This window comes from Tachypleus tridentatus, unplaced genomic scaffold, assembly GCF_004210375.1.
Source record: "Tachypleus tridentatus isolate NWPU-2018 unplaced genomic scaffold, ASM421037v1 Hic_cluster_1, whole genome shotgun sequence".
NCBI classification, from domain to species: domain Eukaryota; kingdom Metazoa; phylum Arthropoda; class Merostomata; order Xiphosura; family Limulidae; genus Tachypleus; species Tachypleus tridentatus.
Genome location: NW_027467777.1, coordinates 10,647,168 through 10,719,256, shown reverse-complemented (window position 1 = coordinate 10,719,256; position 72,089 = coordinate 10,647,168).

Here is a 72,089-nt window from a genome sequence, read left to right as displayed (position 1 = left end):
ATGTACAGTTACTTAATACAGTCGACATATTGTATATGTACAGTTACTTAATACAGTCGACATATTGTATATGTACAGTTACTTAATACAGTCGACATATTGTATATGTACAGTTACTTAATACAGTCGACATATTGTATATGTACAGTTACTTAATACAGTCGACATATTGTATATGTACAGTTACTTAATACAGTCGACATATTGTATATGTACAGTTACTTAATACAGTCGACATATTGTATATGTACAGTTACTTAATACAGTCGACATATTGTATATGTACAGTTACTTAATACAGTCGACATATTGTATATGTACAGTTACTTAATACAGTCGACATATTGTATATGTACAGTTATATAATACAGTCGACATATTGTATATGTACAGTTACATATTGTATATGTAGTTTCTTAATACAGTCGACATATTGTATATGTACAGTTACTTAATACAGTCGACATATTGTATATGTACAGTTACTTAATACAGTCGACATATTGTATATGTACAGTTACTTAATACAGTCGACATATTGTATATGTACAGTTACTTAATACAGTCGACATATTGTATATGTCGACATATTGTGTATGTACAGTTACTTAATACAGTCGACATATTGTCGACATATGTACAGTTACTTAATACAGTCGACATATTGTATATGTACAGTTACTTAATACAGTCGACATATTGTATATGTACAGTTACTTAATACAGTCGACATATTGTATATGTACAGTTACTTAATACAGTCGACATATTGTATATGTACAGTTACTTAATACAGTCGACATATTGTGTATGTACAGTTACTTAATACAGTCGACATATTGTATATGTACAGTTACTTAATACAGTCGACATATTGTATATGTGTTACTTATGTACATATTGTTACTTAATACAGTCGACATATTGTATATGTACAGTTACTTAATACAGTCGACATATTGTATATGTACAGTTACTTAATACAGTCGACATATTGTATATGTACAGTTACTTAATACAGTCGACATATTGTATATGTACAGTTACTTAATACAGTCGACATATTGTATATGTACAGTTACTTAATACAGTCGACATATTGTATATGTACAGTTACTTAATACAGTCGACATATTGTATATGTACAGTTACTTAATACAGTCGACATATTGTATATGTACAGTTACTTAATACAGTCGACATATTGTATATGTACAGTTACTTAATACAGTCGACATATTGTATATGTACAGTTACTTAATACAGTCGACATATTGTATATGTACAGTTACTTAATACAGTCGACATATTGTATATGTACAGTTACTTAATACAGTCGACATATTGTATATGTACAGTTATATACAGTCGACATATTGTATATGTACTTAATACAGTCGACATATTGTATATGTACAGTTACTTAATACAGTCGACATATTGTATATGTACAGTTACTTAATACAGTCGACATATTGTATATGTACAGTTACTTAATACAGTCGACATATTGTGTATGTACAGTTACTTAATACAGTCGACATATTGTGTATGTACAGTTACTTAATACAGTCGACATATTGTATATGTACAGTTACTTAATACAGTCGACATATTGTATATGTACAGTTACTTAATACAGTCGACATATTGTATATGTACAGTTACTTAATACAGTCGACATATTGTATATGTACAGTTACTTAATACAGTCGACATATTGTATATGTACAGTTACTTAATACAGTCGACATATTGTGTATGTACAGTTACTTAATACAGTCGACATATTGTATATGTACAGTTACTTATACAGTCGACATAGTTACAGTTACTTAATACAGTCGACATATTGTATATGTACAGTTACTTAATACAGTCGACATATTGTATATGTACAGTTACTTAATACAGTCGACATATTGTATATGTACAGTTACTTAATACAGTCGACATATTGTATATGTACAGTTACTTAATACAGTCGACATATTGTATATGTACAGTTACTTAATACAGTCGACATATTGTATATGTAGTTACTTAATACAGTCGACATATTGTATATGTACAGTTACTTAATACAGTCGACATATTGTATATGTACAGTTACTTAATACAGTCGACATATTGTATATGTACAGTTACTTAATACAGTCGACATATTGTATATGTACAGTTACTTAATACAGTCGACATATTGTATATGTACAGTTACTTAATACAGTCGACATATTGTATATGTACAGTTACTTAATACAGTCGACATATTGTATATGTACAGTTACTTAATACAGTCGACATATTGTATATGTACAGTTACTTAATACAGTCGACATATTGTATATGTACAGTTACTTAATACAGTCGACATATTGTATATGTACAGTTACTTAATACAGTCGACATATTGTATATGTACAGTTACTTAATACAGTCGACATATTGTATATGTACAGTTACTTAATACAGTCGACATATTGTATATGTACAGTTACTTAATACAGTCGACATATTGTATATGTACAGTTACTTAATACAGTCGACATATTGTATATGTACAGTTACTTAATACAGTCGACATATTGTATATGTACAGTTATACAGTTAATACAGTCGACATATTGTATATGTACAGTTACTTAATACAGTCGACATATTGTATATGTACAGTTACTTAATACAGTCGACATATTGTATATGTACAGTTACTTAATACAGTCGACATATTGTATATGTACAGTTACTTAATACAGTCGACATATTGTATATGTACAGTTACTTAATACAGTCGACATATTGTATATGTACAGTTACTTAATACAGTCGACATATTGTATATGTACAGTTACTTAATACAGTCGACATATATGTACAGTTACTTAATACAGTCGACATATTGTATATGTACAGTTACTTAATACAGTCGACATATTGTATATGTACAGTTACTTAATACAGTCGACATATTGTATATGTACAGTTACTTAATACAGTCGACATATTGTATATGTACAGTTACTTAATACAGTCGACATATTGTGTATGTACTTAATACAGTTACTTAATACAGTCGACATATTGTGTATGTACAGTTACTTAATACAGTCGACATATATTGTATATACAGTTACTTAATACAGTCGACATAGTATGTACTTAATACAGTCGACATATTGTATATGTACAGTTACTTAATACAGTCGACATATTGTATATGTACAGTTACTTAATACAGTCGACATATTGTGTATGTACAGTTACTTAATACAGTCGACATATTGTATATGTACAGTTACTTAATACAGTCGACATATTGTACTTATGTACATAGTTACTTAATACAGTCGACATATTGTATATGTACAGTTACTTAATACAGTCGACATATTGTATATGTACAGTTACTTAATACAGTCGACATATTGTATATGTACAGTTACTTAATACAGTCGACATATTGTATATGTACAGTTACTTAATACAGTCGACATATTGTATATGTACAGTTACTTAATACAGTCGACATATTGTATATGTACAGTTACTTAATACAGTCGACATATTGTATATGTACAGTTACTTAATACAGTCGACATATTGTGTATGTACAGTTACTTAATACAGTCGACATATTGTATATGTACAGTTACTTAATACAGTCGACATATTGTATATGTATAGTTACTTAATACAGTCGACATATTGTATATGTACAGTTACTTAATACAGTCGACATATTGTATATGTACAGTTACTTAATACAGTCGACATATTGTATATGTACAGTTACTTAATACAGTCGACATATTGTGTATGTACAGTTACTTAATACAGTCGACATATTGTACAGTTATGTACAGTTACAGTTTAATACAGTCGACATATTGTATATGTACAGTTACTTAATACAGTCGACATATTGTATATGTACAGTTACTTAATACAGTCGACATATTGTATATGTACAGTTACTTAATACAGTCGACATATTGTATATGTACAGTTACTTAATACAGTCGACATATTGTATATGTACAGTTACTTAATACAGTCGACATATTGTATATGTACAGTTACTTAATACAGTCGACATATTGTATATGTACAGTTACTTAATACAGTCGACATATTGTGTATGTACAATTACTTAATACAGTCGACATATTGTGTATGTACAGTTACTTAATACAGTCGACATATTGTGTATGTACAGTTACTTAATACAGTCGACATATTGTATATGTACAGTTACTTAATACAGTCGACATATTGTGTATGTACAGTTACTTAATACAGTCGACATATTGTATATGTACAGTTACTTAATACAGTCGACATATTGTATATGTACAGTTACTTAATACAGTCGACATATTGTATATGTACAGTTACTTAATGTACAGTTACTTAATACAGTCATATTGTATATGACATATACAGTCGACATATTGTATATGTACAGTTACTTAATACAGTCGACATATTGTATATGTACAGTTACTTAATACAGTCGACATATTGTATATGTACAGTTACTTAATACAGTCGACATATTGTATATGTACAGTTACTTAATACAGTCGACATATTGTATATGTACAGTTACTTAATACAGTCGACATATTGTATATGTACAGTTACTTAATACAGTCGACATATTGTATATGTACAGTTACTTAATACAGTCGACATATTGTATATGTACAGTACAGTCGACATATTGTGTATGTACAGTTACTTAATACAGTCGACATATTGTATATGTACAGTTACTTAATACAGTCGACATATTGTATATGTACAGTTACTTAATACAGTCGACATATTGTATATGTACAGTTACTTAATACAGTCGACATATTGTATATGTACAGTTACTTAATACAGTCGACATATTGTATATGTACAGTTACTTAATACAGTCGACATATTGTATATGTACAGTTACTTAATACAGTCGACATATTGTATATGTACAGTTACTTAATACAGTCGACATATTGTACTTATGTACAGTTACTTAATACAGTCGACATATTGTATATGTACAGTTACTTAATACAGTCGACATATTGTATATGTACAGTTACTTAATACAGTCGACATATTGTATATGTACAGTTACTTAATACAGTCGACATATTGTATATGTACAGTTACTTAATACAGTCGACATATTGTATATGTACAGTTACTTAATACAGTCGACATATTGTATATGTACAGTTACTTAATACAGTCGACATATTGTATATGTACAGTTACTTAATACAGTCGACATATTGTATATGTACAGTTACTTAATACAGTCGACATATTGTATATGTACAGTTACTTAATACAGTCGACATATTGTGTATATGTACATATTGTATAGTTACTTAATACAGTCGACATATTGTATATGTAGTTACTTAATACAGTCGACATATTACAGTTACTTAATACAGTCGACATATTGTATATGTAGTTTCTTAATACAGTCGACATATTGTACATGTACAGTTACTTAATACAGTCGACATATTGTATATGTATAGTTACTTAATACAGTCGACATATTGTATATGTAGTTACTTAATACAGTCGACATATTGTATATGTACAGTTACTTATACAGTACATTGTATATGTACAGTTACTTAATACAGTCGACATATTGTATATGTACAGTTACTTAATACAGTCGACATATTGTATATGTACAGTTACTTAATACAGTCGACATATTGTATATGTACAGTTACTTAATACAGTCGACATATTGTATATGTACAGTTACTTAATACAGTCGACATATTGTATATGTACAGTTACTTAATACAGTCGACATATTGTATATGTACAGTTACTTAATACAGTCGACATATTGTATATGTACAGTTACTTAATACAGTCGACATATTGTATATGTACAGTTACTTAATACAGTAGTTACTTAATACAGTCGACATATTGTATATGTACAGTTACTTAATACAGTCGACATATTGTGTATGTACAGTTACTTAATACAGTCGACATATTGTGTATGTACAGTTACTTAATACAGTCGACATATTGTATATGTACAGTTACTTAATACAGTCGACATATTGTATATGTACAGTTACTTAATACAGTCGACATATTGTATATGTACAGTTACTTAATACAGTCGACATATTGTATATGTACAGTTACTTAATACAGTCGACATATTGTATATGTACAGTTACTTAATACAGTCGACATATTGTATATGTACAGTTACTTAATACAGTCGACATATTCGACATTAATACAGTCGACATATTGTATATGTACAGTTACTTAATACAGTCGACATATTGTATATGTACAGTTACTTAATACAGTCGACATATTGTATATGTACAGTTACTTAATACAGTCGACATATTGTATATGTACAGTTACTTAATACAGTCGACATATTGTATATGTACAGTTACTTAATACAGTCGACATATTGTATATGTACAGTTACTTAATACAGTCGACATATTGTATATGTACAGTTACTTAATACAGTCGACATATTGTATATGTACAGTTACTTAATACAGTCGACATATTGTATATGTACAGTTACTTAATACAGTCGACATATTGTGTATGTACAGTTACTTAATACAGTCGACATATTGTATATGTACAGTTACTTAATACAGTCGACATATTGTATATGTACAGTTACTTAATACAGTCGACATATTGTATATGTACAGTTACTTAATACAGTCGACATATTGACATATTGTGTATGTACAGTTACTTAATACAGTCGACATATTGTATATGTACAGTTACTTAATACAGTCGACATATTGTATATGTACAGTTACTTAATACAGTCGACATATTGTATATGTACAGTTACTTAATACAGTCGACATATTGTGTATGTACAATTACTTAATACAGTCGACATATTGTGTATGTACAGTTACTTAATACAGTCGACATATTGTATATGTACAGTTACTTAATACAGTCGACATATTGTATATGTACAGTTACTTAATACAGTCGACATATTGTGTATGTACAGTTACTTAATACAGTCGACATATACAGTTACTTAATACAGTATATTGTACAGTTACTTAATACAGTCGACATAATGTATATGTACAGTTACTTAATACAGTCGACATATTGTATATGTACAGTTACTTAATACAGTCGACATATTGGGTTTGTACAGTTACTTAATACAGTCGACATATTGTATATGTACAGTTACTTAATACAGTCGACATATTGTATATGTACAGTTACTTAATACAGTCGACATATTGTGTATGTACAGTTACTTAATACAGTCGACATATTGTATATGTACAGTTACTTAATACAGTCGACATATTGTATATGTACAGTTACTTAATACAGTCGACATATTGTATATGTACAATTACTTAATACAGTCGACATATTGTATATGTACAGTTACTTAATACAGTCGACAGTTATTAATACAGTATGTATGTACAGTTACTTAATACAGTCGACATATTGTATATGTACAGTTACTTAATACAGTCGACATATTGTATATGTACAGTTACTTAATACAGTCGACATATTGTGTATGTACAGTTACTTAATACAGTCGACATATTGTATATGTACAGTTACTTAATACAGTCGACATATTGTATATGTACAGTTACTTAATACAGTCGACATATTGTATATGTACAGTTACTTAATACAGTCGACATATTGTATATGTACAGTTACTTAATACAGTCGACATATTGTATATGTACAGTTACTTAATACAGTCGACATATTGTATATGTACAGTTACTTAATACAGTCGACATATTGTATATGTACAGTTACTTAATACAGTCGACATATTGTATATGTACAGTTACTTAATACAGTCGACATATTGTATATGTACAGTTACTTAATACAGTCGACATATTGTATATGTACAGTTACTTAATACAGTCGACATATTGTATATGTACAGTTACTTAATACAGTCGACATATTGTATATGTACAGTTACTTAATACAGTCGACATATTGTGTATGTACAGTTACTTAATACAGTCGACATATTGTATATGTACAGTTACTTAATACAGTCGACATATTGTGTACAGTTACTTAATACAGTCGACATATTGTATATGTACAGTTACTTAATACAGTCGACATATTGTATATGTACAGTTTATACAGTTAATACAGTCGACATATTGTATATGTACAGTTACTTAATACAGTCGACATATTGTATATGTACAGTTACTTAATACAGTCGACATATTGTATATGTACAGTTACTTAATACAGTCGACATATTGTATATGTACAGTTATGTACAGTTAATACAGTCGACATATTGTATATGTGTTACTTAATACAGTCGACATATTGTATATGTACAGTTACTTAATACAGTCGACATATTGTATATGTACAGTTACTTAATACAGTCGACATATTGTATATGTACAGTTACTTAATACAGTCGACATATTGTATATGTACAGTTACTTAATACAGTCGACATATTGTGTATGTACAATTACTTAATACAGTCGACATATTGTGTATGTACAGTTACTTAATACAGTCGACATATTGTATATGTACAGTTACTTAATACAGTCGACATATTGTATATGTACAGTTACTTAATACAGTCGACATATTGTATATGTACAGTTACTTAATACAGTCGACATATTGTGTATGTACAGTTACTTAATACAGTCGACATATTGTATATGTACAGTTACTTAATACAGTCGACATATTGTGTATGTACAGTTACTTAATACAGTCGACATATTGTATGTGTAGTTTCTTAATACAGTCGACATATTGTACATGTACAGTTACTTAATACAGTCGACATATTGTATATGTACAGTTACTTAATACAGTCGACATATGTGTTATATGTACAGTTACTTAATACAGTCGACATATTGTATATGTACAGTTACTTAATACAGTCGACATATTGTATATGTACAGTTACTTAATACAGTCGACATATTGTGTATGTACAGTTACTTAATACAGTCGACATATTGTATATGTACAGTTACTTAATACAGTCGACATATTGTATATGTACAGTTACTTAATACAGTCGACATATTGTATATGTACAGTTACTTAATACAGTCGACATATTGTATATGTACAGTTACTTAATACAGTCGACATATTGTATATGTACAGTTACTTAATACAGTCGACATATTGTATATGTAGTTACTTAATACAGTCGACATATTGTATATGTACAGTTACTTAATACAGTCGACATATTGTATATGTACAGTTACTTAATACAGTCGACATATATTGTATATACAGTCGACATATTGTGTAGTTACTTAATTACTTAATACAGTCGACATATTGTATATGTACAGTTACTTAATACAGTCGACATATTGTATATGTACAGTTACTTAATACAGTCGACATATTGTATATGTACAGTTACTTAATACAGTCGACATATTGTATATGTACAGTAACTTAATACAGTCGACATATTGTATATGTACAGTTACTTATTACAGTCGACATATTGTCTATGTACAGTTACTTAATACAGTTGACATATTGTACATGTACAGTTACTTAATACAGTCGACATATTGTATATGTAGTTACTTAATACAGTCGACATATTTATATGTACAGTTTAATACAGTCGACATATTGTATATGTACAGTTACTTAATACAGTCGACATATTGTATATGTACAGTTACTTAATACAGTCGACATATTGTATATGTACAGTTACTTAATACAGTCGACATATTGTATATGTACAGTTACTTAATACAGTCGACATATTGTATATGTACAGTTACTTAATACAGTCGACATATTGTATATGTACAGTTACTTAATACAGTCGACATATTGTATATGTACATATTGTATATGTACTTAATACAGTCGACATATTGTATATGTACAGTTACTTAATACAGTCGACATATTGTATATGTACAGTTACTTAATACAGTCGACATATTGTATATGTACAGTTACTTAATACAGTCGACATATTGTATATGTACAGTTACTTAATACAGTCGACATATTGTATATGTACAGTTACTTAATACAGTCGACATATTGTACAGTTACTTATACAGTCGACATATTGTGTATGTACAGTTACTTAATACAGTCGACATATTGTATATGTACAGTTACTTAATACAGTCGACATATTGTATATGTACAGTTACTTAATACAGTCGACATATTGTATATGTACAGTTACTTAATACAGTCGACATATTGTATATGTACAGTTACTTAATACAGTCGACATATTGTATATGTACAGTTACTTAATACAGTCGACATATTGTATATGTACAGTTACTTAATACAGTCGACATATTGTATATGTACAGTTACTTAATACAGTCGACATATTGTATATGTACAGTTATATAATACAGTCGACATATTGTATATGTACAGTTACTTAATACAGTCGACATATTGTATATGTACAGTTACTTAATACAGTCGACATATTGTATATGTACAGTTACTTAATACAGTCGACATATTGTATATGTACAGTTACTTAATACAGTCGACATATTGTATATGTACAGTTACTTAATACAGTCGACATATTGTAGTTATGTCGACAGTTACTTAATACAGTCGACATATTGTATATGTACAGTTACTTAATACAGTCGACATATTGTATATGTACAGTTACTTAATACAGTCGACATATTGTATATGTACAGTTACTTAATACAGTCGACATATTGTATATGTACAGTTACTTAATACAGTCGACATATTGTATATGTACAGTTACTTAATACAGTCGACATATTGTATATGTACAGTTACTTAATACAGTCGACATATTGTATATGTACAGTTACTTAATACAGTCGACATATTGTATATGTACAGTTACTTAATACAGTCGACATATTGTGTATGTACAATTACTTAATACAGTCGACATATTGTGTATGTACAGTTACTTAATACAGTCGACATATTGTGTATGTACAGTTACTTAATACAGTCGACATATTGTATATGTACAGTTACTTAATACAGTCGACATATTGTATATGTACAGTTACTTAATACAGTCGACATATTGTATATGTACAGTTACTTAATACAGTCGACATATTGTATATGTACAGTTACTTAATACAGTCGACATATTGTATATGTACAGTTACTTAATACAGTCGACATATATGTACAGTTACTTATACAGTCGACATATTGTGTACAGTTAATAATACAGTCGACATATTGTATATGTACAGTTACTTAATACAGTCGACATATTGTATATGTACAGTTACTTAATACAGTCGACATATTGTATATGTACAGTTACTTAATACAGTCGACATATTGTGTATGTACAGTTACTTAATACAGTCGACATATTGTATATGTACAGTTACTTAATACAGTCGACATATTGTGTATGTACAGTTACTTAATACAGTCGACATATTGTATATGTACAGTTACTTAATACAGTCGACATATTGTGTATGTACAGTTACTTAATACAGTCGACATATTGTATATGTACAGTTACTTAATACAGTCGACATATTGTATATGTACAGTTACTTAATACAGTCGACATATTGTATATGTACAGTTACTTAATACAGTCGACATATTGTATATGTACAGTTACTTAATACAGTCGACATATTGTATATGTACAGTTACTTAATACAGTCGACATATTGTATATGTACAGTTACTTAATACAGTCGACATATTGTATATGTACAGTTACTTAATACAGTCGACATATTGTATATGTACAGTTACTTAATACAGTCGACATATTGTATATGTACAGTTACTTAATACAGTCGACATATTGTATATGTACAGTTACTTAATACAGTCGACATATATGTACAGTTACTTAATACAGTCGACATATTGTGTATGTACAGTTACTTAATACAGTCGACATATTGTATATGTACAGTTACTTAATACAGTCGACATATTGTATATGTACAGTTACTTAATACAGTCGACATATTGTATATGTACAGTTACTTAATACAGTCGACATATTGTATATGTACAGTTACTTAATACAGTCGACATATTGTATATGTACAGTTACTTAATACAGTCGACATATTGTATATGTACAGTTACTTAATACAGTCGACATATTGTATATGTACATATTGTATATGTTACTTAATACAGTCGACATATTGTATATGTACAGTTACTTAATACAGTCGACATATTGTGTATGTACAGTTACTTAATACAGTCGACATATTGTGTATGTACAGTTACTTAATACAGTCGACATATTGTATATGTACAGTTACTTAATACAGTCGACATATTGTATATGTACAGTTACTTAATACAGTCGACATATTGTATATGTACAGTTACTTAATACAGTCGACATATTGTATATGTACAGTTACTTAATACAGTCGACATATTGTATATGTACAGTTACTTAATACAGTCGACATATTGTATATGTACAGTTACTTAATACAGTCGACATATTGTATATGTACAGTTACTTAATACAGTCGACATATTGTATATGTACAGTTACTTAATACAGTCGACATATTGTATATGTACAGTTACTTAATACAGTCGACATATTGTGTATGTACAGTTACTTAATACAGTCGACATATTGTATATGTACAGTTACTTAATACAGTCGACATATTGTATATGTACAGTTACTTAATACAGTCGACATATTGTATATGTACAGTTACTTAATACAGTCGACATATTGTATATGTACAGTTACTTAATACAGTCGACATATTGTGTATGTACAGTTACTTAATACAGTCGACATATTGTATATGTACAGTTACTTAATACAGTCGACATATTGTGTATGTACAGTTACTTAATACAGTCGACATATTGTATATGTACAGTTACTTAATACAGTCGACATATTGTGTATGTACAGTTACTTAATACAGTCGACATATTGTATATGTACAGTTACTTAATACAGTCGACATATTGTATATGTACAGTTACTTAATACAGTCGACATATTGTATATGTACAGTTACTTAATACAGTCGACATATTGTGTATGTACAGTTACTTAATACAGTCGACATATTGTATATGTACAGTTACTTAATACAGTCGACATATTGTATATGTACAGTTACTTAATACAGTCGACATATTGTATATGTATAGTTACTTAATACAGTCGACATATTGTATATGTACAGTTACTTAATACAGTCGACATATTGTATGTATGTTACTTAATACAGTCGACATATTGTATATGTTAATACAGTCGACATATTGTATATGTACAGTTACTTAATACAGTCGACATATTGTATATGTACAGTTACTTAATACAGTCGACATATTGTATATGTACAGTTACTTAATACAGTCGACATATTGTATATGTACAGTTACTTAATACAGTCGACATATTGTGTATGTACAGTTACTTAATACAGTCGACATATTGTATATGTACAGTTACTTAATACAGTCGACATATTGTATATGTACAGTTACTTAATACAGTCGACATATTGTATATGTACAGTTACTTAATACAGTCGACATATTGTATATGTACAGTTACTTAATACAGTCGACATATTGTGTATGTATAATACAGTCGACATATTGTATATGTACAGTTACTTAATACAGTCGACATATTGTATGTGTATAATGTCGACATATTGTATATGTAGTTTCTTAATACAGTCGACATATTGTATATGTACAGTTACTTAATACAGTCGACATATTGTATATGTACAGTTACTTAATACAGTCGACATATTGTATATGTACAGTTACTTAATACAGTCGACATATTGTATATGTACAGTTACTTAATACAGTCGACATATTGTATATGTACAGTTACTTAATACAGTCGACATATTGTATATGTACAGTTACTTAATACAGTCGACATATTGTATATGTACAGTTACTTAATACAGTCGACATATTGTATATGTACAGTTACTTAATACAGTCGACATATTGTATATGTACAGTTACTTAATACAGTCGACATATTGTATATGTACAGTTACTTAATACAGTCGACATATTGTATGTATGTTACTTAATACAGTCGACATTATGTACAGTTACTTAATACAGTCGACATATTGTATATGTACAGTTACTTAATACAGTCGACATATTGTATATGTACAGTTACTTAATACAGTCGACATATTGTATATGTACAGTTACTTAATACAGTCGACATATTGTGTATGTACAGTTACTTAATACAGTCGACATATTGTGTATGTACAGTTACTTAATACAGTCGACATATTGTATATGTACAGTTACTTAATACAGTCGACATATTGTGTATGTACAGTTACTTAATACAGTCGACATATTGTATATGTACAGTTACTTAATACAGTCGACATATTGTATATGTACAGTTACTTAATACAGTCGACATATTGTATATGTACAGTTACTTAATACAGTCGACATATTGTATATGTACAGTTACTTAATACAGTCGACATATTGTATATGTACAGTTACTTAATACAGTCGACATATTGTATATGTACAGTTACTTAATACAGTCGACATATTGTATATGTACAGTTACTTAATACAGTCGACATATTGTATATGTACAGTTACTTAATACAGTCGACATATTGTATATGTACAGTTACTTAATACAGTCGACATATTGTATATGTACAGTTACTTAATACAGTCGACATATTGTATATGTACAGTTACTTAATACAGTCGACATATTGTATATGACTTAATTGTCGACATATATGTACAGTTACTTAATACAGTCGACATATTGTATATGTACAGTTACTTAATACAGTCGACATATTGTATATGTACAGTTACTTAATACAGTCGACATATTGTATATGTACAGTTACTTAATACAGTCGACATATTGTATATGTACAGTTACTTAATACAGTCGACATATTGTATATGTACAGTTACTTAATACAGTCGACATATTGTATATGTACAGTTACTTAATACAGTCGACATATTGTATATGTACAGTTACTTAATACAGTCGACATATTGTATATGTACAGTTACTTAATACAGTCGACATATTGTATATGTACAGTTACTTAATACAGTCGACATATTGTATATGTACAGTTACTTAATACAGTCGACATATTGTATATGTACAGTTACTTAATACAGTCGACATATTGTGTATGTACAGTTACTTAATACAGTTGAAATATTGTATATGTACAGTTACTTAATACAGTCGACATATTGTATATGTACAGTTACTTAATACAGTCGACATATTGTATATGTACAGTTACTTAATACAGTCGACATATTGTATATGTACAGTTACTTAATACAGTCGACATATTGTATATGTACAGTTACTTAATACAGTCGACATATTGTATATGTACAGTTACTTAATACAGTCGACATATTGTATATGTACAGTTACTTAATACAGTCGACATATTGTATATGTACAGTTACTTAATACAGTCGACATATTGTGTATGTACAGTTACTTAATACAGTCGACATATTGTATATGTACAGTTACTTAATACAGTCGACATATTGTATATGTACAGTTACTTAATACAGTCGACATATTGTATATGTACAGTTACTTAATACAGTCGACATATTGTATATGTACAGTTACTTAATACAGTCGACATATTGTCGACATATGTACAGTTACTTAATACAGTCGACATATTGTATATGTACAGTTACTTAATACAGTCGACATATTGTGTATGTACAGTTACTTAATACAGTCGACATATTGTATATGTACAGTTACTTAATACAGTCGACATATTGTATATGTACAGTTACTTAATACAGTCGACATATTGTATATGTACAGTTACTTAATACAGTCGACATATTGTATATGTACAGTTACTTAATACAGTCGACATATTGTATATGTACAGTTACTTAATACAGTCGACATATTGTATATGTACAGTTACTTAATACAGTCGACATATATGTGTATATGTACAGTTACTTAATACAGTCGACATATTGTATATGTACAGTTACTTAATACAGTCGACATATTGTATATGTACAGTTACTTAATACAGTCGACATATTGTATATGTACAGTTACTTAATACAGTCGACATATTGTATATGTACAGTTACTTAATACAGTCGACATATTGTATATGTACAGTTACTTAATACAGTCGACATATTGTATATGTACAGTTACTTAATACAGTCGACATATTGTATATGTACAGTTACTTAATACAGTCGACATATTGTATATGTACAGTTACTTAATACAGTCGACATATTGTATATGTACAGTTACTTAATACAGTCGACATATTGTATATGTACAGTTACTTAATAATACAGTCGACATATTGTATATGTACAGTTACTTAATACAGTCGACATATTGTATATGTACAGTTACTTAATACAGTCGACATATTGTATATGTACAGTTACTTAATACAGTCGACATATTGTATATGTACAGTTACTTAATACAGTCGACATATTGTATATGTACAGTTACTTAATACAGTCGACATATTGTGTATGTACAGTTACTTAATACAGTCGACATATTGTATATGTACAGTTACTTAATACAGTCGACATATTGTATATGTACAGTTACTTAATACAGTCGACATATTGTATATGTACAGTTACTTAATACAGTCGACATATTGTATATGTACAGTTACTTAATACAGTCGACATATTGTATATGTACAGTTACTTAATACAGTCGACATATTGTATATGTACAGTTACTTAATACAGTCGACATATTGTATATGTACAGTTACTTAATACAGTCGACATATTGTATATGTACAGTTACTTAATACAGTCGACATATTGTGTATGTATATACAGTTACTTAATACAGTCGACATATTGTGTATGTACAGTTACTTAATACAGTCGACATATTGTATATGTACAGTTACTTAATACAGTCGACATATTGTATATGTACAGTTACTTAATACAGTCGACATATTGTATATGTACAGTTACTTAATACAGTCGACATATTGTATATGTACAGTTACTTAATACAGTCGACATATTGTTATGTACAGTTATATGTAATACAGTCGACATATTGTATATGTACAGTTACTTAATACAGTCGACATATTGTATATGTACAGTTACTTAATACAGTCGACATATTGTATATGTACAGTTACTTAATACAGTCGACATATTGTATATGTACAGTTACTTAATACAGTCGACATATTGTATATGTACAGTTACTTAATACAGTCGACATATTGTATATGTACAGTTACTTAATACAGTCGACATATTGTATATGTACAGTTACTTAATACAGTCGACATATTGTATATGTACAGTTACTTAATACAGTCGACATATTGTGTATGTACAGTTACTTAATACAGTCGACATATTGTATATGTACAGTTACTTAATACAGTCGACATATTGTATATGTACAGTTACTTAATACAGTCGACATATTGTATATGTACAGTTACTTAATACAGTCGACATATTGTATATGTACAGTTACTTAATACAGTCGACATATTGTATATGTACAGTTACTTAATACAGTCGACATATTGTATATGTACAGTTACTTAATACAGTCGACATATTGTGTATGTACAGTTACTTAATACAGTCGACATATTGTATATGTACAGTTACTTAATACAGTCGACATATTGTGTATGTACAGTTACTTAATACAGTCGACATATTGTGTATGTACAGTTACTTAATACAGTCGACATATTGTGTATGTACAGTCGACAGTTACAGTTACTTAATACAGTCGACATATTGTATATGTACAGTTACTTAATACAGTCGACATATTGTATATGTACAGTTATATAATACAGTCGACATATTGTATATGTACAGTTACTTAATACAGTCGACATATTGTATATGTACAGTTACTTAATACAGTCGACATATTGTATATGTACAGTTACTTAATACAGTCGACATATTGTGTATGTACAGTTACTTAATACAGTCGACATATTGTATATGTACAGTTACTTAATACAGTCGACATATTGTATATGTACAGTTACTTAATACAGTCGACATATTGTGTATGTACAGTTACTTAATACAGTCGACATATTGTATATGTACAGTTACTTAATACAGTCGACATATTGTATATGTACAGTTACTTATTCTTCTATGAGAACTGACTGACGTACATTTCAGTCACTAACTTTAAGCATTATTGAAATCTCAGGTACACTGAATACTTCATGGGTCAGTAATCACCATTCATTAAGTGTAACAAAATCTTAACATTCAGATCAAATACTTCACTTTCATTCATTTCTTGTTTCACAGTTGTATTCTCTGTATAATTCATCCTGTTGTATTATACAACACTTTACAATGATCTTATACAAAGATACATGTGTTTTAGAGCCACATGTATATGTATATTCACACATGTGCAATGCTATATATACTTTCTTCGTCTTAACGTATACAAGTCAAACTTCCTCTGCCTGGCATGTCAGTACCTTTGTAACGCATGTGAACTAATCCACTAGCTGTATACTGTTACGAGCTGTCGTATGTTACATATTAACTACAACACATTTTCTCAGCATTCAAGTAACCACCAGCATAATTTACTTGAGGTATGATTTTCAGCTGAACGTTCACTCAGCCAAGAGTAATATTTCTCATTTTACTACAGTATATATTAATAAACACCCAGACCCTTATAGGATAAATATAGAAGCTACTAGCTAGTTCTGCTACTTGTGTTGGTGGCTGTCAGTATTATATCGCTGTACAATGACTGATCCGCTTGCTATAATTACTGAGACAGAAAAATTAAAAAGAAAGGTCCAACAAAACAAGGATTTTTACACTTGGCATATTAGAATATCAGCTTTATATTCCATGTTGAAAGAATATACAATTTTAATAGTACTAAGGGAAAGGTTCTACATATTTAAACAAACAGGTCTTGTGGGTTCTGTTCTGTGGTACTTCTGTCACTCGACTAAATAAAGCGAATGAATCATTAGATATCATTTTGTCCAAGAAAAGTACTTGTTAACTTATAAAGTGCGTGTTCCATTAGTTTACATCTACTCACATCAGCTATCCTAACTGTGACAATTGAACATCTTTTACTGTGTATTCGATGTACATATCGCCATGAAATTCCGATAGACAGTTCAGAAAGTAAGAATTCCAACTTTCTTTTAGTCAAAGGTCATGCAATCATTGACTGTCCTAACTGCTTGTCCCTTAAATAACCCCAGGCTTACCAATCAAGAGGTCATCAGCAGTGTCTCAATCAACCATCATAGCTATGATAAAATTACTCATCTGGTTCATAGCCTACTTGTATCTCTTTTCTTTTCATCAGCAGATATGAAATGAGACAACATTGTCATCTACTTTCTACTCATCAGTCCTAGCTTTTAATTGTAAATCGAGAGTGTATGAGTGGTTCGTTTCTGATATACACAGTTTGGGGTCGAGACTGAATGAGTGGTTCGTTTCTAATATACATAGTTTGGGGTCGAGAGTGTATGAGTGGTTCGTTTCTAATATACATACAACACTTATTAATACCACAAAACTGCTGTAACTAGTACATAAACAGATCAACCTGTCAGAGTGTGAGATCAGAATATATGGAGCCACAGACAACCTTCTTATTTATCTCTGATACATACCAAAGCCATACCCAGTCTCTGTGCTACAACATACAATTTTCCATAGTTTCTCTCTCTCATATGGAAGTATTTCTTAGATATACAAATGCAAACATATGCGCATAAATTAATGCATACCTCAACCACATCATATATTCTTGCAGACATATTCTGCCAAAACAAAGCTACGAGTAAAAATATACATCATGTATACAAAGAACAGTCTAAATATAAAAAGATTAATAAATAGCACATTAATCTCTGTTCATATGTACTGTATACACCATAACATACAGCAAGGGTTCATCACAACTGACTCAGCTCGAACTAGCAAACATATACTTAATAGTTTGTATTATCTATTCTACTAAACCATCAAATTTGGAATGATAAGGTAAAGCTTGAATATTTACCGACCATAGCACTTAGAGAACTTAAAGAATGGCTGTCTGTAGAAAGTAGCTACCGACCCACTTTTATCTCTTCAGGTGCAACAGAGTGTGCCAGTAAATGTTCTTAAAACACATTAACTACAGACTTACTGAAGTACCAACTAATGAATAAGTCTCAGCCAATAAGCGATAACGATTCCCTAATTCAGTCTCAAGGAAAATATCAGCGATATCCAGGATTAGTCTCTCGTTGTAAGAACCAGTTGATAGTTTAGCCTCTTTTGAATATCTGCATTCAGGAGTCATGAGTGTACAGCTAGCTTTGGTTTTAAGTTTTAAGTTTTATGTTTTAAGTTTTAGTCCATCATGAAATTACTTATGGCACTGCTCTCATTCCACAGATGTTTGTCATATATAGGCCAGCACTGGAGTTTCTGGTAATATTTGCTTGATGGAAAGAGATTCTTGCTTGGATTCCTTGATTCATCTAAAATATACCTCAACTTAAGAAGACAAGATAATGAATATAGGTTCAGCTAAGATCAAGCTCTACACACAATATGACTAGAATATTCCATGTTTACAGAAAGCTTTCCTATAGGAAAACAAAAGTAATGCCTTAGAGGAATGATCCATAACAATAGGTATCAGAGTGAAGGCACATTAGCGACTTTCTTTGTTAGCATTCTAAAGTTAAACCTACAAATACATGAAAAAAGTAAACCACATTATATAGTTTACTTTAACCAAAATGACGGTTAAACACACTGCGGTAAAACTGACAGTGTTCGCCATATTAAAATAATTCTTTATCATTTTAAATAAATTTGTAAGGAAATTAAGGTGTAAGGCTGATAGTTTGGGATGAACGTCTATCTCATAACCAGAATCAAGTCTGTTGTTAAACTCACAACACAAATGAATAAACCTCGTATTGAAAACATGGGAAACCTCGTTTGTGAGAAATCTAAGCGAGATCAAACACTATAATGCTATTGTCTCTAATAACACAAGCTTGTGAATTTAAACTTCATAAAGTTTGTTTTGCTTTTAATAAATGATTTTCCATAATTCAGCCACACAGACTTAGGTTGGTTTGAACTTCACGCAAAGCTACATTAGGGCTATCTGTGTTAGCCGTCCCTAATTTAGCAGTGTAAAACTAGAGGGAAGGCAGCTAGTCAACACCACTTACCGCAAACTCTTGGGCTACTCTTACCAACGAATAGTGGGATTGACCGTAACATTACAACGCCCCACGGCTGAAAGGGAGAACATGTTTGGTATCAGGGTGATTAGAACCTGCCACAGACTTGGAAAATAACATACATTTTTTTCTATCGCGGAAGGATTTTTTTAGAAATGAAGAAACTAAATCCTCTTAATTAGATCAAAATATTAGTTTATTTACCACAATGAACGTTTTTTTTATTCTACAGTGGGTGATAAGAAGTCGCGATTGATCTAGAGAAATCTACAGCCAATGGTTGTCAACATCTTATGTATACCAGAATGTGACCCGATTTCAACGAAAATGATTTATTAAAGTAAAGTTGGATATTACGTTTTAAAATTCTGTACGTGATGTCGTTTTGGTAACGTTACAATAGCTAAACTGTCAGTGTTTGGTAACGTTACAATAGCTGAACTATCAGGGTTTGGTAATGTTACAACAGTTGAACTGTCAGTGTTTGGTAATGTTACAACAGCTGAACTGTCAGTGTTTGGTAACGTTACAAGAGCTAAACTGTCAGTGTTTGGTAACGTTACAACAGCTGAACTATCAGTGTTTGGTAACCTTACAATACCAAACATATCAATGTGCAAGTATCACACAACCTAGGTTATCAAGTGTCTAGTGACACCATACTACCTAAGCTATCAATGTGCTAGTATCACACAACCTAGGTTATCAAGTGTCTAGTGACACCATACTACCTAAGCTATCAATGTGCTAATATCACACAACCTAGGTTATCAAGTGTTTAGTGACACCACACTACCTAAGCTATCAATGTGCTAGTATCACACAATCTAGGTTATCAAGTGTTTAGTGACACCACACTACCTAAGCTATCAATGTGCTAGTATCACACAATCTAGGTTATCAAGTGTTTAGTGACACCACACTACCTAAGCTATCAATGTGCTAGTATCACACAATCTAGGTTATCAAGTGTCTAGTGACATCATACTACCTAAGCTATCAATGTGCTAGTATCACATAACCTAGGTTATCAAGTGTCCAGTGACACCATACTACCTAAGCTATCAATGTGCTAGTATCACACAACCTAGGTTATCAAGTGTCCAGTGACACCATACTACCTAAGCTATCAATGTGCTAGTATCACACAACCTAGGTTATCAAGTGTCTAGTGGCAGAATACTACCTAAGCTATCAATGTGCTAGTATCACACAACCTAGGTTATCAAGTGTCTAGTGGCATAATACTACCTAAGCTATCAATGTGCTAGTATCACACAACCTAGGTTATCAAGTGTCTAGTGACATCATACTACCTAAGCTATCAATGTGCTAGTATTACATAGCCTACGTTATCAATGTCTAGTGACACCATACTACATAAGCTATCAATGTGCTAGTATCACACAACCTAGGTTATCAATGTCTAGTGACACCATACTACCTAAGCTATCAATGTGCTAGTATCACACAACCCACGTTATCAAATGTTGTTTGGCACCATACTAACAAAGCTACCAATGTGCTAGTATCACACAACCTAGGTTATCAATGTCTAGTAGCACCATACTACCTAAGCTATCAATGTGCTAGTATCACACAACCTAGGTTATCAAGTGTCTAGTGACACCATACTACCTAAGCTATTAACGTGCTAGTATCACACAGCCTAGGTTATCAAGTGTCTAATGACACCACACTACCTAAGCTATCAATGTGCTAGTATCACACAACCTAGGTTATCAATGTCGAGTGACACCATACTACCTAAGCTATCAATGTGCTAGTATCACACAACCTAGGTTATCTAGCGTCTAGTGACACCACTCTATCTAAGCTATCAATTTGCTAGTATCACACAACCTAGGTTATCAATGTCTAGTGACACCACTCTATCTAAGCTATCAATTTACTAGTATCACACAACTTAGGTTATCAATGTCTAGTGGCACCATACTACCTAAGTTACCAGTATTTGGTGACATCAAACTACCGGCGAATGTCATAATGTAATTATGATGTATTCCATTCCACTGCGATGTGACATCTCTTGTGAATGACTCACGAATTAATTGTTTATTGAAAATCATTTTAATATAACGTTCTAAACCCTCTACACATGTTCGTGTATATTAGTAATATGTATCAAATGGGAAGAACATCCTTACAGTATTTAGTCTACACTAAATACATTTCATTGTAATTAAATTAAGCTACCATTTAGTTATATCCGTTATCTTTTACGTTATTTTAATTAGTTGTGTCTTATGTTTTAATATGCTCGGTTCGCCACGTCTTCTCTTATAACAATCTACACATTCCTTTCCTATCAAGAAGGTTACACAATATTTATGTCAGAAATATATCAACTCCTTATTAGCTGCAATGTACAACTTTTGTATACAATAAAAAATAAACGTTAGATACCACAATGAACGTTTTTTTTATTCTACAGAGGGTGATAAGAAGTCGCGATTGATCTAGAGAAATCTACAGCCAATGGTTGTCAACATCTTATGTATACCAGAATGTGACCCGATTTCAAAGAAAATGATTTATTAAAGTAAAGTTGGATATTACATTTTTAAAAAATTCTGTACGTGATGTCGTTTTTGGTAACGTTACAATAGCTAAACTGTCAGTGTTTGGTAACGTTACAATAGCTGAACTATCAGGGTTTGGTAATGTTACAACAGTTGAACTGTCAGTGTTTGGTAATGTTACAACAGCTAAACTGTCAGTGTTTGGTAACGTTACAACAGCTGAACTATCAGTGTTTGGTAACCTTACAATACCAAACATATCAATGTGCAAGTATCACACAACCTAGGTTATCAAGTGTCTAGTGACACCATACTACCTAAGCTATCAATGTGCTAGTATCACACAACCTAGGTTATCAAGTGTCTAGTGACACCATACTACCTAAGCTATCAATGTGCTAATATCACACAACCTAGGTTATCAAGTGTTTAGTGACACCACACTACCTAAGCTATCAATGTGCTAGTATCACACAATCTAGGTTATCAAGTGTTTAGTGACACCACACTACCTAAGCTATCAATGTGCTAGTATCACACAATCTAGGTTATCAAGTGTTTAGTGACACCACACTACCTAAGCTATCAATGTGCTAGTATCACACAACCTAGGTTATCAAGTGTCTAGTGACATCATACTACCTAAGCTATCAATGTGCTAGTATCACATAACCTAGGTTATCAAGTGTCCAGTGACACCATACTACCTAAGCTATCAATGTGCCAGTATCACACAACCTAGGTTATCAAGTGTCCAGTGACACCATACTACCTAAACTATCAATGTGCTAGTATCACACAACCTAGGTTATCAAGTGTCTAGTGGCAGAATACTACCTAAGCTATCAATGTGCTAGTATCACACAACCTAGGTTATCAAGTGTCTAGTGGCATAATACTACCTAAGCTATCAATGTGCTAGTATCACACAACCTAGGTTATCAAGTGTCTAGTTACATCATACTACCTAAGCTATCAATGTGCTAGTATTACATAGCCTACGTTATCAATGTCTAGTGACACCATACTACCTAAGCTATCAATGTGCTAGTATCACACAACCTAGGTTATTAAGTGTTTAGTGGCACCATACTACCTAAGCTATCAATGTGCTAGTATCACACCACCTAGGTTATCAATGTCTAGTGACACCACACTACCTAAGCTATCAATGTGCTAGTATCACACAACCTAGGTTATCAATGTCTAGTGGCACCATACTACATAAGCTATCAATGTGCTAGTATCACACAACCTAGGTTATCAATGTCTAGTGACACCATACTACCTAAGCTATCAATGTGCTAGTATCACACAACCCACGTTATCAAATGTTGTTTGGCACCATACTAACTAAGCTACCAATGTGCTAGTATCACACAACCTAGGTTATCAATGTCTAGTGGCACCATACTACCTAAGCTATCAATGTGCTAGTATCACACAACCTAGGTTATCAAGTGTCTAGTGACACCATACTACCTAAGCTATCAACGTGCTAGTATCACACAGCCTAGGTTATCAAGTGTCTAGTGACACCACACTACCTAAGCTATCAATGTGCTAGTATCACACAACCTAGGTTATCAATGTCGAGTGACACCATACTACCTAAGCTATCAATGTGCTAGTATCACACAACCTAGGTTTATCAGCGTCTAGTGACACCATACTATCTAAGCTATCAATGTGCTAGTATCACACAACCTAGGTTATCAATGTCTAGTGACACCATACTACCTAAGCTATCAATGTGCTAGTATCACACAACCCACGTTATCAAATGTTGTTTGGCACCATACTAACTAAGCTACCAATGTGCTAGTATCACACAACCTAGGTTATCAATGTCTAGTGGCACCATACTACCTAAGCTATCAATGTGCTAGTATCACACAACCTAGGTTATCAAGTGTCTAGTGACACCATACTACCTAAGCTATTAACGTGCTAGTATCACACAGCCTAGGTTATCAAGTGTCTAATGACACCACACTACCTAAGCTATCAATGTGCTAGTATCACACAACCTAGGTTATCAATGTCTAGTGACACCATACTACCTAAGCTATCAATGTGCTAGTATCACACAACCTAGGTTATCTAGCGTCTAGTGACACCACTCTATCTAAGCTATCAATTTGCTAGTATCACACAACCTAGGTTATCAATGTCTAGTGACACCACTCTATCTAAGCTATCAATTTGCTAGTATCACACAACTTAGGTTATCAATGTCTAGTGGCACCATACTACCTAAGTTACCAGTATTTGGTGACATCAAACTACCGGCGAATGTCATAATGTAATTATGATGTATTCCATTCCACTGCGATGTGACATCTCTTGTGAATGTCTCACGAATTAATTGTTTATTGAAAATCATTTTAATATAACGTTCTAAACCCTCTACACATGTTCGTGTATATTAGTAATATGTATCAAATGGGAAGAACATCCTTACAGTATTTAGTCTACACTAAATACATTTCATTGTAATTAAATTAAGCTACCATTTAGTTATATCCGTTATCTTTTACGTTATTTTAATTAGTTGTGTCTTATGTTTTAATATGCTCGGTTCGCCACGTCTTCTCTTATAACAATCTACACATTCCTTTCCTATCAAGAAGGTTACACAATATTTATGTCAGAAATATATCAACTCCTTATTAGCTGCAATGTACAACTTTTGTATACAATAAAAAATAAACGTTAGATACCACAATGAACGTTTTTTTTATTCTACAGTGGGTGATAAGAAGTCGCGATTGATCTAGAGAAATCTACAGCCAATGGTTGTCAACATCTTATGTATACCAGAATGTGACCCGATTTCAACGAAAATGATTTATTAAAGTAAAGTTGGATATTACGTTTTTAAAAAATTCTGTACGTGATGTCGTTTTTGGTAACGTTACAATAGCTAAACTGTCAGTGTTTGGTAACGTTACAATAGCTGAACTATCAGGGTTTGGTAATGTTACAACAGTTGAACTGTCAGTGTTTGGTAATGTTACAACAGCTGAACTGTCAGTGTTTGGTAACGTTACAAGAGCTAAACTGTCAGTGTTTGGTAACGTTACAACAGCTGAACTATCAGTGTTTGGTAACCTTACAACACAGCTGAACTATCAGTGTTTGGTAACATTACAATACCAAACATATCAATGTGCAAGTATCACACAACCTAGGTTATCAAGTGTCTAGTGACACCATACTACCTAAGCTATCAATGTGCTAGTATCACACAACCTAGGTTATCAAGTGTCTAGTGACACCATACTACCTAAGCTATCAATGTGCTAATATCACACAACCTAGGTTATCAAGTGTTTAGTGACACCACACTACCTAAGCTATCAATGTGCTAGTATCACACAATCTAGGTTATCAAGTGTTTAGTGACACCACACTACCTAAGCTATCAATGTGCTAGTATCACACAATCTAGGTTATCAAGTGTTTAGTGACACCACACTACCTAAGCTATCAATGTGCTAGTATCACACAATCTAGGTTATCAAGTGTCTAGTGACATCATACTACCTAAGCTATCAATGTGCTAGTATCACACAACCTAGGTTATCAAGTGTCCAGTGACACCATACTACCTAAGCTATCAATGTGCTAGTATCACACAACCTAGGTTATCAAGTGTCCAGTGACACCATACTACCTAAACTATCAATGTGCTAGTATCACACAACCTGGGTTATCAAGTGTCTAGTGGCAGAATACTACCTAAGCTATCAATGTGCTAGTATCACACAACCTAGGTTATCAAGTGTCTAGTGGCATAATACTACCTAAGCTATCAATGTGCTAGTATCACACAACCTAGGTTATCAAGTGTCTAGTGACATCATACTACCTAAGCTATCAATGTGCTAGTATCACACATAGCCTACGTTATCAATGTCTAGTGACACCATACTACCTAAGCTATCAATGTGCTAGTATCACACAACCTAGGTTATCAAGTGTTTAGTGGCACCATACTACCTAAGCTATCAATGTGCTAGTATCACACCACCTAGGTTACCAATGTCTAGTGACACCACACTACCTAAGCTACCAATGTGCTAGTATCACACAACCTAGGTTATCAATGTCTAGTGGCACCATACTACATAAGCTATCAATGTGCTAGTATCACACAACCTAGGTTATCAATGTCTAGTGACACCATACTACCTAAGCTATCAATGTGCTAGTATCACACAACCCACGTTATCAAATGTTGTTTGGCACCATACTAACTAGCTACCAATGTGCTAGTATCACACAACCTAGGTTATCAATGTCTAGTGGCACCATACTACCTAAGCTATCAATGTGCTGGTATCACACAACCTAGGTTATCAAGTGTCTAGTGACACCATACTACCTAAGCTATTAACGTGCTAGTATCACACAGCCTAGGTTATCAAGTGTCTAATGACACCACACTACCTAAGCTATCAATGTGCTAGTATCACACAACCTAGGTTATCAATGTCTAGTGACACCACTCTATCTAAGCTATCAATTTGCTAGTATCACACAACTTAGGTTATCAATGTCTAGTGACACCATACTACCTAAGTTACCAGTATTTGGTGACATCAAACTACCGGCGAATGTCATAATGTAATTATGATGTATTCCATTCCACTGCGATGTGACATCTCTTGTGAATGTCTCACGAATTAATTGTTTATTGAAAATCATTTTAATATAACGTTCTAAACCCTCTACACATGTTCGTGTATATTAGTAATATGTATCAAATGGGAAGAACATCCTTACAGTATTTAGTCTACACTAAATACATTTCATTGTAATTAAATTAAGCTACCATTTAGTTATATCCGTTATCTTTTACGTTATTTTAATTAGTTGTGTCTTATGTTTTAATATGCTCGGTTCGCCACGTCTTCTCTTATAACAATCTACACATTCCTTTCCTATCAAGAAGGTTACACAATATTTATGTCAGAAATATATCAACTCCTTATTAGCTGCAATGTACAACTTTTGTATACAATAAAAAATAAACGTTAGATACCACAATGAACGTTTTTTTATTCTACAGTGGGTGATAAAAGTCGCGATTGATCTAGAAAATCTACAGCCAATGGTTGTCAACATCTTATGTATACCAGAATGTGACCCGATTTCAACGAAAATGATTTATTAAAGTAAAGTTGGATATTACGTTTTTAAAAAATTCTGTACGTGATGTCGTTTTTGGTAACGTTACAATAGCTAAACTGTCAGTGTTTGGTAACGTTACAACAGCTGAACTATCAGTGTTTGGTAACCTTACAACAGCTGAACTATCAGTGTTTGGTAACATTACAATACCAAACATATCAATGTGCAAGTATCACACAACCTAGGTTATCAAGTGTCTAGTGACACCATACTACCTAAGCTATCAATGTGCTAGTATCACACCTAGGTTATCAAGTGTCTAGTGACACCATACTACCTAAGCTATCAATGTGCTAATATCACACAACCTAGGTTATCAAGTGTTTAGTGACACCACACTACCTAAGCTATCAATGTGCTAGTATCACACAATCTAGGTTATCAAGTGTTTAGTGACACCACACTACCTAAGCTATCAATGTGCTAGTATCACACAATCTAGGTTATCAAGTGTTTAGTGACACCACACTACCTAAGCTATCAATGTGCTAGTATCACACAATCTAGGTTATCAAGTGTCTAGTGACATCATACTACCTAAGCTATCAATGTGCTAGTATCACATAACCTAGGTTATCAAGTGTCCAGTGACACCATACTACCTAAGCTATCAATGTGCTAGTATCACACAACCTAGGTTATCAAGTGTCCAGTGACACCATACTACCTAAGCTATCAATGTGCTAGTATCACACAACCTAGGTTATCAAGTGTCTAGTGACACCATACTACCTAAGCTATCAATGTGCTAGTATCACACAACCTAGGTTATCAAGTGTCTAGTGACATCATACTACCTAAACTATCAATGTGCTAGTATCACACAACCTAGGTTATCAAGTGTCTAGTGGCAGAATACTACCTAAGCTATCTAGTATCACACAACCTAGGTTATCAAGTGTCTAGTGGCAGAATACTACCTAAGCTATCAATGTGCTAGTATCACACAACCTAGGTTATCAGTGACATCATACTACCTAAACTATCAATGTGCTAGTATCACACAACCTAGGTTATCAAGTGTCTAGTGACACCACATTACCTAAGCTATCAATGTGCTAGTATCACACAACCTAGGTTATCAAGTGTCTAGTGGCAGAAAACTACCTAAGCTATCAATGTGCTAGTATCACACAACCTAGGTTATCAAGTGTCTAGTGACATCATACTACCTAAACTATCAATTTGCTAGTATCACACAACCTAGGTTATCAATGTCTAGTGACACCACTCTATCTAAGCTATCAATTTGCTAGTATCACACAACTTAGGTTATCAATGTCTAGTGGCACCATACTACCTAAGTTACCAGTATTTGGTGACATCAAACTACCGGCGAATGTCATAATGTAATTATGATGTATTCCATTCCACTGCGATGTGACATCTCTTGTGAATGTCTCACGAATTAATTGTTTATTGAAAATCATTTTAATATAACGTTCTAAACCCTCTACACATGTTCGTGTATATTAGTAATATGTATCAAATGGGAAGAACATCCTTACAGTATTTAGTCTACACTAAATACATTTCATTGTAATTAAATTAAGCTACCATTTAGTTATATCCGTTATCTTTTACGTTATTTTAATTAGTTGTGTCTTATGTTTTAATATGCTCGGTTCGCCACGTCTTCTCTTATAACAATCTACACATTCCTTTCCTATCAAGAAGGTTACACAATATTTATGTCAGAAATATATCAACTCCTTATTAGCTGCAATGTACAACTTTTGTATACAATAAAAAATAAACGTTAGATACTGAAGCCACTAACACTGGCAGTATCGTATTAAAAACTCAACCAGTTTCTTTCTGAATACGTTGATTTGTTTTTCTTATAAATGTGTATTTGTACAGTTTATTAATATCAAATTCATTATTATAAAAACTAATCATGTGTAAAACTAAATATCCTTTATATCCATTTTTTTATTATTATAATTGATTGATTTTATTCTGTAATTCGTATATATTTAATAAGTTTGTAGTTATCAAGTGTCGTGCAACAGAACATTAAGTCTCCTCACTTCAAACCTTATTTAATAAATTATTTCACTAATACCGGAGTATAGGAACGAACAAGAAACTGTGGTTATATAGAGACTTCGAAAACATTTATTAAGTTAATAGCTGTATTACATACAGAGGATAAAATCGGACTTTTCTATCAATTTATATTTCGAGACAAACATGTGTTTGAGCAGTTCGAAAATAGAATTAAAATAGCAATCACTCACCTTGTACGTTTTACAAATTCAGTTTTCATACGTTGCAAACAATATTAAAATTAGGAGCTCACTACTTTCTCCCTATAAGGTCATTCCTTTTCTAGTTTCCGTCTGTACCCAAAAAATGTATAAATAGATTGAAGGTGACGAATCCGAAAAATAACAAAAATTCAATATTTTATTTGATGAATTTCATCTAACATTTTTACCCTGTAGTCAAAGGTTTTGTTCCATGTTGTCTTGTATACAAATATCTTTAGTCTGAAGTAGAAACAGAATTATTCTTATTAGGGCTAAAATAAAACCACTTTGACGTTTCTTAGTAGACTCTAGCACTATGGTTGCTGAGAGTTTGGATTCAAACACGATGGTTTTCCAAGGCTTTGAATAACAAAACAGAAACAAGATGTTTGCCGATATGATATTTGAAAGAGCTGTTATGATTTTTTTTCGCAGGATGAAGGAAAGAGGCCAGATTGAGTGTGAAGACAAATAGAAGAAATAATTTATTTATTAAAAACAGGCCAGATTGAGTGTGAAAACAAGTAGAAGAAGTGGTTTATTTAAAAAAAGGCTAGATTGAATATGAAAACAAACAGAAGAAATGGATTATTTATTAAATAAATAAAAGGCCAGATTCAGTGTGGAGACAAACAGAAGAAATGGATCATTTATTAAATAAATAAAAGGCCAGATTCAGTGTAAAGACAAACAGAAGAAATGAATTATTTATTAAAAAGAGGCCAGATTGGGTGTGAAAACAAACAGAAGAAAAGGTTTATTTTTTTTAAAGTAGGCCAGATTCAGTGTGAAGACAAACAAAAGAACTAGTTTATTTATTAAAATGAAAGAATGTAATGTAGAGTAAAAGCCGATTATGATATGACACGAATTACTACATCTGATGTCACACAAATTAAATAGGTCAGCTCCGTTATTTATCCAGTGACATATGTGGTATCTGTGTACCACAATCATCAGTACAGTGGAACATCTTCTGTACAAAAATATTCCTTCATCTGTAACATATACACGTTAGAACTCTATATTAACATCTTTCAACGAGAAAGGTTAGACCAACGTTTATAGAAACTTTCACGATAAGCCTCGTTTTTCCACTCAATCTGGCGATTCATTCTTAGTTGAACTAGCTTGGTCAATACATAAAAAGTAATTTATTTTGAATTTTATTGTTTCGTAGCACAAGAAAAATTGATATTTGAGTAAGCAAGTGTTTACTTATACTATGTAGAGTAGATATATACATCCAATAAAGGAATGTCAACATTTTATAACAGGGTAAATGGTTAACTCTTTGTTCTTGAAGGAAATACAGAAAGAAAATTCAGAAAGTGTAAAAACCTAAAAATAAATTTAGGATTTTTCTTTTATGTGTTTTATATTAATCATAAAACACAAAGTTAGAAGAATGTTATTTATATATAAGGCAAAAAAAACCCAGCAACTTCAAACCATGTTTAAAAGGCAACGCAATTACGCTTGATGGTGCGATCACATCAGATTAGTCGCGGCTTACATCGTGCCTTACGAAGCGTACAGATCTTAATGGTTACTTCAAACTTCCATGATAGTTATGTGCTATGTCCTGGTATTTTGACGCAGTATTTATTGGCTTTAAAATCCATACAAAACAAGCAAACGACATAAACTTTATGGCTTTCTGCAAAAAAAACGTAAAATTCACTTGCCGATATTAGAACCTAATGTGTATTTTAACAGTCGCAAAGAGGTCACTAGGATACATCACATCTTAAAGGCTAATCTGACGTTTTCAATCTCGCTAGGTTTAAGACTTCAACTAGTTCTTTCGCTCTAGGCTTAAGTCTCTTGACACTTTCACTCACTTTTTTCTCCTGTAAAATACGATATATCACGTAAGAAATGCTACTACGCATTCTTCACGCTTGTTTGATAGACTCGAACAGTTTGCAGCATTTTATCTTTTCATTATTTTCAAAACTGGATACGAATAAATATACATACATCCACTGTATTAGTACCTGACAGTCAGCACCCTCTGTAGAAATTATCAAACAACACAAGTGACGGTATGTTGAAAATTAAAATCGATATTTAAAACCGGTTTGGTGTGATGAAAAATAAAGCTAAAGAATATAAGTTATATTCAGTAAAAAACTATTCTACTCATCAGAATTTGATATTTTTCTTCTTACAGTTTGAAAGCCTTTTGCGATTATTAATCATAATATACCAATCTCTGATAGTTAAACACGAATGTTCATTTATCAGGCCCTTGTCATCAAAGAACCTCCCTTTACATCTTATGCCATAAAAATTACGTTTTATCTGAAGTTGTTTAAAAGTTTTACCAGTACAATTAATGGCACTTGTTAAATGGTTGATAAATTGACAATATCTCGCCAGATAAATAAAATAAGTGTAAAACACAACTGGTATTGGTTCTCCTTTACTTTGACGAAATATGGTGAAGCGAAAGTATCCACCTTAATTAATTGGGTTTGTTTCGTTGTTGGTTTTTATAACAGATTTGCATAATGGGCGCTCTAGACTCTGTCCATGGATTTTAGCATTGTAAATCCGGAAACTTACTGTTGACCCATGACCATAACTTTTTTTATGGTTTCCTAAAACTCGTAACTGTTCTGGAGAATCTTAAAATGATTTTCGTACATGTTATCAACATGCTGCAGGCACACCAACAAAAGGTAACGCACATTCGCAGACTAAATTTTCATATCAACATAAAGTGTAATAAAAGACATTTTTTTATTTTACAAAAAAGTCTAGAAATATAGTTATGAAGAATAAGGTAAAAATAAATGCTCGTTTCTTATTATCATTAAGGTAAACAGTTTTTATACAGGATTACATTATTAATTTAGTTGTATCAGTTCCTGGTACTTGTCGTCATATTTATCACAGGGTGCTCGACTCGTAATCTGAGGGTCGCCGCCTCGATTCTCCATCACACCAACTAAATGCTATGGTCACTCTTGTTATTAGATAGTAAAAGAATAAACCAAGAAATGGTGGTGGATGATAATGACTAGCTACCTTCCCCTATAGTCTTACATTGCTAAATTAGGGGCAGTTAGCGAAGATAGCCCTCCTGTAGTTTTGCGAGAAAATTCAAAATAAAACAAAAACAAAACATATATTTCATTCTTTGTTTAACTTTTACGGCCCGGCATGGCCAGGTGGTTAAGTACTTGACTCGTAATCCGAGAGTCGCAGTTTCTAATCCCCGTCACACCAAACATGCTCGCCGTGGGGTGTTAATAAGTTGCGGTCAATCCCACTATTATTTGGTAAAAGAATACCCCAAGAATTGGCGGTGGGTAGTGGTGACTAGCTCCTTCCCTCTAGTCTTACACTACTAAATTAGGGACGGCTATCGCAGATAATATTCGTGTAGCTTTGATCGAAATTCAAAACAATTGTTTAACTTTCATTATTATCGTGGTCTTTTCCGTATATTATTATCGCATTATATTTCAAGTTTTCTAGGTTTAACTTTATTTACTACTTCCATCTAACACTCAGAAAATCAATAATCTCTCAAGAGAATTGTTAAGTTCTGACATGTTATGACCTGTACTACAATTAACTGATTATTAAAAAATGGAGTATAAGTTGTAAGTCGTTTAATTTCTCGTATTTTATAAATGTTAGTTTTGTACTGTACCAACCAGCATGCTATCGGACTCTACACTTAAAGAATAAGTGTCGTGTTTATTTATCTCAGATTTTCAGCGTCTATAAAGTTATACTGTAGGAGTCGTTCAACATGTTTTCGTTTGTCGTCAGACATCGTTTAGAGGATTGTATAAAGTTTTAGTTATATTGGTGTTAACTCGTTTAAGGTACAAACAGTTTGTATCCGACATTTCGTTAGCGTGATATAGATCCAGTGTATCTTTCTTTGTTTAATTTATGTTTAGGGTTACCGACGAGGTCTATAATTCTGTGAAACTAAGATAACCATATAACGCACGTTGATCAAAGTGTAGATTGAACTGTATCTCCTTTGAAGTTAGGCTTAGATATTAAACAATTTTCAGAATAGTAAATTAAACGCTCCCCAGTGGCATGTCTGCGGACTTACAACGCTAAATTTAAGGTTTCGATACCTGTGGTGGACAGAGCACAGATATCCCATTGTGTAGTTTTGTGCTTAATTCAAAACAATGACATCAACAACTGGATTTAATAATTACAAACAACTGATGTTAATGTATACGTATTGTAAGTTACGTTTCACCTCATTGTTTTTAGTGTAATTTATATTGTTGATTCAAAGGTTTAATATATAGATATATACCTAGAAAAATAAGAAGGCGGTGGAATAAAGAAATTAGTCTTTCTGAGATACGTCATGGTAGTTTGAAAATGTTTTTTGCATATTTTATTAACCGACAGGCTTGTTTCTGGTTTGAAAAGACCTTTTGCACGAAACGTCTCCAAGTTAATAAACTACTACCTCAGTTTTTAAGTGTTACTTATCTCCAAAAATATAATTTCTTTATACTTAATGACGAAAAAACCATCTTAAACTAACGTTGTTGATAAGCAGGAAAACAGCATGTCAAGCAACAATCCTTATCCGGTTTTTCTGTGAGACTAAATCCGTTAAACAGTTAGGATTAGTCGTAGAAAAACGTTTTATTGTTTCATTGTGTTCAAATATTAAATAACAATAGAACTGGTTGATTCTCAAGCTGAAGTTGCCATACAACTAAAGAGCATGGAACAGTAGAATAACAACATTAAACATTATACAAGACTTGTATCTTAACTGCAGTGTACGAAACTTGTATCAAAGTTGTTTTAATCTCAGTAACCAAGTAATTAATACGTGTTTCGGTTTATGTTATTCCTAAATATCAAAGGGTATCTAGATGTAAGCAGATTGTGACCCTTGGATAAATTCAAAGAATACAACTTAAATTGTAAGATAAACGATGCTTTAAATGTCTAAACAGCTGCATCCTACATAAGACAGCCTATATCAGGAGTGGCAAAAACCGCGGATTTTTGACATACAATGTGCTGGTCAGCTCCTTTTTGCATCACAATCAATATAAAAGGTAAGTAAAATGTTCAAACTTTATAATTATTTACCGGGTATAAACTAATAATCCACTGAATTAAAACTGTTCAAGCTTTATAATTATTTACCGGGTATAAACTGATAATCCACTGAATTAAAACTGTTCAAGCTTTATAATTATTTACCGGGTATAAACTGATAATCCACTGAATTAAAACTGTTCAAGCTTTATAATTATTTACCGGGTATAAATTGATAATCCACTGAATTAAAACTGTTCAAGCTTTATAATTATTTACCGGGTATAAACTGATAATCCACTGAATTAAACTGTTCAAGCTTTATAATTATTTACCGGGTATAAACTGATAATCCACTGAATTAAAATGATGAGTAAATATATTGAGGAATTTAAATCCTAATTTTAATGTTAGATTTGAGTCAGAGATTAGAGAAATTTCGAATCAGCAAGGATTACAGAAGAATTGTTCTGGATCAGTAATTATACAAGCAAGGGTTACAGAGGAATTGTACTGGAGAATCAGCAATCGTACAAGCAAGGATTACAGAGGAATTGTACTGGATTAGTAATTATACAAGCAAGGATCACAGAGGAATTGTACTGGATTAGTAATCATACAAGCAAGGATCACAGAGGAATTGTACTGGATTAGTAATCATAGAAGTAAGGATTACAGAGGACTTGTACTGGATTAGTAATCATACAAGCAAGGATTACAGAGGACTTGTACTGGATCAGTAATTATACAAGCAAGGATTACACAGGAATTGTACTGGATTAGTAATCATACAAGCAAGGATTACACAGGAATTGTACTGGTGAATCAGTAATGGTACAAGTGGTGCTGACAATGTTTGTTTTAGTGGGCGTGGATTTCCATCGTGTGATTATGGCGTGTGTGGCTGCGTTACGGACAGTGAAATTGGGCGCTGTAGAGTTTGGTTGCGTTGCGCGTGTTAGAGATTATTGTTTCTTTTTACTTTAATTTTTTAGAAGTGTCTGTGAAAATTTTGTAAAGGAAGATGGCATCATCAAATTGTAAGAAGCGAAAGTATGAAGATGAAAACAGAATTTTAAGCCAGAGTGGGAGGAAGATTTTGTATTCAGCGTTAAAGGAGCCTGGCATAGCCAGGTGGTCAAGGCACTCGAATCGTAATCCGAGGGTTGCGGGTTCGAATCCCGTCACACCAAAGATGCTCGCCCTTTCGCCTGGATCTGTTATAATGTGACGGTCAATCTTATTATTTGTTGGTAAAAGAGTAGCCCAATAGTTGGCGGTGGATAGTGATGACTAGCTGCCTTTTCTTTAGTCTTACATTGCTAAATTAGGAATGGCTAGCGTAGATAGTTCTCGTGTAGCTTTGCGCGAAATTCAAAACAAACCAAAACCGTTAAAGGCGGTAAATCATCGTGTCTTATCTGCAACGTGTTACTCAGTCATTACAAAAACCAGTAGCTTGGAAACCCACTATGCAACATCACAAAAAAAAAAAAAACGTTTCGTCTGATTATCCACCTAAAATAGAATTATGGAAAAACTAGTTAACTGTGTTAAAATCATCACTAAATAGCCAGCAGACACTGTTGACAACGTTCAGTGAGGAAGTTGATACAACGACTGAAGCTAGTTTTGTTATATCATGGAATATTACTCATGCTTTATTTACACCTATATTCTGATGGTGAATTTGTTAAGAATGTAGCTGAAGTTGTTGCAGTGTTAGATCCAAATAACACCAAACTTCAGCGACTAATAGCACAAACACCAGCTTCCCACCACACTACAGAGAGAAGTACCTCCCACATCAGTGCTGGTGTTACAGGCAAAATACAAAATGATTTAAAGAATTCCCTTGCATTCAGCCCTTGACGTATCTAAAGACATACAAGACAACCCACAACTGGCAGTATTTGTTCGCTATGTTTCCTCTGATGTAACTGTGAAAGAAAAGATGTTGGACTTAGTGACACTAAAAGAAATAACTCGTGATGTTGACATTAAATATGCGCTTGACGGAGCCTTAACAAATGTTGATATTCCATTGGGTAAACTTGTCAGTGTTGCAACAGATGGAACACCTGCAATGGTGGGGAAAAATACAGGATTAAATGCGCTTATGAAAAGTGATCCCAGCTTGCCAGAGTTTTTTCCTGTTCATTGCATTATTCATCGTAAACACCTGGCAACAAGATTCTGTCCTCAACCGGGAAATTATGAATGGATGTAAGATCTAATGTTCCTTACTGATATAATGAGTCATAAGCTAACTATTAACTTGGCACTCCAGGGGAAGGATAAGATTCTTAGACAATTTTCAACTTTCAGAATAAAATACGAATTTTTCAAAGAGACATATTGTGAAGAAACATCAGTTACTTTCCAAATCCCAAAAGGAGAGTAAATACATTCCCTGACACTAAAATAAAAGACCACAAACTGGAAGAACACAAAGATAAATTACAAGGACTGCTTGATAAAGACCACAAACTGGAAGAACACAAAGATAAATTACAAGGACTGCTTGATAATTTCCTGGATAGGTTTGAGGAGTTGCACAAGTTGAAGCCCTTCTTCGCCTTTCTTGTAAATCCATTTATGGTTGATGTGATCACTGATGGTTGTCCAATTCTCGAACCTCTAGAATAATCTGTTGTGGAAATGGAAGTAATAGAACTACTGGAGGACCTGGGTCTAAAAATAATCCATAAACCCCATTTTACTATTGAGTTTTGGAAGCAAGTTTCAGAAATAAAATATCCTGAACTGAAGAAAACTAGTGTGCAACTCATCTCAATTTTTAGCACAACATACTGCTGTGAATCACCTGTACTCTGTAATAAAGTCTGTGAAGTCGAAGCATCGTGCAATCCTTACAAATCAATACCTGACGGAGCTAATTCGTGCAGCCTTGACAACATATCAGCCGGAATTTCAACGACTCACAACCAAGATGGAAACTCACACGACCTCTACTAGCAGTAAATAGCCTGATAATTGTGTGAATGTCTGTTTGTGTGAGAAAAATATTATGACAAGCCTACAATTTTGTAAGGTGGAATCTGATTAAAATATCTCTAATTTTATTGTTTTACATATTTTCCTCCATGTTATGACCAGATATTTACTAATACAAATAAATATAATTAAAAATATCTGTTTTTACCCCTTTTATTTTTATTTTTGGCTGTCTCATTTAATGTTAATAAAATACAAATTTGCATATTTTTCTAACGTGTTTCCGTAGTTCATTACCGTATTAAATACGCTCAATACAGTTAAAACAATAATCAGCCAGGATTTTGAAAACATTTGGTATATATATATGTATGTACTTTGTGATTATTAAAACTAATAGTAATTAGCAGTATAAATCTACATACGCTAATAAATATTATTACGTACATGTATTTCTTAATATTTATATAAGAATAAAACGTGTGTGTAATATTTGTTCGTGTCTTGTGGCTCTCAAACATCTGAGGTTTATCGTACGAGTGTGGCTCTTACGTTAAGCAAGTTTGGCTATCTTGATAAATTATGTTTGTAAACAATAGTGGTTTTAAGTTTCAAATATTTTAATTAAGATCGGAAACAGAAAATAACTTGCTAATCTTACTTTTAAAAATGATAATATCGCAGATGTTGATTTAGCATTTTGTGTCATTATATAATACAGATATACAAAATTTGTTCTTCATTAATTTAACTACATTTCTACACGACTTAGTTTGAATGTAAAGCATGTTTTGTAGTGATAAACAGTTAATCTGATGTATTTATATAATATAAAATAATTATCTTCCACACGACTTAGTTTGGATGTAAAGCATGTTTTGTAGTGATAAACAGTTAATCTGATGTATTTGTATAATATAAAATAATTATCTTCCACACGACTTAGTTTGGATGTAAAGCATGTTTTGTAGTGATAAACAGTTAATCTGATGTATTTATATAATATGAAATAATTATATTTTCTTGTAAATCATTTATTTTATCGTAAGAAGAAACAAATTTGAAATATTTTGTGAAGAAACTATTAAAGACTATATTCTAAAGAATTTCAAACTATAAACATATTGATATTAATTGTGATTAATCTTAGATAAAATGGTACTTTTATAACATGATAGATGGCAAGTCTTTACTTGTATTTATTGCACAATATGTTCGTCTCTGGTGATAGATGTCAGTTGTAAGTGATGAACAAGAATTAATGTGAGGGCCAAGATCTGATTTTCAGTCAATTTAGTGGCACATTTAAAGTGCATTATATGTGTTCTAAGGTCCCTAAAATGAAGAAACTATGATTGTAGTAACTGAAACCACTTTGGGGAGTCTCCATTAAGTTATGCTTGTGATGATTTTTGCTATTTTACTAATAACATGCTAGAACCAGTATATACTGCAGATATTATTACATTGGGCTGTAGCTCGGTATTTCATAAAGTAATATGTTTTCTTAAATAGTATATTAGTGTATTTTCAAATTTTTCATGAATGTTTTCATGTTCTTCTTGAATGAAGGATTTCACTCACATATCTTGATGATAATATATTGGGCTGTGACGAAACGTGTTTTATGTTAGAAACATAAATGGAGACTTCTATTAGATGTTAGAAACTGATATTCATGGTGTGTAACTTATAACAAAGGACTGAGCTACACTCATTTAGATCATTATTTTATACACTACGATCATTTGGTTTTCAGTTTGAACAGAGCAGAAATAAATTATTGATAAATTATAAACATAAGATGAGTATAAGTTATAATTTTTGACTGATCTTGTCTGACCTCATGACCTTCTACTTATGTCTAGCACAGATTAATTTTACTGAGTAGTGAACACAAAGTGTATCTTATTATAAACTATGGTGAATTTAGCAAGATACCAAAATTGTACAATAAAGTTCTTGTTGACAAACTGTGCATGCTGAATTGAAATAAACAAGTAGTAACATGAACATAATGTAAACATGTTGTATTAAATCTAATTCAGTATTTTTTTAAACTAAGATGAGTCTTGAAGTTCTGTTAACACTATGTGTTACACTTCTTAAGTTTTATTTTGTTTACATATATTAATAACTGTTTAAAATATATTGTATAATGAAAACAGTGTTGTATAAGAAAATACTGACTTGTAACTGACAATTAATATATTTGGTCGCTTTTCTATAAAGTGTAAGTGAAAGACAGTGTAACACTTGTTACTGTTTCAAATTCTATGTTTGGAAAGTTTCTGTTTTGGAACAGTCAATAATCTGGAGCCTATGAACTCATATTTTATGTTTGGTTTGCACTGAATCCTTATTCATTAGTGACATGACTGTAGTGTGATGTGTTAAAATGTATCATAATAAATTGAGTGTCTGTTTTGACATAATGTTACACTAATAAATAATATAAATCCTAACTTAAGTAGTTGTTTAGAAATAATGTAGAACATTTTGTACTAAAGCTAACCGAATCCTTAAGTACAGTTATATATGAAGTTTTGTTTTAAAATATTTCAGTATGTTTGTAAAGTCTTTGATTTTGCTGTTGTAAGGTATATTATGTAGTAATGAACAGTCAATGTGTTGGATTCAAAAATGTAAAATAAAATCACTTGATAAATAACTAAAGGTTCAATTAATATTAAAACCAGTAACCCTTTTTTTTAATTATAAGCATTGTTCCTGTTTAAAACATGTATTCAGTGCTTTAGTAAACTAGTAAGTTTAACTGTACATATAGTGAAGTTTTTAAGAAATATAATTTTTGGTTTGTCTATCAGTTTTATGTAAAGGAAAGCATTGTTTATTTTAGCCTTAAGCAAACACAATGGTCAATGCTTTCTAAAATTGTTATCAGCTGGGATGTAGCAACATTATGATGAATTTTGTGGTTTCTAATAATCAAAGTTTAGTTGGAGGGCATGAATTACAAATCTATGTAAGATAATCTTTCGAGACATTATAATTTACGCATAAGGAAAGTTCGTTTATAAGTTGTTCTCTACAATCATAAACATTCATTCATAAAATCTGAAACAAGAAAGAAGGAAGTTATAGACAAATATTTACAGGAAGATAAGAATAGTAATATTTATATAGATACTTTAAACTTTAGTAAAACAAATCAACTTATAAAGCTAAACATGAGATTTAAATGTCCTTTACGGGATGAATAAATGTTATAGAACATATTAATTATAGAAATGTAAACTATAGAACAAGTGAATTAGCAATAAGTGTTTTACATATATATAAACATCAACAAATGTTAAACATACGTCATGTAAGTTAAATATAGAAGTTAAACTATAGACCTAATGTGCCAGTGGAGTATTTTATATATAAAGCAACAGATATCGTTTACGTGTGTAAGGTAAATTAGTGGACATAATATTTGCTTCGTTCAAATAATGGATTTATTAATAAATTTTAGGACACATAATTAAATCTATGTTACAATGTTGATCAATAATTACATTCGCCTCTATTTCAAACTAAATACAAGTGGAGCAGTCCATAGGCGAGTAAGTATTGTAACGTATTTATCTGTTGATAGATGGCGCTAACCTAGATAATTTCAAATTTCAAGCTGAATAGAGCAAAACGGTCAGACCCTTATATATGTAAAAACGCCTCGTTTGGGTTGAAAAAAGTTTGTTTGTTTTTTACGCAGAGCACTCTTCTACGTAAAAAAAAAATACTCAACCCAAACGATCCGTTTTTACATATATATATATGTCTCTACAAGTGGGTTTTCTCGACATCACTGGTCACACCCTAATGTATTGTAACGTATTTTGTTGTGATAAATGGCGCCAACCTAGATAGAACTATACATTTCAGATCTTCAGCTGAATATAAAAAGTTGTCAGACCTTTATGTAATGAAGAAAACAAGCTAACAGAAGAAAACTGAAATAAACTAAACCAGTATTTCTTTATCACCTTTATAATTAGTGAGAATATGTTGTTTTCTAAATAATATTGAGTGGAATTTCAACTATAAAAGTATATAATAATTCTGTTATTTTGATAATTTATATTTTCTTATCATTTTGATCTTATATCCTAATTATTTGTTACAATGTTTTCTAATATTTCATATGACGAAAATCTTTGACGTTTTCTTTTTCTGTCAAAATTAAGTATGTATATTTAGCTACGTATATATACAATATTTATATTTTCTGTATCTTCCTGTCCAGCTGTTTATATTGCAATGAAGCACAGAAGCTCGCCCTGTTATATATCATAATATCATATTTTATCTTATTTGGTACATTACCTTGTTGATTGATATAATTTTACAAGCTATTTTTAATTGAACCACCCCAAACAGAAGTGTTTTTATTTTCGAGTAAAATGTAATTTTGGTCAGTTGTCAGCATATTATACCCTGACCTCTCAATATCTATGTTATTCTTGACAACTGGTAAGCTAAATAGACGGACTGGGTGAGAACCTAACTTCATTCGAAAGTACTTCAGTGGTAGAAATAACACCACCTGGCCATACCTAGAAGTTCACTAAATTACCAGTTGTATTTCGCTATCATTAATTTAAAACACAAAGAACTGAATGCTTAACTTTCCAGATTTCTGATGTAATGAGCAATTTATTTTAGTTGAATTTCACGTCCGAGAATGTAAGAACATCTAGTATTATTACAGATGAATAATAGAGTAACCAACAGAGTCAAAATATAGCATTATTTCATGTTTATTTTTATATAGCTGACATGACATCAGTCTATTTAAAACAAGTGACATTGTGGTTAAGATAACGATCAGCTTAAACGTTAATAAGGCAGTGAAACGTTCATATGAGTTTCAGCTGTGTTGTTCACTTATTTTTGTGAAGGTACACCATAGTTAGCAAATATCTGTTTCGGGAGTCTTACGGTTCAGTTAGAGACTGACAACAAGAGAATAATGTTACTTTATTGGCTAATGAAGCTATAATATGTTCATCCTTGTGATGTTATATACGATAATTGTAGTAGAAGCAGAAAACAGACAATAATGAATTTATAATGTGTTCATACTTGTGATGTTATATACGATAATTGCAGTAGAAACAGAAAACAGACAATAATGAAGTTATAATGTGTTAATACTTGTGGTCTTATATACGACAATTGTAGCAGAAACAGAAAACAGACAATAATGAAGCTATAATGTGTTCATACTTGTGATGTTATATACGATAATTGTAGTAGAAACAGAAAACAGACAATAATGAAGCTATAATGTGTTCATACTTGTGATGTTATATACGACAATTGTAGTAGAAACAGAAAACAGACAATAATGAAGCTATAATGTGTTCATACTTGTGATGTTATATACGACAATTATAGTAGAAACAGAAAACAAACAATAATGAAGCTATAATGTGTTCATACTTGTGATGTTATATACGACAATTATAGTAGAAACAGAAAACAGACAATAATGAAGCTATAATGTGTTCATACTTGTGATGTTATATACGACAATTATAGTAGAAACAGAAAACAAACAATAATGAAGCTATAATGTGTTCATACTTGTGGTGTTATATACGACAATTGTAGAAGAAACAGAAAACAGACAATAATGAAGCTATAATGTATTCATACTTGTGATGTTATATACGATAATTGTAGTAGAAACAGAAAACAGACAACAATGAAGCTATAATGTGTTCATACTTGTGATGTTATATACGACAATTATAGTAGAAACAGAAAACAAACAATAATGAAGCTATAATGTGTTCATACTTGTGGTGTTATATACGACAATTGTAGCAGAAACAGAAAACAGACAATAATGAAGCTATAATGTGTTCATACTTGTGATGTTATATACGACAATTATAGTAGAAACAGAAAACAGACAATAATGAAGCTATAATGTGTTCATACTTGTGATGTTATATACGATAATTATAGTAGAAACAGAAAACAGACAATAATGAAGCTATAATGTGTTCATACTTGTGATGTTATATACGACAATTGCAGAAGAAACAGAAAACAGACAATAATGAAGCTATAATGTATTCATACTTGTGATGTTATATACGATAATTGTAGTAGAAACAGAAAACAGACAATAATGAAGCTATAATGTGTTCATACTTGTGATGTTATATACGACAATTGTAGTAGAAACAGAAAACAGACAATAATGAAGCTATAATGTGTTCATACTTGTGGTCTTATATACGACAATTGTAGCAGAAACAGAAAACAGACAAAAATGAAGCTATAATGTGTTCAAACTTGTGGTCTTATATACGATAATTGTAGTAGAAACAGAAAACAGACAATAATGAAGCTATAATGTGTTCACACTTGTGGTCTTATATACGACAATTGTAGTAGAAACAGAAAACAGACAATAATGAAGCTATAATGTGTTCATACTTGTGATGTTATATACGATAATTGTAGTAGAAACAGAAAACAGACAATAATGAAGCTATAATGTGTTCATACTTGTGATGTTATATACGATAATTGTAGTAGAAACAGAAAACAGACAATAATGAAGCTATAATGTGTTCATACTTGTGATGTTATATACGATAATTGTAGTAGAAACAGAAAACAGACAATAATGAAGCTATAATGTGTTCATACTTGTGGTCTTATATACGATAATTGTAGTAGAAACCGAAAACAGACAATAATGAAGCTATAATGTGTTCATACTTGTGATGTTATATACGACAATTGTAGTAGAAACAGAAAACAGACAATAATGAAGCTATAATGTGTTCATACTTGTGGTCTTATATACGATAATTGTAGTAGAAACAGAAAACAGACAATAATGAAGCTATAATGTGTTCATACTTGTGATTTTATATACGACAATTGTAGTAGAAACAGAAAACAGACAATAATGAAGCTATAATGTGTTCATACTTGTGATGTTATATACGATAATTGGAGTAGAAACAGAAAACAGACAATAATGAAGCTATAATGTGTTCATACTTGTGATGTTATATACGATAATTGTAGTAGAAACAGAAAACAGACAATAATGAAGCTATAATGTGTTCATACTTGTGGTCTTATATACGACAATTGTAGTAGAAACTGAAAACAGACAATAATGAAGCTATAATGTGTTCATACTTGTGGTCTTATATACGACAATTGTAGTAGAAACAGAAAACGGACAATAATGAAGCTATAATGTGTTCATACCTGTGATGTTATATACGATAATTGTAGTAGAAACAGAAAACAGACAATAATGAAGCTATAATGTGTTCATACTTGTGATGTTATATACGACAATTGTAGTAGAAACAGAAAACAGACAATAATGAAGCTATAATGTGTTCATACTTGTGGTCTTATATACGACAATTGTAGCAGAAACAGAAAACAGACAAAAATGAAGCTATAATGTGTTCATACTTGTGGTCTTATATACGATAATTGTAGTAGAAACAGAAAACAGACAATAATGAAGCTATAATGTGTTCACACTTGTGGTCTTATATACGATAATTGTAGTAGAAACAGAAAACAGACAATAATGAAGATATAATGTGTTCATACTTGTGATTTTATATACGACAATTGTAGTAGAAACAGAAAACAGACAATAATGAAGCTATAATGTGTTCATACTTGTGATGTTATATACGATAATTGCAGTAGAAACAGAAAACAGACAATAATGAAGTTATAATGTGATAATACTTGTGGTCTTATATACGACAATTGTAGCAGAAACAGAATAAAGACAATAATGAATCTATAATGTGTTCATACTTGTGATGTTATATACGATAATTGTAGCAGAAACAGAAAACAGACAATAATGAAGCTATAATGTGTTCATACTTGTGATGTTATATACGTCAATTGTAGTAGAAACAGAAAACAGACAATAATGAAGCTATAATGTGTTCATACTTGTGGTCTTATATACGACAATTGTAGCAGAAACAGAAAACAGACAAAATGAAGCTATAATGTGTTCATACTTGTGATGTTATATACGTCAATTGTAGTAGAAACAGAAAACAGACAATAATGAAGCTATAATGTGTTCATACTTGTGGTCTTATATACGACAATTGTAGTAGAAACAGAAAACAGACAATAATGAAGCTATAATGTGTTCACACTTGTGGTCTTATATACGTCAATTGTAGTAGAAACAGAAAACAGACAATAATGAAGCTATAATGTGATAATACTTGTGGTCTTATATACGACAATTGTAGCAGAAACAGAAAACAGACAATAATGAAGCTATAATGTGTTCATACTTGTGATGTTATATACGATAATTGTAGTAGAAAAGAAAACAGACATAATAGCTATAATGTGTTCATACATGAAAACAGACAATAAGCAGAAACAGAAGTTATAATGTGTTCATACTTGTGATGTTATATACGACAATTGTAGCAGAAACAGAAAACAGACAATAATGAAGCTATAATGTGTTCATACTTGTGGTCTTATATACGACAGTTGTAGCAGAAACAGAAAACAGACAATAATGAAGCTATAATGTATATATGTGGTCTTATATTAGCAGAAACAGAAAACAGACAATAATATGTGTTCATACTTGTGATGTTATATACGATAATTGCAGTAGAAACAGAAAACAGACAATAATGAAGTTATAATGTGTTCAACTTGTGTTATAATGTAGCAGAAACAGAAAACAGACAATAATACTAATGTGTTCATACTTGTGGTCTTATATACGACAATAGCAGAAACAGAATAAAGACAATAATGAACTATAATTGTAGCAATTGTAGTAGAAACAGAAAACAGACAATAATGAAGCTATAATGTGTTCATACTTGTGATGTTATATACGATAATTGTAGTAGAAACAGAAAACAGACAATAATGAAGCTATAATGTGTTCATACTTGTGATGTTATATACGACAATTGTAGTAGAAACAGAAAACAGACAACAATGAAGCTATAATGTGTTCATACTTGTGATGTTATATACGATAATTGCAGTAGAAACAGAAAACAGACAATAATGAAGTTATAATGTGTTAATACTTGTGGTCTTATATACGACAATTGTAGTAGAAACAGAAAACAGACAATAATGAAGCTATAATGTGTTCATACCTGTGATGTTATATACGACAATTGTAGCAGAAACAGAAAACAGACAATAATGAAGCTATAATGTGTTCATACTTGTGGTCTTATATACGACAATTGTAGTAGAAACAGAAAACAGACAATAATATTATTAACATATCGATTGACTTTCAATTTATTTTTTATGTTTTTGTCATTCTTAAAAATAAAATCAGATACTGGATTTTACGGCCTAGAAATGTTGAAAGTATGTTCTAATCCAAATTAATATATTCAGAGACATAAATTACACGTAATTTTTTCACAGTTTTCAGTGAAAAAAGTAATGTTTTTTTTGAGCAGTAACAAATAACTTATATTTTAAGTTACTTATATAGGCTTGCGGTTGAAGATATAATATCTATTACGTTTCAAGTTAATCTCCAGTACATTATTTTATTGATAACGTACTGAAGTTTTAATTTTTTTAATATTCGGTCCGGCGTGGCCGAGTGTTTTAAGGCGTTCGACTCGTAATCCGAGGGTCTCGGGTTCAAATCTCCGTTGCACCAAACATGCTCGCCTTTTTAGCCGTGGGGGCGTTATAATGTGATAGTCAACCCCACTATTCGCTGGTAAAAGAATAGCCCAGGCATTGGCGGTGGGTGGTGATGACTAGCTACCTTCCCTCTGGACTTGCACTGTTAAATTAGAGCAGATAGCTGTCGAGTAGCTTTGAGCGTGCGAAATAAAAAAAAAAACAAAAACAAATGTATTTTCAAACTAGTTTTTATTATATTCGTGATATATATGTCCTTATAACAAAGCGTTGCAGATTTGTAGTTCTGGCTTGCATCACCCCAAGTTGGTTGCTGTACTTTTTGTGTATCGTATTTTTTTACTGCATTACGATTCTGAATGAATAGCCTTTCTAGTTTCTTATCAGTTCTATTATTTCTTTATGTGGTTGTATCGTTATTGATAGTTTTTTTTTTCATCGTTGTGTTTGCTGCGTATTCTTGGAAATGCGTAGAAATTGTATGACAATATACATCGGATACGGCAAAGTTTACTGTTTCTGTCGGTAAAATTTGATCAATGTATTTTTCGTATTCTGTCCAATTTGATTTTTTGTAGTTAAATTTTTCTTTTGTTTTGTTTAAGTGGGGGCGAGACTAGAGATATACCAAACCTATAGGTGGTCATTATCAATGACCTACTAAGAAGTATATGAATGTTCGACTGATATTGTTCAGCACAAATATAGGTGCAGTATTTCTCTGGTGCCATAAGCGTAGGAGATATGTGTCGGTGTTGCACCATTGAGTGGGACCATATTAGTTTCTCTTAGATATTTATATAATATTTAATCATTTGTATTTTTACCGTTAAAGGTAATATGCTCGCTATTAAAGTCTCCGGTAATTACTATGTTACGATTATGATTACATATTTAAGTCTTTGTTCGGTGAACAGTATGTGCCCGGAACTTTCATATGGGTATTAGTTTCATTTTTAACATATACATTCGTTTGAGGAAGTAATTTGTACGTCATTAGTTCTGATTTATATAGTTTTGAAGTTACACTTTTTCTCCTATATTTTATTATTATAGAGAAGCCTTTGTTTTTAAATCTATGAATTTCGTATAAGCAGATTTCGCTTATTACAAAGGTATCCGGCTTTGTTATATCTTCAATCTCGTGTTTCTTGGGAGTAATTGCCCCATGGATATTAATGTGTGCTACTGTCAATGTATTTATTTTGAATAGTTTTCATGACGAATGTGATAATTTTTGGTATGTATTTTTATAAGTTTTTCATTAATAGTTTATGAAATTGTTTGAGTTGTTGAGTTTTGTGTATTCTGTCATAATGTTTGTGAGAGTGGTTGTTATGACATTCTTTAGTGTATTTTCGATTTTGACAGCACTTGCGTGTATTTTTGTTTTTAGATTTTCTATTATTGTTTTGGGTTTGTCTTCTTCATTTATTTGGGTTTGTTCCTGTTTTCCATATATAGTATTTATCATTGCTGTGGCGTAGGATCTTTCATATATAGTGGTTTTGTTTTTCTCTATAGTGGCACATGTGGTATTTTCCTGTGGCTATGGTGTTGGTAATTCTAGTGCTTTGTTATTTGGGTGTATTATTTGCTTGTGTGTATTTCGGTTTATTATTTCGTATGTACGTGTTTTTTATGTTTTTATATTTTGGCATCCTTTGTACTTAGCTGTATGTTTTTCGCCACAGAATTTGTGTTCGGGGTTTTGTTTTGTGCACTGTGAGATGTGATTATCTCCACAGTCTACACAACGCGCTGTTGCTTGGCACGCGACCAAAACATGGCCAAAACTTTAGCAGTGGTAACATTGTGTTACCCACTATAGAGGGTATTATCGTTTGTTCTACCATGTTGTGTTCGTACCATATAATGATTACATTGTTCATTAACTGTGTTATGTCTTGTGTGTTATCAGTTTCTACCGTAATGAGGTTTGTTGGTTTTATTTGGAATTATTCGTTCTACTTTGGTGTATTTGATTTTTTGTGGTGTTATTCCTTCTTTTATGTCGTCGGTGTCTATTGTATTGTGCAGCCCTCGGATTACAAACGATTTGGGTGTTGACCTTAGCAGGTATATGGTCGTATCTCAGAACAGCTAGTATAGGTATCAACACTTTTATTGATAAACAGAGAACAATGTTTCAACCTTCCTAGGTCATCTTCAGGTTAACAAAGGCCAAACAGGTTATTTGACCTGTTTTAAAGTCGTTAGCTGGCCATTCTTTTACTAATCTGTTAAAGTCAGCGGGTTCCTGAATTTAGACCAGAACTCTTCTGGGCAGACGCTTAATGTTAGTTAAGGTAACATTAGGCTTACACCTGTATATTTCCTTAGCCAGTTGTGGCTTGTTATATGTGCCAGGGATACCTTGAATTATTGTGGCATATTTGGGTTGTCTGGTTCTGTTTTGTCTTGTTTTCTGTACGTATGTTTAGTTGTGTGCGTTTTTTCTAGAGTTGTTTTATTTTATCTTCCAAGTGTGAATCCTTCTTCGTCTGTGCTTACTTCATCTTTTTCTGAGTCTATGAATATTTTAGTGATTTTCAATATCCATGGTCTGAACCGAGTTTATATCATTTACCTTTAATTTAGTTCTTTTGAATTTTGTTTATCAGCCAGTGTAGCCTCGCCCTCACTTTCGATACTTACTGTGCTATTGTTTTCTTCAGTCGATTTACATATTTTTTTCTTTTTTTTCCTACTTTACAACTAATACTGGTTTCTCTGATCAGTTTTTCTTACTTTACAACGAGTGGTGGTTTTTCTTTGATAGATTGTTTAGTAACTGACATGAAGACTGTTGGGCTACTCTTTTACCAATAGTGGAATTGACCGTCACAATATAACGCCCCACGACTGAAAGGGCGAGCATGTTTGGTGTGACAGGGATTCTAACCCATGATCCTCAGATTATGAGTCGAGTGCCTTAACCACATGGTTATGCCGGACCTACTGTAGTTGTGGAATAGTGAAGCACAGAAACTTGTACAAATTAGTATGAGCTGGGAATTATCTTGTTTGACTACGGTTAAATGGGATGATGTTTTGATGTGGATAATCTGAAAATTTTTAGAGACAATACTAGAACTGTAATCTGGATTAATTGTGATATGATGTTATCCTTCATGTCCGTTCTGGTCTTGTTATTTCATCCTTTTACGAACGTTTTTTCTTTCAATCTGCTTTCTTCCCCACTAGCCAGTGGCTGTCTTCAATTTCAGTTAAGACCACTAAGGTTCATTAGTTAAACGACGACTAACTCCTGAGTTAAAATATATAAATATTTTATTCATGATTATCATGTGCTTCTTTCAATTTCCTTTTAAGCCTGTTTTTATCTGAAAGACGTTTCTGTGTTTTCTAGGCACTACGTAATTTTTAGATAGATATTAATATAGTAGGTTACTTTTTCTCTATTTGACTTTCTTGTTCTGTAAAGCTTTAAGACGTAATACTTATGAAAAGTCACTTTCTGGAACTACTTAGAACTTATCGTACAGATCCGAGAGCTACGGTTGAGGTGAGAACATAATCGAAAATGGAACTGGAACAAGTAGTCTCTTAAACCTAAAGCTTTAGGTAAGATCTATGTCTCTGATCTCAGTTTGTCCTTGGAACAGATAGGTGACTAAGGACACCGACAGCATATATTCAAAATGTGCTTGTTATATCCCATCTTTTCTGTGATGATGTGTTTGAAGTAATGCCATTGAATCACGTACTGTACCATAGAACAACCTGACAGAAATGGAAAATGAAGCAACATGCTCTAATCCAAAGCAACCTTCAGGACACATCACTGCCAATAATAACGATGATTACCAACCCCAAATGTCTCAATGTTTCAAGATTCCGCTGTCATTGGTTTAGATGAAACATCAGGGTTTCGAATACCGAGTTGCCATGACTTCATCATCAACGAGTTAGGTTTTTAAAGGTACCAAATGTGTGAGAGCTGGGTGTCCTCTTGTAACTACGCTATTCTGGTCACTAGTTATGAGAATGCTTACACACTGTTGGGAAGTAGGATTATTAGACACAAGTACCACTCAGAACAATGCTGCAACCGATGAAAAAAAATGCAAAAACAAGATCCGACTGCAGCTCTTCTGTCTAGTTTAAGTCAATGGAACCTGAGTATGATCTATTGAGGTTTAGTGTGTAACAAGTTGGTACTAAAATAAACGACCTTATAGCGTCAAGTTGTATTGAACACTTAATGTTTCACTTTACAGTTTCTGCAGAATAGTTCCTCAAAAAACAGAAACCGTAAATTGCAGTGAAACGTTTTGAGAAGCCTGTTTATAGGTTGCAAGGTTAAGGTTTGTGTCAGATATTGGTGGAAACTTCTTCAACAAACCTGTACTTTTTTCATGGATATTAATAGTGCCTTGTTTTCTATCACTGAGTTACATTGCTCATGATTGTCTAAACCAGTTTATTTCCTTGTTTTCTATCACTGAGTTACATTGCTCATGATTGTCTAAACCAGTTTATTTTTAAGAGCATTAATGAAGTTGTGGTCTATTACAGTATAATAGCTTTAACTAATGTTATAGTATGATAGCTTTATCTAATGTTATAGTATGATAGCTTTATCTAATGTTATAGTATGATAGCTTTATCTAATGTTACAGTATGATAGCTTTATCTAATGTTACAGTATGATAGCTTTATCTAATGTTACAGTATGATAGCTTTATCTAATGTTATAGTATGATAGCTTTATCTAATGTTATAATATGATAGCTTTATCTAAAGTTACAATATGATAGCTTTATCTAATGTTATTGTATGATAGCTTTATCTAATGTTATAGTATGATAGCTTTATCTAATGTTATAATATGATAGCTTTATCTAATGTTATAGTATGATAGCTTTATCTAATGTTATAATATGATAGCTTTATCTAATGTTATAGTATGATAGCTTTATCTAATGTTACAGTGTGATAGCTTTATCTAATGTTACAGTGTGATAGCTTTATCTAATGTTACAGTATGATAGCTTTATCTAATGTTATAATATGATAGCTTTATCTAAAGTTACAGTATGATAGCTTTATCTAAAGTTACAGTATGATAGCTTTATCTAAAGTTACAGTATGATAGCTTTATCTAAAGTTACAGTATGATAGCTTTATCTAAAGTTACAGTATGATAGCTTTATCTAAAGTTACAGTATGATAGCTTTATCTAATGTTATTGTATGATAGCTTTATCATATGTTATTGTATGATAGCTTTATCTAATGTTACAATATGATAGCTTTATCTAATGTTATTGTATGATAGCTTTATCTTATGTTATTGTATGATAGCTTTATCTTATGTTATTGTATGATAGCTTTATCTTATGTTATTGTATGATAGCTTTATCTAATGTTACAATATGATAACTTTATCTAATGTTACAGTATGATAGCTTTATCTAAAGTTACAGTATGATAGCTTTATCTAAAGTTACAGTATGATAGCTTTATCTTATGTTATTGTATGATAGCTTTATCTAAAGTTACAGTATGATAGCTTTATCTAAAGTTACAGTATGATAGCTTTATCTAATGTTACAGTATGATAGCTTTATCTAAAGTTATTGTATGATAGCTTTATCTAATGTTATTGTATGATAGCTTTATCTTATGTTATTGTATGATAGCTTTATCTAAAGTTACAGTATGATAGCTTTATCTAAAGTTACAGTATGATAGCTTTATCTAAAGTTACAGTATGATAGCTTTATCTAAAGTTATTGTATGATAGCTTTATCTAATGTTATTGTATGATAGCTTTATCTAAAGTTACAATATGATAGCTTTATCTAATGTTATTGTATGATAGCTTTATCTTATGTTATTGTATGATAGCTTTATCTAAAGTTACAGTACGATAGCTTTATCTAGACTAATGTTATATTATGATAGCTTTATCTAGACTAATGTTATAGTATGATAGCTTTATCTAATGTTATAGTGTGATAGCTTTATCTAGACTAATGTTATAGTGTGATAGCTTTATCTAGACTAATGTTATATTATGATAGCTTTAGACTAATGTTATATTATGATAGCTTTATCTAGACTAATGTTATAGTATGATAGCTTTATCTAGACTAATGTTAAATTATGATAGCTTTATCTAGACTAATGTTATAGTATGATAGCTTTATCTAGACTAATGTTATATTATGATAGTTTTATCTAGACCAATGTTATAGTATGATAGCTTTATCTAATGTTACAGTGTGATAGCTTTATCTAAAGTTACAGTATGATAGCTTTATCTTATGTTATTGTATGATAGCTTTATCTAAAGTTACAGTATGATAGCTTTATCTAAAGTTACAGTATGATAGCTTTATCTAAAGTTACAGTATGATAGCTTTATCTAAAGTTACAGTATGATAGCTTTATCTAATGTTACAGTATGATAGCTTTATCTAAAGTTATTGTATGATAGCTTTATCTAATGTTATTGTATGATAGCTTTATCTTATGTTATTGTATGATAGCTTTATCTAAAGTTACAGTATGATAGCTTTATCTAAAGTTACAGTATGATAGCTTTATCTAAAGTTACAGTATGATAGCTTTATCTAAAGTTACAGTATGATAGCTTTATCTAAAGTTACAATATGATAGCTTTATCTAATGTTATTGTATGATAGCTTTATCTAAAGCCACAATATGATAGCTTTATCTATGATGTTATGTTTACAGTACGATAGCTTTATCTAGACTAATGTTATAGTGTGATAGCTTTATCTAGACTAATGTTATATTATGATAGCTTTATCTAGACTAATGTTAAATTATGATAGCTTTATCTAGACTAATGTTATAGTATGATAGCTTTATCTAGACTAATGTTATAGTATGATAGCTTTATCTAGACTAATGTTATATTATGATAGCTTTATCTAGACTAATGTTATAGTGTGATAGCTTTATCTAGACTAATGTTATAGTATGATAGCTTTATCTAGACTAATGTTATAGTGTGATAGCTTTATCTAGACTAATGTTAAATGTTATAGTATGGCAGCTTTATCTAGACTTATGTTATTTATCTAGACTAATGTACCAATGTTATATTATCATAGCTTTATCTATACTAATGTTATATTATGATAGCTTTATCTAGACTAATGTTATATTATGATAGCTTTATCTAGACTAATGTTATATTATGATAGCTTTATCTAGACTAATGTTATATTATGATAGCTTTATCTAGACTAATGTTATAGTATGATAGCTTTATCTAGACTAATGTTATATTATGATAGCTTTATCTAGACTAATGTTATGTTATGATAGCTTTATCTAGACTAATGTTATGTTATGATAGCTTTATCTAGACTAATGTTATGTTACGATAGCTTTATCTAGACTAATGTTATGTTACGATAGCTTTATCTAGACTAATGTTAAATTATGATAGCTTTATCTAGACTAATGTTATAGTATGATAGCTTTATCTAGACTAATGTTATGTTATGATAGCTTTATCTAGACTAATGTTATAGTATGATAGCTTTATCTAGACTAATGTTATAGTATGATAGCTTTATCTAGACTAATGTTATAGTATGATAGCTTTATCTAGACTAATGTTATGTTATGATAGCTTTATCTAGACTAATGTTATGTTATGATAACTTTATCTAGACTAATGTTATAGTACGATAGCTTTATCTAGACTAATTATATCCTTTTTAAGATGTATTATTTTTTTCTACACGTTTATCTGGGTTATTTTTCATATTTATCTAACGCAGAAAATTTCCGCCCCGAAATATCATGATGGTTCAGGCGGCGGCCTCATTTATAATAATGGTAAAAGTAATAGTTAATATGTTTTCTCTTAGTATTTTTGATAAAGGAATATTGTTGAATTTATAACAAATTAAAAATTCATTTCTAGAATTTTTAGATATTAATGGAACTGTTATTTCAGTATTATTTTTGTTTTATTTGCTTCTATGTTGTTAAGCACAAAACTATACAGTGGACTATTTGTGCGTTGCCTATCAGGGGTACTAAAACCCATATTTTAGCAATATAAGACCCTTATACTTACCACTATGCCTGGTTAAGGCGCTCAACTCTTAATCTTTGGGTCACGAGTTCGAATCCCTGTCGCACCAAACATGCTCACCCTTTCAGCCGTGAGGACGTTATAAGGTGGCGGTTAATCCCACTATTCATCGGTAAAAGTGTAGCCCAAGAGTTGGCGTTGGGTGGTAATGTCTAGCTGCCTACCCTCTAGTCTTACACTACTAAATTAGGGACGACTAGCGCAGATAGCCCTCGAGTTGCTTTCTTGCGTGAAATTCAAAAACAAATATACCCCTCTGGTAGCTCAGTCGTTTGTTTTTTTTTAACTGACGGAATTGAACCCAGCGACCCTCAGATTACGAAGTCGACGCCTTAAACCACTTGGCCATGCTGGGCCTCCAGAGGGTATATTATATCTGAGAAAAATGATTGTTATATATTAATTTCATGTTAATTACGTGATTTTGATTTCATTCATATTTATAGGGCTTTAAATTTATTTGTGAAATCACTCATAATTCTACACGTTCACTCAGATTACATTCAATTTATTTTTAAGCGAGTTGCAGTTTAAGTTAAGATTTAACTTTACAAAGACTAAATTGTACATCCAGATGTACAAACATCAAGTAAGATGTGTGTGTACTTATGTAAACCATGTTCCTCACTTCACCAATTGGTTCTCACTTCAACATGCACATGGTTCTCACTTCAACATGCACCAATTGGTTCTCAATTCATGCACCAGTTGGTTCTCAATTCAACATGCACCAGTTGGTTCTCAATTCAACATGCACCAGTTGGTTCTCAATTCAACATGCACCAGTTGGTTCTCACTTCAACATGATATTGTTGAATGTACTCTTCAAGTAATCGTGTCCGAATTCCCTGCATTTTGTAACTTGACTTATCATTAGAGACATAAACATGTAACATTTACTGAAAATAGGACTATTATCAGCTACCAGTGGATATCAAGGTCTTCTGCCCGACAAATTAACAGCTGAACACAGTTTTCTGAATGACTCAACACCAGCACCCATGGCAACATGTGATACATTTTTCAAGTATCTGTTGTCAACAACAGATTACATAATAACAAATTAGCGATAAGCCAGAATTTGATCTTGAATATGAAGTCTGAGATGATGGAAGTCCTCCTGTCACCTAAAATTTCTTCCTAAAGCTTTACCAGTAACATAATTATAAATATTTCACGTAACTTGTGTTTTATGTGTTATCTACATTTCTTTGTATTTCCTTTCGTCTTGTATTATACACAGTTCAGGGTATATTCTTTAAATTAATTTTACTAACTTCATTTTATTACAGTTTCTTCTGAACTTAAACTATCAATTACAATCTCGTAAAATTGGTATGATCTTGTGGTTAGGACGCTTGACTCATAATCCGAGGGTCGAGGATACGAACTTCCGTGAACCAAACATGCTCTCTCATTTAGCGGAGGGTAGGTTGTAATGTGACGGTTAAACCCACTGTTACTTCTTTAGAGTATCTGAAGATTTAGCATTAGATGTTGTTGACTAATTACCTTTCTTCTAGTCTATCACTGCTGAATCAAAGATGGCTAGCACACAGGCTTTGTGTAGTTACGTGTGCAATTCGAATTAATATTTAATATAAAGGAGAATAAAATAAACAGTACGATTTAATAAAATTAAATAATAAATTTATTTAATAATGCAATTAATAAAACATTAAGTTTTCAAATGAATCTTTAAATTTGAGGTGCAAAACAAACTTAATTCTGTATCCATTTTTATGTTTTTGTGAATTTATAGATTTTATTTAGTATATGTAATTTGAAACGTGGATCTAAATATTAATTCATTACCCATCTTTATGTTTCTGTGAATTTATAGACTCTTATTTAGAATATGTAATTTGACACGTGGATCTAAATATTAGTTCTGTATTTATTTTACGTTTTTTGTGAATTTATAGACTTTTATTTAGTATCTGTAATTTGATACGAGGGTCTTAATATTAGTTCTGTATCTATTTTTATGTTTTTGTGAATTTATAGACTTTTATTTAGTATATGAAATTTGATACGAGGATCTATATATTAGTTCTGTATCCATTTTTATGTTTTTGTGAATTTATAGACTTTTATTTAGTATTTGTAATTTGAAACGTGGATCTATATATTAATTCTGTACCCATCTTTATGTTTCTGTGAATTTATAGACTCTTATTTAGAATATGTAATTTGATACGTGGATCTAAATATTAGTTCTCATATCCATTTTTATCATTTTGTAAATTTATAGCATTTATTTACTATATGTAATTTGATACGTGGATCTAAATAGTAGTTCTGTATCTATTTTTATGTCTTTGTGAATTTATAGACTTTTATTTAGTATATGTAATTTGATACGTGGATCTAAATATTAGTTCTGTATCCATTTTTATCATTTTGTGAATTTATAGACTTTTTTTAGTATATGTAATTTGATACGTGGATCTAAATATTAGTTCTGTATCCATTTTTATCATTTTGTGAATTTATAGACTTTTTTTAGTATATGTAATTTGATACGTGGATCTAAATATTAGTTCTGTATCTATTTTTATGTTTTTGTGAATTTATAGACTTTTATTTAGTATATGTAATTTGATACGTGGATATAAATATTAGTTTTGTGTCTATTTTTACGTTTTTGTGAATTTATAGCCTTTTATTTGGTATATGTAATTTGATATGTGGTTCTAAATATTAATTCTATATCCATTTTTATGTTTTTGTTAATTTATAAACTTTTTAGTACATGTAATTTCATACGTGGTTCTAAATGTTCCTTTTTTTTACAGTTATATATAATTTTATTGTATTTGATTTGGTTAGTTTTCTTCAATTTTATTTTATTTGTTTGTTATAACTGTCGTGTTACCCTATGTGTAATTGTAGTCTAAGAAAGTAATTACGAGATTTTGATCTTTTGTCCTTGGCTAACACAGCGGTAAATCTGCAGAATTACAATGCTAAAATCAGAGATTCGATCCTCCTTGGTAGACACAGTAGATAGCTCGATGTGGCTTTGCTATAAGAAAAACGCGCGCACTCCCGACCTTGATTGCTTGTTAACTTGTAATTTCGGCTTTTAGTGTTTAATTTTAAGGTTTGAGCCAAACAAGTCTCTGAGAAAAGGGTGGGAACATATGAGAGCAGAATAGCTGTTATATTCCACACATCCATAATAACTAAACAATATATGTTTACATAAGTGTATTATTGTAACATTTTGCAACATTCCTGTATATAATTGGTTTTGTGATAATTTGCCAACTAAGACAAAAGTTACTAGCAATTTTGGGCGACTTATGTTTTCTTAGACGTGTTTATTTTGTGTTTGAGGGTGACACGAACACCTATATACGTTTCTTTCAGTTGAAAATTTCATCTTCTTTAAATATGTATAATGGGAATAGTATTTGGCAAGAGGCAATCTAAGGATCGTGAGATACTGCACTTAGACTTGGGTCTCTCTTAACAATGTGATACTTTCATAATCTTGATTTTGTATATTCTGAAGATACATCCTGATTTTGATCACATACGATGAACTTTACTAGCCAGTAAAGTCAAGCACAAATTTAAATTCTTAGTTTTACGTATTTTGCTTGTTTATCCATTAATGCTTCCGTTACTTTTATTTTGTACATAACATTTCCAGACTCTACTCTATCTCAGATATTTATAGGTTAACGATTAAACATAATGCTTTCTGATAACCTCATACAAAGAATTGTCATCCGCTGACACAGTGGTAAGTCTACTGATTTACAATGCTAAAATCAGGAGTTCCATTCACTTCGGAGGACTCAACAGATAGCCCGATGTGGCTTTGCTATTAAAACACAAACTAAGAAATGTTGCTTGATTCTTTCATGTTTTACAGATTTCGCTAGACATTATAAAAAAAAATAAATAAACTTAATGCAAACCTCAATACTAAACGTTCTTACTTTTATTGAAATATCTCTTTCTTAAATTATCAATATAATCTTAGGTACAAAACATAATTTGTTTAGATGAAAATTGATTTTAATTGAAAGAAAATTATTTTTCTCAGAAAAATATTGTAATTTGTGTGAAAGCAGGCAGCACTATTCCATGAATGGTATTCATATAAAAGAGTTTTCTTCTATGTCACTGGCGAACATTACTAGGCCCGAGATGGCCGGAATGTTAAGGGGCTTGACTTGTAATCTGAGGCAGATGGGTCACACCAAACATGCTCGCTGTTACGGCAATGAAGACGTTATAATGTGAAGAACAATCCCACTATTCGTCGGTAAAAGATTAGCCCAAAAGTTGTTGGTTGGTGATGATGACTAGCTGCCTTACCTCTCGTCTTACACTACTAAATTAGGGGCGTACGTTTCAAAAAATGAGACAAGCATTATTTTTTGTATGCTTGAAAATTTATATCTACCTATTCTTCAGCTTGTATGTTTGTAATTAAACACAAAACTACACAATCAGTTACCTGAGTTCTGCCCACCAGGACCATATTCTTCAGTTTAGAGTTAAAACTAAAACTACACAATCAGCTATTTCAATTCTGCCTACAAGAACCATATTCTTTAATTTGTAGTTAAACTAAAAGTACACAATCAGCTATCTAAATTTTGCCCACAAGGACTATATTCTTCACTTTGTGGTAAAGCACAAAACTACACAATCAACAATTTGAATTCTGACCACCAGTACCATATTCTTCAGTTTCTATCTTTGTTTTAAACACAAAATTACAAAAGCAGATATCATAGTTCTGCCCACCAGGGTCATATTCTTCAGTTTATAAATTTATAGTTAAACACAAAACTACAGAATCAGCTATCTGAGTTCTGCCCACCAGTACCATATTCTGTAGTTTGTATAATTGTATTTAAACACAAACAATCAGATATCATAGTTCTGTCCACCGGGTCCATATTCTTCATTTTGTATGTTTTTAGTTAATCACAAAACTACACAATCAACTATCTGAGTTCTGCAGAACAAGTACCATATTCTTCAATTTGAAGATAAATACAAAACTACCCAATAAGCTATCTAAGTTCTGCCCAGCAAGACCACATACTTAAGTTTGTAATAAAACACAAAACTACACAATCAGCTCTCTGAGTTCTAAGCACTAGGACTCTATTCTTCAGTGTGTAGTAAAGGACAAAACTACACAGTCAGTTTTATGAGTTTTAACTTCCAGGACCATATCCTTCAGTTTGTAGTGGTGAACAAAATACACAATCAGCTACTTGAGTTTTGCCCACCAGCACCATATTCATCGCTTTGTAGTGAACCACAAAACTACAGAATCAGTAACTTCATTTCTGCACACCAGTACCACATTTTTCAGGTTGAATGTTTGTATTTGAACACAAAATTAAAAATTCAGATACCATAGTTCTTCCCACCAGGATCACATTCCTCACTTTATATGTTTATAGTTAAACACAAAACTACATAATTGCTTATTTGATTTCTGCCCACAAGTACCATATTTTTCAGTTAGAATGTTTCTATTTAACCACAAAATTACAATATTAAATACCATAGATTTCCCCAAAAGGACCATATTCTTCAGTTTATATGTTTATAGTTAAATACAAAACTATAAAATCAGTTTTTTTTTAGTTCTGCCCACAAGGAACATATTCTTCACTTTGTAGTTAAATACAAAACTACACAATCAGCTATCTCAGTTCGGCACACCAGGACCATATTCTTCAGTTTCTTATTATACAAAAAACTACACAATCAGCTATCTGATTTTTGCCAACCTGGACGATATTCTTCAATTTGTAGTTAAACACAAAAGTACACAATCAACTATCTCAGTTATGCCTGCTAGAACCATATTCCTCACTTTTAGTAAAGCACAAAACTACACAATCAGCTCTTTGAGTTCTACCCACCAGGATCATATTCTTCAGTTTCTTATTATACAAAACCTACAAATCACCTATCTGATTTTTTGCCAACAGGGAATATATTCTTCAGTTTGTAGTAAAACACAAAAAAGTACACAAATAGCTATCTGAGATCTTCCCTTCAGGACAATATTTTTCAGTTTATACTAAAGTACAAAACTATAAATCAGATATTTGAGTTTTGCTAACCAAGACCATATTCTTCACTTTGTAATTAAAAACAAAAGTACACAATCAACTATCTCAGTTCTGCCCACAAGGACAACATTCATCAGATTGTAGTAAAGCATAAATCTACACAATCAGCTATCTGAGTTCTAACCACTGGGACCATTTTCATCAGTTTGTTATTAAACACAAAACTACACAATAAGCTACCTATGTTCTGCCAACCAGGACCATATTCTTCACTTTGTAGTAAAGCACAAAAGTACACAATCAGCTGAGTTTGGCCCACCAGGATCCTATTCTTCAGTTCGTTGTTAAACACAAAACTACACAATAAGCTATATGAGTCCCACCCACCAGGGCCTTATTTTTCAGTTTGTATGTTTGTAGTTAAACACAAAACTACAGAATCAGCTATCTGAGTTCTGCCCACCAGTACCATATTCTGCAGTTTGTATAATTGTATTTAAACACAAACAATCAGATATCATAGTCAGCCCACCAGGTCCATATTCTTCATTTTGTATGTTTTTAGTTAATCACAAAACTACACAATCAGCTAATTGAGTTCTGACCACCAGGACCAAATTCTTCGCTTTGTAGTGAAGCAAAAAACTACACAATCTGTTATTTCATTTTTGCCCACCAGTACCATATTTTTCAGGTTGAATGTTTCTATTTAATCACAAAATTACAAAATGAGACACCAAAGATTTGCCCAAAAGGACCATATTCTTCAGTTTATGTGTTTATAGTTAAACACAAAACTACACAATCAGCTATCTGAGTTCAGCACACAAGGAACATATTCTTCAGTTTGTTGTTACACACAGAACTACACAATCAGCTACCTCACTTCTGCCTATCAGGACAATATTCTTCAGTTTATAGTTAAAACAAAAACTATACAATCAGCTACCTAAATTCTACCCACCAGGATCATATTCTTCAGTTTCTTATTATACAAACACTACACAATCAGCTATCTGATTTTTGCCAATAGGGAATATATTCTTCAGTTTGTAGTAAAACACAAAAGTACACAAATAGCTATCTGAGATCTTCCCTTCAGGACAATATTTTTCAGTTTATACTAAAGTACAAAACTATAAATCAGATATTTGAGTTTTGCTAACCAAGACCATATTCTTCACTTTGTAATTAAACACAAAAGTATACAATCAACTATCTCAGTTCTGCCCACAAGGACAACATTCATCAGATTGTAGTAAAGCATAAATCTACACAATCAGCTATCTGAGTTCTAACCACTGGGACCATTTTCATCAGTTTGTTATTAAACACAAAACTACATAATAAGCTACCTATGTTCTGCCAACCAGGACCATATTCTTCACTTTGTAGTAAAGCACAAAAGGTACACAATCAGCTGAGTTTGGCCCACCAGGATCCTATTCTTCAGTTCGTTGTTTAACTCAGAACTAGACAATCAGCTACCTCACTTTTTACTTACCAGGACAATATTCTTAAGTTTGTATTTAAACACAAAACTACACAATCAGCTAATTCAGTTCTCCATATCAGGACAATATTCTTATGTTTCTAGTTAAACACAAAACTACACAATCAACTACCTGAGTTCTACCCACAAGGTCCATATTCTTCACTTTGTAGTTAAGCACAAAACTACAGGATGAGCTATCTGATTTCTAATCAGTTTGTAGCCATGCACAAAACTACACAATCAGCTATATGATTTCTGCCCAGCAGAACCATATTCTTCTCGTCATTCAAAACCCTAATTATCAGCCTTGTCATGAGGTAGAAAGCTTTCTTTTTTTAATACAAAGCCTCCAAATATCACACTTTTCAGACTGTAACACAATCTCAGTGTCATTAACATGCTACACACTGGATGATAAAGGTAGCGACTTGTACTTTCTGGCAGGTCTTGAAAGAGAAGGTGGCTCTTTGTCTAACATGTCTTGTTCAGAAGCATCACAGAAAGTTAAGTAGTGATCATTCTCACCCATCACTAGGTGTGGAAGTTATTTGATTTTCATAAACTTTTCTTTTAGTATAAATAAGGAGTTACAGATATTGAGACACTCTTACCACACACATTGTAACTGAAAAAAATAACATTGGGATCAAGCTCACAAAAAACTTTCTGGCAGATTTTGGACACATATTTCTTCTTGGAATTCGCTCCTAGTTGTTCAGTCAAATGTTGACCATGTAGTAAAGCAACTAAAGCTGTAAAACTTAAATGTTATTATTATTACTTGTGTATGGAAGCACATTATGTTAAAGAATAGTAAACTGACTAAGAACAGTTTATACAGACCATTGTTAGTCAGTTTACTATTATTTTAACATAGCTAATAATCTAACACTAATAACATTTAATTCTATCAGAACAAGTAATACGTTCCCCAAAATAAATCCTATTTACTCTGCTTATAAATTGTTTTCAACTTGCAATTATTATGAGTGATGTCTAGAAAACCCACTTGTAGAGAAATATATGTAAAAACGGTTTGTTTGGGTTGAGAAAATATTTTCGCGTGGAGGAGCAAACAACATTTCAACCTTCTTCAGTCATCGATCGGGTTCACAAAAAAAAAGAAAAAAAAACCCTAAACCCTGTTATTATGATTAACTTGTACAGATGAAATGGTAAAATCATTATGTTATACACAGTTAGTTTCTAATATTATTAAAGAAGAGATTCTCTGACTAGTAGTATATTATTATTATTATATCATACTTACATAATGGTATAGTGTGTGCAGTATTCACTTTTTCTTATAATTAATTTTCAATTTCAGCTTTTCAGCAGGTTTCAATTTTTCACTTTCATCAACACAGTTTTTAAATGTTTATCTTACTGGACTATCTTTAAATTAAATATACCTTGGTATGTATAAAAAGCTAAATATATCAATCATTGAGAAAATTATATGGAACAATAATATGTCTGTAGTCATAAGTTCAATATTGTTGCCCAACTGGAAGTTCTTTATTGAAATATCTAAAGATAACTTATATCTACACCTTTTCACAGTTTAGAACATAAGTTAATTATAGCAGTTTGGTTATAAACGATAGTCAAGTCGACTGTTATTATAAACATGTCTCAATTACAAACAGTGCTGACTTTATTCACAAGAATTTATACAATAACAGTATTAAATATTTACAAAATATTACGTTCTCCAAAATACGAGATTTATTTGCTAGTTAAATACTTACAATACTTATAAAATTTCTGAATACTTTATTTGTGTTTCATTTATCAATAAGGTAACATAAACATACATTATCAATAAGGTAACACAAACATACATTTATACAATTCGTTCTTGATGTCTTATGTCATATAATATGAAAATAACCTTTTCATCTTGTATGATGATTTATAGTAATTAGTTACTTTTTTAAGAATAAATTAACACTCAGTTCTATACTTTATACAGTGAATTGGTACAAGAGCTGAAATAAAGTGAGACGTTTTAGACATCAACACTAATGTCAACACTTCAAATAACTGTAAAAAAAAAATAATACAATATAGTTATTGATTCTGTAATACTTTGTGATAAGCATATTTGTGAAATGTGTTTAATTATTAGTTATTCTACTTTTTAAATATTAATACTTCTGCCTCTATCTTTTTACTGTTGTGTTTTATTTTAAATTTCTCTACAAGTTTTTAAATTCAATTTTCTGTGAAATAAGAAAAATAAGCATTTCTCAAATAAATACTGTAAACCCTTATCTTTTCATGAGTGAATAAAAAGGTGGTTGAATTTTAATAAGGAATATTTTATAATATTAAAGAAAAACAGTAATTTTAAATGATGTAAAAGGTTAAACTTGCTTGTTATTTTATTTCATATGTAAATGTTTGACTTGATTTATAAGCTGGTATCTAAACATCTCTTAATTTCAAATAGTGAACAGTTTATGAATTGTGAATAAAAGTCACACTTACAATAATGTAGTGATTATATATATGTTATAGAATGACTACCATAAAAATAGAAAGCTCAAGAAGAAAGTGAGACTGAAATTATGAGAACACTTCAAAACACTTTGTGCTTGTAAAAAAAAGAAATAAACATGCAAAGTTGAAAAGAAATGAAAGTTGTGGTATAGAAACGTCCTATGATGTTTACTAGTTAGTTCATAGTATTATATGGTCCGTGACTCATGGAATGATGAATTACTTTTTAGAACACAGAACTTACAAATAGCAAATGTTGCCTCTCATACAGTCGACTAATCTGTGTATAATATTAAAGAATTTGTTAATAAGTAACTTAGAAGAAGAAGAAGAGATAATAATTTGATATGAAAATTTGATATGGTGGTAACAATACCTTAGAAATTTGAAATGGTTATACAAAGTTTAAAATAAACAGTACAAATTAATTTAAATATTTTATTAACTAAACACACATATTATTTTGCACTGTATATTTTTTTCTACAAATCACTAATCTCAAAGTTGTCAGTTTCTGCATGAATAGGTCTAGCAAAATATGTCAACCTTTTGGACTAAAAAAATGTCACAAAAGAATAATTTGTAGGACTAGAACAAACATAAATATGTAGAACTAGAGCAAACATAAATATGTAGAACTAGAACAAACACACATATGTAGGACTAGAACAAACATATATATGTAGGACTTGAACAAACAAATATGTAGGACTAGAACAAACATAAATATGTAGGACTTGAACAAACAAATATGTAGGACTTGAACAAACAAATATGTAGGACTAGAACAAACATAAATATGTAGGACTAGAACAAACATAAATATGTAGAACTAGAACAAACATATATATTTAGGACTAGAACAAACATAAATATGTAGGGCTAGAACAAACAAATATGTAGGACTAGAACAAACAAATATGTAGGACTTGAACAAACAAATATGTAGGACTTGAACAAACAAATATGTAGGACTAGAACAAACATAAATATGTAGGACTAGAACAAACATAAATATGTAGAACTAGAACAAACATATATATTTAGGACTAGAACAAACATAAATATGTAGGGCTAGAACAAACATAAATATGTAGGACTAGAACAAACAAATATGTAGGACTAGAACAAACAAATACATAGGACTAGAACAAACATAAATAATTTATCTTAATTGTTATTCATCTTTTAAGATGAAGAAATAAATTACTCTTCTTTGACTCTCTTGCTTAACTGAGAAAACTACAATAAAAAAACTCTTAAATCAAGTAGAGTAAAGAGAAGAATAAGATAACCCACTGATATAATGAAAACATAAACTGATATGAATGGTTAACTTCTCTACAAGCCTGTAAAATCACAGGTTTCTCTAAGGAAAATAAAAATGAAAGCACATTGATGATAGCAAGAAATCATGTAACGCTACATATGTATACAAGAATGACTATCTGAGATTCAAAACATAGGAATAACTGTAGTTTGACAGTCAAGAATTAATTTGAAAAAACAAATTAACAGTTTCACAGAATTTTATACCTAAATTATTTTAAAATTATTACAATTTTGTATACCAAAACATTATGCTACACTTTAGGCAGTAGAGCTCTATTTCACCTGTTAAACACAATATAGCAGATAAACTTAACTCAAACATTATAGAATACTAAGTATGTGTTAAAACATACTATTTACTTCAGTTTTACACAATGTTATGTTAACAACCTTTTCACTTGAAATCTCAAAATGGAAGAGAAACCAAACCTGAACAAAAACAAAGACAGTAGAACTGCATCCTGAGGTTCATCATAAAGTAGTCATCTATAAAGCATTCTCTACCATTATGAAAATAGCTGCCAGTATCACATAATAGCTTCAATGAGCCTGTACAAGGCAGATGACTGTTACAGCCGGCATTATATGTAGTGTAATATAACTTTACCATAGCCTAAACACCAATATTCATCCTGGTCCTTCTTGCTCAGCTGGATGTGGATCCACCTACACAGGAAAACAAATTTGGTACAACAAGGTATGTAATAGTTATTGGTATATTTCTATTTATTTATGTTTGAATATGAAAATTTTCACTGAATTAAAAGTCACTGTTAGTTCTTTAATTTGTGTATGTTTATGGAGTGCAGGTTCTCAGAAGCTATAAAGATATCAAAGTCACATTAGAAAGAACAAAATATTATAATGTTTAGTAAATTATGGTTCATACATTGTTCTTTATTGAAAAATAGGACATATATTTCTTTGTTCTCACCGAGAACCTTTTGTTTCTAAATATACATGTAATTATATACATATATCAAGTTTTAAAATATATTATGAAAGTCACTTTAATAAAATATGCAATATAACAGTTATGTATGATATATTTAAGCACTAGCTGTTTTCACACTTACTAGCTATTAAATAACATGATCCGTTTATAATAATTTACTTTCCATTTGTTAGAACACCAAACCTTTAAAAGTTGAAGAGACTGCTATTCACTTTTATAAATGAGTGTTAATACCCATACCAGCTGTTCTGAGATACATTTTTATTTCAAGTGGGTTTCTTGTTATCAAAAAGGTCAAAGACTGCTTTTAATTTAACAGATGCTATCTCTTAAAAATTGCAGACACATTAATAAAGTAAGAATAAGGTAATGATATAAAAAAAATCTATAACTTACAATTTTACTTAACTTTACAAAATATATTTTGTTCCAAAATCTCAGCATAGACAATAGTTTTAAAATAAGTACTATTATTTTTATCCCAGTTACCAGAATAACCATGAAGACCACAGCAAATATTTCTACATTCTAGCTATAAAAGTAGTTATCCTAATAAACAATGAAAATTGTCCAACTGATTCAGTAATACCTGAAAATTCCAAACACCACATAAGCTAGTATTATACAACAAAAGATAACACTTAATGAAATGTACCACAAGTTTACCTCAGAGTAAGCAGGAGGAGGTTGGTACTGATAATCATGAACATAGGTGTACATTGGAGTAAATCGAGTGTCTCCTGTGATATCATCATCATCTTCTTCAGTAATATCCACTGAACCTTCCACACATTCAGCATACGTAGGAGGTGCTACAAAACAGTATATGTCTTGGTACAAAGTATTATGACAAAAATATTGTATCTGCAATAGTTAAACAGGAAGGGTAACTGAATAATATATTTATATTTTCTGTAAGATAATCAGTTAGAAGTGGTAAAACTATTCATTAAATAATAACATATGACTAATAATTTTTATGTATTCAAAATATATGTGTGAAAGTCTCTATCTTTTGTCCATATTAATTGGATAATTCTTTATTAAAGTATTTACTTTCTAAATTAGGAATTAAACAGACAGAATACTTTAATATAATTAAACAGAATGAATACTTTAACATAATTAAACAGAATGAATACTTTAACATAATTAAACAGAATGAATACTTTAACATAATTAAAGAGAATGAATACTTTAACATAATAAAACAGAATGAATACTCTAACATAATTAAACAGAATGAATACTTTAACATAATTAAACAGAATGAATACTTTAACATAATTAAACAGAATGAATACTTTAACATAATTAAACAGACTGAGAATAATACTTTAACATAATTAAACAGACTGAATACTTTAACATAATTAAACAAACTGAATATTTTAACATAATTAAACAAACTTAATACTTTAACATAATAAAACAGAATGAATACTCTAACATAATTAAACAGACTGAATACTTCAACATAATTAAACAGAATGAATACTTTAACATAATTAAAGAGAATGAATACTTTAACATAATAAAACAGAATGAATACTCTAACATAATTAAACAAACTGAATACTTTAACATAATTAAACAGAATGAATACTTTAACATAATTAAACAGAATGAATACTTTAACATAATTAAACAGACTGAATACTTTAACATAATTAAACAAACTGAATACTTTAACATAATTAAACAAACTGAATACTTTAACATAATAAAACAGAATGAATACTCTAACATAATAAAACACTGAATACTTTAACATAATTAAACAGACTGAATACTTCAACATAATTATTTATAAGTAGAAACTTTTTAGTTACTTTATACTTAATATGATAATTTATAAGCATTCTTCCTATCATTTAACATCTATATTAATAATAATTCCTATTTCATCCATATATTTGATCACAACATTTTCCACAGCTTAGAACATTTGCCCAATTTCTCTTCAATCAGTCAAGAAAGATTACATTTTTTAGTGACCATTGGTGGGTGTATGGCCTAATTTAGCCAACTTATGTTCAACAAAATTATGGTCTCAATAATAAAAGCCTATCTTATCCTGCTAAGTTCATTGCAATATCTATTAATCTACACATGATGTGTAAAAACAATACCTAAACACACCTGCACAAAATACAGATATAATTTTAACCTTTTTAATAACATTTAAAACTAAGTGTAAGATCATAAGTTCAATAACATAGACACTGTTTAAGTGTTTATTAAAACCAAGATTCCAACTTCACTGCTGTAAAGTATTGGTAAATGTCTGTGAAGGCATTTCATTTATGATAAAATTTTCTCATTAATAAATATTTCATAGAGATAATAGATATTAAATTATATTATCAATGGTGTACAGTCATCCTGATAATTAACTAGTAACATTTATCGACATAGATTGTGTACAGTCATGTTGATTATTAACTGGTAACATTTATCAACATAGATTGTGTACAGTCATCCTGATTATTAACTGGTTACATTTAGCAACATAGATTGTGTA